This window comes from Atractosteus spatula, chromosome 2, assembly GCF_055471065.1.
Source record: "Atractosteus spatula isolate fAtrSpa1 chromosome 2, fAtrSpa1.hap1, whole genome shotgun sequence".
In the NCBI taxonomy this organism is placed as follows: domain Eukaryota; kingdom Metazoa; phylum Chordata; class Actinopteri; order Semionotiformes; family Lepisosteidae; genus Atractosteus; species Atractosteus spatula.
The window spans coordinates 36,274,464-36,346,552 of record NC_142707.1 but is presented as its reverse complement, the minus strand read 5'-3'; the positions used below and the strand labels follow the sequence as shown (position 1 = coordinate 36,346,552).

The following is a 72,089-nucleotide window of genomic DNA, read 5'->3' as shown; positions in this document are numbered from 1 at the left end:
AGGAATAAGAAAACTAATGGTTCTTGATTAATTTTTGCATTCTTGAGACTAGTTCTTTTTGGCTTTAGATTTGATGGTATTTTATTGTTGGAAAGCACAATATTTGCCATTGCTGAATCACAAATGCAATGGTTACAAAGCATTCATCCCCTTCCAGTAATATTCCATTTTTGTTGAATTACAAATGATTTGTATGCATTTTTTCTAATGTGAACATTATTAATTGAGGATTGATGATGGACAGCAATTTGCAATCCAGTGTAGCATTTGCTTTGTGCTGTGGGTCAGTGTCCTACTGAAATGTAAATGTACTTTGCTCCATCTTGATGAGCTTCTCATGAAAAGTCCCAAAACATAATGCTGACATCACCATGCTTGACAGTAAGGAAGAGTGTTGAGTGGGTAATGTGCTGTGTTGGTGCTGTGTCTGGCCTTTTGGCCAGAAAATTCTGATTTTGTCTTTTCTCACCTCAAAACCTTCTGCCAGGTCTTTGCTATATCACTTAAATAGTTTGTTGTGAAATCCATGTCAGGATCTGAGATGGACACACAAGAATTTAGACTCTGATAACTTAGGGGACCAGGGAGGTCTTTTATTTTTTCTTTTATTTTGCAACACAACATTCATATACATGCGTGACTCATAACAGGCCTGCACACAGCTCACATCTAATGCTTTCCTGTCGGAAAGTGACCAGCTGAAGCCATGATGCACTTCTACATAAACGTTAACTCTTTGTAAACCAAGCTGTGCCTTTATTACAGAGGTGAATACAGGTCAGGTGAAGTAGATCCATAAGATGAAGATGTGCAAGTGGGAGCCTGCATTTTGTCTCCTGTTGTGCAGCCTGCAAATAGGTGATTTTGTGAATATTGAGGTTTTACCATATACAGTACCATCCCTTTAATCAACTGTGGTCTTGGAAGCCTAAATAGTAGGTAGTTAGAAAGGAATTGGCAACATGGAAGTCTTAAAGTCATAGAGCAGGAAAAAAGCTGTGTCTTATTATTATCAGTGTGTCTTATTATACACTAATCTCCACTAATACCGGTGTTTCACTACTCTTCTTCTTCTTTCACTATTGGACAGTTTTAAAGTACGCATGATGTTTATTTATGATCTGTGTAGATATTTGATGGCTTTTGGATTGCTGCTCTACAGTTTTCCATATAAAAAAAAATGTTTAACAGCATTCCACCTCAAAAGAAATATGGCATCAGATTGCAATTTCATTACACGCATTTGAGCCATGTAAAATTCCTGTGGTGTGTCTACAGTTTTAAGCATTTTTGTTGTCTTTACAAAGTGACTTTTTGTGTGACAATTATACATACAAGTGGCACACTTTCTTCAAACATTACATATCTCATTAAAATGAACATTTGAACGCATTATTGCTTTAATTAAAGTTCTACGTTTAGGATTTTATGTGGATTAATGCTTTTAGAAGATACAACCCAGAGTATTAGCCCAACTGAAACAGGGTTAAGAAAATATTATATAAAATGTTAACAGTAATGACCTGGAATGGATTGTCCGTGGGCCATTACTGTTTTGTTGCGGTTGTTGTTTTTCTTGTGTAAAAAAAAGTGGATGTTTTTTATTGTAATTTAATGTGTGATTGTAGATGATCCTCAGCAAAGTACCACCCTAACTGCTGTTGTGCAGCTTGATATTCTTAGTACACTTGAATTTAAATTGTATGTTAAAAAGCCTGTTGTTGTATATTTATGAACTCCTTATACTGGTTACAATATACCTGCTATGTTACTGAGTGGTCAGGATTGTGTGTTTTCTGTTTGAACATGTAGTTATGCTTCAACATCACCCTTTTTGTAATCCAGTTCTCTGAAGGAATCACTCTCTTGCCATATATTTCCTTCCTTTATAGACTGTTATTATTGTTGTTAACTAGCATCCTTCCTACCCTATTGTTATTGAGCAGATTATATGATTGTTCTTTTTTATTTTTTTAGTGACCAATCCCTGTTTTTTCTTGTAAGGAACAAAGCTATTTTTCTGGGCATGTATACATATACTTAACAATTAGATTAAACAATTGTTGCCCTGTCAATGTTTATTAGATTGAAATATTAACTTAGTCTTTAAGATTACATCATGCATGTGGTATTCTAATGGGAACGTTTATGCCAGTGATACTTTGACAGTTTGATGCAAATTAAATATTTTAGCAAGCTTGTGATGGCCCTTTTTCATATTTTGTAATTTGTAACTCTGCAAGTAAGTATGTAAGTCAATATTGAATTCCTTGCCTAGCTTTCTTTCCCTCACCATGATGAAATTAATTCTAACGTCTCTCTTTCTAATCTAACAAGGGTGTGAGCATTAATTAGCTCTTGCTGAATCCCAACTCCTGTGAGAGAACCGCCTTATGGTTTCTGCTTTTGCCTTTTGCATGTTTGAAGTTTTGGTGAATTAGAAGTGGTAAAAAAAAGTCTGCCTTCCAAGTGATTTGACAAAACCTAAACAATATTTGTAGCCATAATTCATAGCAACAGCATTCTCATAAACTACAACTTTCATCCTCTAGGGCACTTTCTGTGATATAAATATCTGTTCATCTATTCAGTTTATTTTAAACTAAAATCACTTAGCAACCACACATGGAAAATATTGATCCTTAATATTTTCTTAAATAGCTTAATCCCAGACTTCATGGTTGTACAAGAGGCTGGGCAGAATCACATCGTCCACCTGCTTTTTCAGAATCTTTATTGAAGATAATTCAGGTGATAAGTCCTGTTATTCTTAGCCTTGCATGCCTTTCAGCTGGTGGTTTCGCAGTTAGGCTGAATCTCCCAGGTCCCAGGAATCTCATCAATAGGCCCAGATAGCAATAGCTTACTGTGTGTTTCCATGTGCAGTGGTTTATTCTAAACTAGAGCTTCTTCTCTTTTTGTTTTTCTTCTCTTGTAATCCGGCTATTTGTTTTTAAAAGTCATGTTAGTTTTGTCCAGATTGAGATATAGAGCCCAGGTTTCACAATACTATTCCAGTGGCCAGGTCCTACTGAAGAGCCTTGCTCTACTGGTGACAGTTAAGGTGTGTTTTGTCCAGAGCAGAGTTCTGTAGCACTGTTGCCAACTAAAGAGTGTGGTATTCAGAATGCAGCCTTTGGCAAAGAGCTAATGTTATGAACATGGACATTATACTGTACTTTTTGCCTACGTACACTGATTTGATTAAATCAGTCACCCTCACTGTAGATCACTCAAGAGATTTTAAGAGTCCTAGATGTCATATCAAATCAAAAACTTGGGCATTTACTATTTTTGAGAAGTATTCTCTTTGCAACAAGTATAAGTGTTTAATTTGGTAACAGCTCTGCAAAAACATTAATATTTCTTTCCCTTAATATATACTGGTAGATCCTTGATCTTTTAAATTCTTTATTCCAGTTAAAAGCAAAGTGAAGCATGGAGGCAGTCAGCCCCCACTTTTTATTAATAGCAGTAGAGCATGGATAACTCTAGTTACTGGATAAGAGACATATTGTATGATTTTCCCACTTTTGCTCTCTCTAAATTTGTGAGAGTTACTGGAAATTGAAAATATAATGTAGCGCCACCCAGGGCACTTTTGCCATGCGCATGCAAGGCGGGCTGGGAACAGCGCCTGGGGGCGGGACTAAGGGACTATATATAGTGGGGCGGAGGCTGGAAGACAGCCTCTTCCCTTCGTGTCTATGTGTTAGTGAAGGTGCAGTGCTGTAACCCCTGTCCCTGTGTGTGTACCTTTCCCTGGTTCAAGTCAATAAATGTGTTGTTCATCCCCATTCCCTGAGTCCCATGCCTGCTCCATTCCGTACCGAAACCTGCGGTCGTTACATTGGTGTCAGCAGTGGGATGGAGTTGAGCGGTGAGAGGCCTGGAGTGGCACGGTGAGAAGCCCAACGCGCTGGGAGAGAGCCCTAGCCGAGATGGAGGGTCCTGGCATGGATGGAGAGCCTGCCCAGACGGAGAAGCTAGCAGGAGGAGCCTGCGGAGCAGCCTGCCTTGTGTGTGCAGCCTGGAGGGACGGTCTGGGGTCGGCGGGACTCTCGACTCTTCAGCCGGGGGCAATGTAGTGCCACGCAGGACGCTTTAGCCATGTGCACGCAAGGCGGGCTGGTAACATCGCCTGGGGGCGGGACTACAGGACTGTATATAGTGGGGTGGAGGCTGGGAGACAGCCTCTTCCCTTCGTGTCTGTGTGTCAGTGAAGGTGCAGCGCTGTAACCCCTGTCCCTGTGTGTGTGTACCTTTCCCCAGTTCGAGTTAATAAATATGTTGTTCAACCCCATTCCCTGAGTCCCATGCCTGCTCCATTCTGTACCGAAACCCGCGGTTGTTACAATAACTAAAAATATGTCCCAAAGTGGGAAGAGGAGAGAGTCCTAAGTTTATTAAACAAGTCTATTTGGAACCCATAAAATGCAGTATTATCTTTAGGTCTAGTAATCTTCTACAGATGAGGGGGTAATAATAAAATCAGAGAGACTTTTTCAAATAAGTTTAAAAGAAGAGTAGGAGAAAGGGCCTTTTCAATTTCTTATGACACATTCCTATTGCCCTAATTGATCACCACTGACAATTACAACTAAACTGAACTCAGTATAAAATATAAATCGCCTATTTTGGCTTGGGCCTCGGAGGAGCAACAGCACCTTCTCTTTCTCTGGTACAGAGCTCTAGTAGCTCTTCTTGCCCTTTTGGTGGGAAAGGCAGGAGTAGCATTTTTTCACCTTTGGTGATTTTTGTCAATAAGAAAATACAAAAGTTTCCCTCACTTGTTCCGTCTCTGTTAGCCAAGGTACATTGTTCCCAAAACGGTACAGCTTTCTGCCTCGTTTTCCACCAAATGTAAGATAAGATAAGTATATTGGCCATAGACAATTTCTTGTATTAGGAATTTGTCTTTTCGCATACCCCAACTTTCTCTCCAGACAGGGAGAGAAGCTTGGGGTCAGAGCGCAGGGTCAAGCCTTCCAGCCACAACTGCAGATCCTTAGCCACAGAGACACTGCACCACCCAAATGTGACCTCATAATGGTTAGTTTGGGAAATGGATGCACAAGGTGCAAAACTGACTAATTTGCAGCGGCTTACAAAAGTATTTAGACCTTTCCTGTGGTGTTCCGTTTTGTGAAATCATCAAGTGCTGCATGCAACATCATTTCTTTATCTAAAATCTAAATACTCAAACTCAAGACCTTGATGAGTCAGATAACTTCCTGTAAATGTCAGCAAAAACTAAAGAGACAAAAAAAAAACGAAGTATGATTATGATGAAGCTGATTGCACAAGTGTTCCGACCAAGGAACTCAATATTTCGTTAAAGCATCTTTGGCAGCAATTACAGCCACAAGTCTTTTTGGTTAAGTCTCTACAACTTTGCACACTAGCCTGGTGCAGCTTTCGCCCATTTGACTTGGCAGATTAGTTTCAGCTCTCTCAATTTGCTTGGGGTTGCTTGTAGACAGCAGTTTTTAAGTCTTTCCATAGATGCTCAATAGTATTGAAGTCAGGACTTTGACTGGGTCAATCAAGTACATTTCCCTTTTTATTTTGAAATCTCTCTGATGTAGCTTTGACCTTGTGTTGCGAATCATTTGCCTGCTGAATGGTGATTTTTTCACCCCCAGTTTTACATACAAGATGTTTCCTCAGACTAAAAATGTTCTCACCCACTGATACATTTCTATAATAACAATAATAATAATAATAATATCATCACTTTATTAACCCTTTACAATTTCTTGCATTAGGAGTTATCTTTTCACATACCCCAGCTTGCTCTCCATGAGACACACAGATAGAGAGAGAGCCTGGGGTCAGAGCACAGGGTTTGCCATTGTACAGCACCCCTGGAGTAGTTGAGGTTGAGGGCCTTGCTCAGGGGCCCAACAGAAGAGGATTCCTCTGCCTGCTGTAGGATTTGAACCAGCAACCTTCCAGCCACAGGCACAGAGCCACCTCTCCACCCCACACAATGTACCTCCCCGTCAGGGAATCGAACCCTGGTCTCCCATGTGACAGGCGGGGATACTCACCACTATACTAACAGTATATTTGATTTAATTACCCTATTAAGATAGCTGTGTCACAGAATAAAAAAAACTCAACTGCCTCAAATTTTACCTACTGCTCAGGTACTTTTATTTAACTGTTCCCCTATTTTTCTTCTTAACATTAGTGTAATATCCACTAACATCTATAAATAGATTTATATATCTATTTTGTAATGTACTATATTGAATAGAGACAAAAACAGGGACATACTCAAAAAACAGGTTTACATTTTCAAATACTTGTATGATTTAGACTGATAAATAGGAGCCAAAGAAAAAGCTTGTCATTTTTGCAACAAAGTCTTCATAAATTATCCATATTATTCCTGTCATGCAATGTAGTCCTATACTGTAATTCATGGTGAAACCACAGTAACCCACGGATAAGCCATCCACAGTTAAACCAAGATATAAGTCCAAAAAGTTTAAATATTCAACTATCATGACAGTCTTAGAATGATACCACAACATCAATTAGATTTTACCTTTTCGCATTGGAGAACTTGGAAAGAAGAAACAGTTATTAAAATAAACTAATTTAAGAATATTTAATGTCAGCATACAGTAAGTTATGAACAGGATATTCTACATTATAGAATCTCATATCACTACATTGTGGTTCAAAGGCCCTGCCCATTTTTACTAAAAGTACTCAATTAAAATGTCACTATCACAGATATTCTAGATGTAAAATTGTTTACATCTTATTCAATATGTGTTATTTTAAAACATATTGCAGTTAGATCTTTGTTGATGTGTTACACTAGCAGATAAGTTAGTGTTCAAGAATAATGCAGTATTTGGCAAAACAAATTATGAGGGACAGTTCATAATCATTTACAGAAAAGTAACTGACGACAGATATGTAAATGACAGATATTGCAATGTACAATGAGAGAATGACAAGACAGGGCACACAGAGGGATTGAATTTAGGGCACAATATGAAAATGACCTGCTCTTCAAGATGTGGCATTATCTGGGAGTGCATGTGCTTCTTAACTGCAATAGCAGTAGCACTGCCATATCCTGCCTGTCACTCCTGCACTTCCCAAGTACTTTAATCCCGGACTGGATTCAGAAATGGAGTTGAGTAAGTGAGCTACAAGTAAAACTGTGAATGGAACAGAACTAAACACCACCTAGATGTTGTAGGCATGTACAGTACATCTTTACCTACCAATAGTTGGGGTTTACTTTAATAATTTCCAATAAACAGTATTTTTGTTATCAGAATATTGTAATTCAGTGGTGGGTATTCCCACCACAAAAGGTTATCGGTAATTGTATAGTGCTTCCTTTTCGGTACAAGAGTGATTAACGTTTGCCATGGGCAATTATGAAAATGTCTTACTGGGTTCATAATAAAGTTAATTAAAATTAATTAAATTCAAAAGAAACTCATTAGTAAATTAGATACAATAGAATGCAGAGCTGAATATGCTTGTAGGCAGCTGATTCTGAGTAAGGAATAAATCATTTATCCATTAGGTAAAACACCTCTCCTACTTTTCATGTTTCATCTCTGCAACAGCAGCAAATGTATACAAATCATTCTGCTAATTCCTAATCTGCTTACATTATAAATCATATTTCTAGTGTATTATGATTGCTTGTTCAGCAATAGATTTGTTGTTGTTTTTTTTCTGTTTTGTCTCGAGTTCATAGCTTTAACGTATGCGGGTTGAACCATTTAGTGTTAAAGTGTTCTTTTCTCTCTTAAACATTGGTTAACTATGGTTAAGTGGTTCTGGCTAACTTTTTACACTTCTTTTAATTATTCCTTATTAGTCTTTCTTAATCAAATTTTGAAAATCAAAGCGAAATGTATTTTGCACTTATGTAGATGTATTCTTTCTAACTCAGTTCTCAAAAGCAGTTGTTCTACTTTATCACTTTATGTAGTTTTTACCCTACTGTTACATTCAGGTTTGTCTCCTTAGGAATCTGAATGTACTCTCAACCTGCTTTGTGCTACATGATTTAGATAATCCTGGGCCTGATGGGTTATTAGAGCAGCTTATAAACTTTACCTAAAATGTTTTTTCAGATATTTCTAAACAGAGGGGTATTTTATAAAAACAGCACAGTGACTCCAGTGAGATGCCATGACCCACTGTCTGTTTGGAAGCCACAGCTGTAGAGAATAGCTTGCTAAACTACATTTATGGGCTGTCCTATTTATACAGCCTAAGTGATCTCTCTCTCTCTAGAGAGACTGCATGGGTTCTCACGGGATGCAGAGAGACTGCGGAGCTCTCTCAGTCCATTTAAAGAGATGGAAAACCACTTATCCTTAAAAAGCAATGCATGTCAGCGGAGAACTCTCACAAACATGCCGTGCAGGATTGATTGTGATTGATGCAGGCAGGCTGGGCATGCGAGGGAGGCGCTGGCAGCTGTAGGGATGTTCCCTGAGTGCGTTTGCCTGGAAAGTGGCAACACTGGGCTGCATGTGCTACAGAGTCAGATATCACTGAAGTGTACAGAAAGCAGCCAGATAGGGCCGGAGCACTTTGAGCTGGAAAAGCTGTGGAGGGGTGTGAAATCTGATGAGAATGGAGTCCACATCATGAGCCAGTGCTTCGAGAGAGGGAGTGGTGAAAGCAAGCTTATGGGCAGCAGATGTTTGCTGGCCACAGAAGCTGAGGCACTGTGACCTGTGTCTTTGTGAGAATGGTTTATGAGATCTGTGGGATCGTAGAGGTCCTAATGATGGGTTGTCAGACTTTCAGACTTTTGGGCTCTCCTGCATAGTTATACTCGAGTTAAAAATGTGAATGAGTCTAAAATACAGAAACATGTGTGGGGAAAATGCTAATGTTTGTGACTGACTGGACAGTGGTTGCTGAGCTGCAGGGGCTGCCCACAATACTACTGGGAGGTAGTGTATGCATACATGTGCATGTGCATAGATGTGCGTCTGGACAGCATGAGACTCAGCTGTATTCCCCAGCCCTGATGCAGGCAGGGTGAAGGGCTGATCTTGTGCTTTCAGAATACCTAGGTGAAGACCAGAGAGCAGGAAGAGAAGCCACAAGGGCCCTGAATCAGAGGAAGAAGTGGCAGAGGTTGCCTTTCTGGCTGTTGGCCCTCTGGCAATGGCAAAGACCTGAGCAGGGGTCAATACATACCAGTCCATGAATTGTGTGTATTTGTGTGAAACAAAAAAAAAGTGTGTTAGCTTTCTTTGAGGGATGTGTAGTGTGAAAAAATTGAAAGTGAGTGTGATTGGGGAAAAACAAACACAGATGGGTCCCCAATGAGCTCCTCTATTGGGGTGGATTTGTCTGCTACACTGCTTGTCATTTTTTGTATGGTTGCCCTACGACTACATAGTTTCTTTTGTCACACCTTTAATTAACGCAATGTTCATTTGAAAAGCTGTGTGGTCATGTTTTTTCACAACAAAAATTTAGTTTTTATCTATTTTTTCAACTATGCTTCATCATCTTATATTCTATATAATATGCTTTTAATGTTCTTTTGACTTTTTATGTTTTAAAAGTGAGCATTTCTCTGTTAAGAATAAAACAAATTGAAAACCTCATGCTGAAGACCTTTCTTTACCTTTTACAACACTGACGTAAATGAGAAATGTGAGGATTTTACAGATCTAAAGCATGCAGTAGATGAGCGATAGTTTTGGTAAACTTCAGTTTGGCAGAAATGATTTATGACTTAAGAAAAACATGCAAAAGGATTTCATACCATGATTCATTAATATTGTTCTATAGATTATCAGGAAATAACAAATAGGATAAATCAATTATTAAAATAAATAATAATAACCCCCAGCTTCTAAACATTTTTACACAGAATATACCTATGTGGTTGGTATAGTTAGAGGCACATGAGTTCTTCATTCTCTGGCACAGCTTGTGTAACAAGAGTAATAATTCAGGAACACTGGGTTAAATATTTATTAATTATGATTACATACAATAAACTACACACAACATAAACATACAGAACACAAGCTGCACTATTTACTCACTTTCAAATTAGGCTTCCCAGATGCCTAAGATCCTAATCACCCAGAAAAAAAAGGTATTTGACTTAAATAACCCCTACAAAGGTCGAAAGGAGAAATAAGCAAATAAAATACAAATACAAAGCAAATTCAAACTGCAGAAAAATCTCTCTATATAAACCCAGTTGCTGTAAAACGAATTGGATCCTATCTCCCTATCCTAAAAATCTACCCAGTAAACAGGAGAGGCTATTTTTAACTGAGGGATTCTTTACTCAGGAAATCAGAGTTTCCTTAAAACCACAGAACAGCAAGCTGTCTTAACAAGGTTCGATTATTTAGCTTGAATCTGGTCTTCCTGGGTGATCTGGTGATCTTCCTTGATCTGGTGATCAAGGAGCTCTCTTCCAAGGAGCCTTTTGTCTTCCACTTTACCTTGCTGTCTTATTGTGTACCCTTTTCCTGTCTTTCCAAAGCTGGAAATGCTGACACATGCCAGGTTTTACCCATTGCATCTAGATTCACTCTATTATAATATTAATAGTGTAAATTTACCTGTATGCCATAATAATTAAGTTTAACACCCAAGAATGAAGTGTATTGAAAAAGTGTTGAGTAAAAGTAACGGTTGGCTCAACCCACTTGGCTGAGGACCAGTCCTCTGGCCACAGGACAAGAAGGCTGGGACCCCCCCTGCAGAGTGATAAGTGAATAAAGGTGGATATGGAGTGGAGAAGGATGTAAAAAATTCATTTGAAGGACAAAATGCTTACATAGGGTATTGATGTTGTTTTTAAGTTTTTTATTTAGGAAATGACATCAGGGGTGATTAATAGAACAGCTGGGATGAGTGTCACCCCCCCTATACTTTCGTTGTAAACTCCATAAAAAGACACACTGTTGGTTGTATTTTGCCTAGCAGTTAAATTAGTCTAACGTTGGGCTATGGAAAATATTTTATGTTAAAATATTTAAGAATAAAGAATTTGAAAGAAATCAAACACATTAAATATAATAAAGGGTGGTACTGTGATACAGTTGTTTATATTGCTAATGCTGGAGTGGCTTAAATATTTAAGTGGATGTCCTTGAGTGGCCCAATCAAAATCCTGACTCAAATCTTGAGAAACTGTGGGGAAAACTGCAAACCGCCAGCCACAAGTGATCTAGAGCAACTTGAGAACAAATCTGCCATGAAGAATGAGCAAAATTTGCACCAGGCTGGTATGCAAAGTTGACAGAGACTTACCCAAAAATAGCTTGTTCCTGTAAATACTGCCAAAGGTGCTTCCACCAAATATTGAATAGTCAGGTCTGAATATTAATATATTTTATTTTTTTAGCTTTTGTTCACCTTAACTGTAACTTACCTTACCCTTAGAATTCTTTAGTTTATTAAAAGAAATTAGTGTTTTAAATGTATATACATCATTTTGTAATTTCACAAAATAGCATATCATTGGTAGGATCTGAATATTTTTGCAAGGCACTGTATAAATACTGGGTATTTAAAAAAACTGCTAGGCATGCTTTGAACCACATTGCCTCTTGCAGATCCTCAACAAGAAAGTGCCTGTTCACCAGTTTCCAGGTCCTAGATACGGTACACACTCATCTCTGCTCATTCTGTAAATGTTCAGTGGAGCTCAAATCTGGCAAGAAGTCAACTACAGCATAACTCTCACATTCCCATGTCATGATAGAGTCTTTGTTACGTGAACAGCTTGAGAATGTGCATTGGCCTGCTGGAGTGTTGTCACATTAGAATGAGCACACAAGAAAGGGCAGCAGGCAAGCTATCCTCGCCTTGATTACTGTAGGTCATGCAGTCAGATTAAAATCAATCACTGCCAAGTAGATTTCTTGATTTCATTCCCGCCCATACCATCATACTTGAATGATGTTATATTGATCCTGGTGAGCTGTCATGACTCCCGGTGTCCCAGATCATGACCTGTTATTGATTGTGTTTGTCTGTAACATCTTACCAGGTTATAAATATCTGGCTGTGAACAGCCAAGACGATGAGTGACAGCTGAATTAAAGCAGCCCCCGACACTGATAATGCCAAGGTGCTGACAAGTCATCGTCCTGATCAAGTTTATTTCTCGATTTTTTCAAGAGCCCAAATAACCTCATCACCTGTGTCCAGTAACACGCATAATCAGAGTGTTTCTTTTGATGCTCATTATAATGGCATAACAAGTCCATAGTTAATGCTTTCTCTGCTTTTGTATCTGACACAACTGAACATTTTCAATGAAGTGTCCTATTTTTGCTTAAAACCTAGACTTAAAAGACTTTATATTTGTTAAACAAAAACTGTACATAACATATTATACACCACCTGATAGAGTAGAACACACTGAATAAGTATGATGTGTATGTGTGTGCCCTTCTTCCATTTTCTTTTTACTGTTACAAGAACATGAATTTAATCATGTTTGTGTTTTCCATATTTACCTAATTCTGTGTAAAAAAAGAAGTTTTCATGTAAACAAAGCCCCACCTCAAACTCTTGCCATTCCTTTCAGAGTAAAAGGCTTCCTTCCTGTATGCCACATTACAGCTGGCACTGTAGACAAAATCTTCTAGCTTGCTGTTTTAAATCAGCAGCTTGGCTGTAACTTCAAAGAGCAGAAAACAAAATATTTTCATGAGTGCAGACTGGCTGCCTTTGCCAAAAATATTTGCTTTAGATGACTGAGTGTACAGCAATGTCAGTTTACTGAAAAAAATAAATCTCACCAACCCATATACTGTAATGCACAAAGCAATTCCTTGAAAAATGCAGGTGATATACAAGGTTTACATTAAAGTACTTGTTATTATGAAGATAAATTGTTAGCTGGCTCGGCATTATTCAATTAGTGCTTGTGATGGACGTGCACGGGAGTGAGATCAAGGAGCAGGTGGCCGAAGAATCACCATGGAAGTTTGGAGAACGTAAAAATAATTGGAGAAGACTCAAGCAGAATCACTGCAGGTGCATAACTCTTCAAGGAGTATGTAAAGAAGCCACTTGGGAACACGATCGACAGTCTACCCCATTCCTTGGCAGGAGGAAGAATATGTACTGTATGTGCCTCAGAACAAGAATAAGATCAGAAAGTTTGGTGATTCCCTAAACTGGTGCTAAAGGAGGAAGGTTCTGAAGAAGAGAGAGGAACAGTAATACCCTGGACCACTGCTGATGGAGGGATGAGATAATTTAGAAGTAAACATGCCCTGAAGCTGATGCATTCCTGTTTCTGAATTGGTGTTAATCAGAGACTCTTTATATCTCTAGAAGAGAAGAGAATTTAAGGAACAGTAGAATGCCCACATACTCCTAAGTACTCTTTTTAAATGTTGATACTCCACAGCCTCAGACAAGAGTGAAAGGCAGATTATTTTCACCTTACCCAGACTCCCAGAAAGGAGAATCCTGTGTTCTCTGAATCAACTCAGTCACCTATCCTAGCATCTTCTTTCATCACACTGAAGAAAGAGATGAAATTCTGCACAGTCCCTCAATTGCCTATAGTCTTCTCTCCAGACCAGATAGCCCCAAACAACATGGTTCATTGTGCTCCTTCTTCCTTATCTCTCAGCAACAAAGACAGAGTAGGGGAGGAAGACAATACTTGAACCTTTCTCTGCAGCTCTCTGTTGAATCCCTCCTCATCTCTGGATCCTCTGCTGTGTCCTGTGGTGCAAATCCTCTGTTCCAAATCCTTCTGGTCATGAAGCCCCTTGGCTGAGGCTTATATATAAAGTACTCTTCCCGGCAAAGGCTCAGGGTTGACATACAGTAAGCGTTCTCGTGATTGGGTGGAGGAAGGGCTAATTAACAAACTGACTGTATGCAGTTGACCAGGTGTAATGGTGCATTGTCCCCTCCTCTTTTGTTCCTTGTGCTTCGTCTCTGTCCCTGTGTTCCTTAACCCCTCTCGTCACTCGTCACTGACTATAAGGTAATTAATGGGCAACTAGGCAAATAACGCGTCATTTAATTTTTTTGGTTGTTTGACCCTGTCCTGCTGTTTGTGCCAGGAAAGCTTAAAGACCTTGATTAAAAGAATGAAACGAAACAGACAGACAAAAAGTCCAACTACAAAAACACTGACCATTATATGCATACTCAAAGTCTATATGGCTCCCAAACCACTGCCCTGCACTCACTTTTGTCACTCTGTGACACAAAGTGGACAAGCAACAAGGTAATTCATACAGTAGACCTACAGTACATATTCATCTAATATTAAGCTCTGAATTCAAAACTTTAGAACACAGTTTTCTTGATTAATGATAAATGTGACATGAGAGGTGGCTGATTTTATCTTCAGGAAGCTTTACAACTCTCATTTACTTCCCAATTATTGCATCATATGTTGTCAATTTTTTCATCTTATGTCATTTCCAATTTCTTCAGTGTTGTTCGCAAACGTTTCTGCTACATTTCTGATCCTCTTTATTATGCCATCCAGAGGCCAGAGGCCTTAGGCAGCAAACTTAATATTTTATCTGACAGGAATCACAATATCTTCCAACAGTGGCAGAAAATGACAAGTTATTTATATCAATGTGTCATCAAGTGCAATAATAAATACTGCTGTTGTCTTTCGCAAATGTTTTCTGCCATTTTACTGACTGGCACCTTTTCATTTTCACCGTCTTCTCTTACAGGTGGTTGTAAGAGAGGCTTGCTAGGTCTATACTGATGGTAGAAGCAAGCAGTCTTCACCTGTAAGGATCAAGAATGCTCAATATTTCACGGCTTTGCACAGGGAAGAAGCACCACCTTAGGGCAATCTACACTCCAGAACTTTTGGTGAAGTTGCTGTTTCTCCCCAACTTGTCAATGTTGTGCAAGATTGAGGAAGCTGGAATCAATTTGGTGCTGCTGTTCTGTGGGGTCAATTGCCAAAGGAATTGGTATCTCTGGATCACTGATAACAGTTGTTAACTTTAGGGTGCTCACTGTTGGCTGTGTCTGTCCCGATCCAATCTCCTGTTTTTGACAACTCCCCAAGCATCAGCTTCCTTCCTCTAAACTGCTGAAAGTTACACCCTCTTCTGTATTTTAGTGGTTTCTCTCCTAATGATACAGGGGGCTGCACTCTTCTATCTGCCTGGGTGTGTTATTCCTGGATGATTATTTGTTGACACATACTGTATCTGCCATTTCTGTTGTTGAGAAATAGCTATTTTCAGACAGGACTCATCGGATATAGGCTACAAGAAAATGGGAGCCTATGAGGGACAGGGAACTGTACTAGAATACATTCTGGTTCTGTTTCACTAGATGGAGAATCACCTTTCATAACTCTATACTCTGACAAAGATCCTTTACAGGGCTGCTCTGTACAATCCACCAATGAGGAGGTTAGTGAGGATGATGTCTTGGTGGGAGCTGGATGTTAAGCCTCTCTACACAATGAATATTTTCACTGAACGTACCCCTGGCACCTTCTGGTCCTCACTGTCATGCCCCCACCCCCCATGATGAGCAGTTGGGCACGCTAGTATTGACACAGAAGTGGATTATTTCACCTCTCAACCTGTCTCTCAGCACCAAGTGCTGCAGATACCAATTGACAGGATACTTAGGCCACCTGGAGACGATTTACGACGACACCCCTATCAAGTGGTTCAGAACATAAAAACTTGGATCTGACAGAACTCAGAGCTGTGTCTTAAGGTTTAGTTTCTGAGACTTTCTAATCTCAGTTTATGTTTCCCTAACCTTATTATAATCCTGACTTCTGCTTGTTTTTGTACCTTGTCTTTCAAATCACCCCCGGTGCTCTTTATTTCTCTGTGTTTTCTCGGCTTCAGACTCTGCCTGATATTACTACTATACTGTATCTTCTGGATTTGCCCTTTGCTTTGAACTGTTTTACACTATGTTCCCTGCATCTGACCCTTGCTTTGCTCTGACCATGCCTCTTTAATTTCCCTTTTGAGCTTTCATTTCCCTTTTAATGGCTTTAGCAGGATAGGGTGCAGTAGCAAGTCATCTTTTAAGTAGGTGGATCTCTGGAATTGGACACAAACACAGCTGTAAGGCAAAGAACCAGGGCTGACTATTTACAGTGTTGGAAAAGTGTCCAATAACACAAACAAAATCCTAGCTCTTCTTTGAGCTCCTAACTAGACTTCAGTAAAGTTCCTCATTATACACATTGGGCAGCTAAGGTGCTTACTGGCTTCCTAAACAAGGTCTCTAGCTCTGAGACTTCTCCCAAAACAGTCTTAGTAAAATGAAAACTCAGGCTCTCTCAAAACACTCCCAAGTACATTCTACTATTCCTCAGTCAATCATTTCCTTCTCCCTCTGTTGAAATCACACAACAGAATTTGCTCTTCATCTCCAGAAAGCAGATCAGACAGAACTTGGAATCCTCTGCTTCCTGGTTTTTAAACTATCACTTGACCTTTAGATCCTCTTCTCCCAAGTGGTTATGTGACTGAGGGCAACAGGACATTCCCCACACCTCCCTAAGGAATGCAGTTAAAACAAGAATTTCCAATTTCCTTCTTTACAGCCCAGAGTGGTCGGGTCCTAATGGCAGAATTCTAAATTTTGTCCTAAAGACAAAAATCTGGCACTGGCAGTAAGACTGTCATGAAATGTCTCTTATGACCTTTACATATCATGTTAACTAAACAGCTATCTTATCCTGATTTACAGTATGATAGTTATATCAAAGGCATAATCCTTATTTTGTGATAGCCCATTGTTATTATTGTTTATATTTTAATATATTTTTTATATTAAAAAATATTTTTTAAAATATATTTTTTTATATTTTAAAGACAATGTCTTCATGTGTGGTTTTTTGAACACATAAAAAATGATAAAATATTGAGAGACAATCAATACTCAGTATTGTGCTGGACTATAACTCAGTCCTAACACCAGTTTGAGAACATGCTAGTGATTCAAGCCAAATAATGAAAACACAGGTCAGGGAACATCAAGCAAGGTCATGTAGCTTCTTTAATTTTCCATGAGCAAATGTCGTGATTGTGAAGTATATAGGCAAACATTTAATTTAATAACAAACATGAAGACTGGAGTAGTGGTTAGCATTGCTGCCTCGCAGCACTGGGACCCTGGGTTTAAACCCTGGTGTGCTATGTGTGTGAAGTTTGTATGTTCTCCCCGTGTTTGTGTGGGTTTCCTCCCAGTGCTCCAGTCACCTCCCACAGTCCAAAAGCACACTGGTAGGTTAACTGGCTTCTAGGAAAATTGACCCTGATGTGAGTGTGTGCTTGTCTGCGTCTGTGCTGTGCAATCAACTGGTGTCCCATCCATGGTGAAGGCACAAGTTGCCGGGTGACCCCGTATTGGAAAAAGCAGTTCGAAAATGGAAGTACAATTAGAATGAGTCCTGTATTGCATCCAATCTTCCCCGTTGAATTACAGTAGACAAACCATAGAACACTCAGTAGACACAGGTCTTTATATAAAATTAATAATTCCCCAGCAGCACATCCACACTCTAAACTGATACTAAAAGCAAGAAACTTCTTGTCCATACATAGTAAAGCACCAAATAAAAACAAGAATGAGCAAAACGTTGCCTGTCACAAAGGAAAAAATAAAGATGTACACAAATATGAAAAATACAGTCCTCTTCCCTAATGTTAACTCCCTTAGTGCCTTTTAGTGGTTTTGGACTGCCAATGAGGAATTCAAGTGGAATTCATGTTGTGCAGAACTGGAACTCGACCACTCCTATCTTCTTTTCTTCTCTTCTGTCTCTCTCTGGAGCTATAGTTTTCACTGTCTATCATTGAAAAACAGTGCTAGTCACATGCGCTTGGCAGTTTTCATTCAGAAAGGCAAACATTTGGCTTCTCCACTCAGTTGAAGGCTGCTTACCTACTTAGATAACTCCTCTGGCAGCTGGCCCTACCAAGAAAAATAAGAGATGTTACCACTAGAACCAACACATACTGTACTGTAGCTGGCCTCAGAACTTTGGATATGTAAAAACCCACCTGTGTGTCAACAGTTTATCCTTTGGCAGATAATTATGCTATTGTTTGCTTCACCGGAAGGCTGAATGTGAGTTTGTGTAGAAGGGTGTGTCAGCATACTCAAAGCAGGAGTAGGATGTTGAGAGATGATGGAAGTAGCACCCTTCTCTATAGACTATGATTGTTAGTATTTTAAGAAGTCTTTTGTTCAGTTTGATTCTGATGAACAAAGCCAGGACTCACCTAAACTTTGATTCCCCCCTGTCTGAAGAGGAGAATTTTCTATGCTACGGACCCTAGGCAGGGAGATCTTCCACACACTGAGCTGTGAAGTCACTGTCAATATCTTATCGCACCCATCTAGCAATTGTACCATGAGGGCAAAGACAAATAAACCGCCTGCCTAATACAAAACAAAGTAGGGTGGTATAAACAAAAATAATTAGACATATAGTATAATAGTAAGTAAAACATAATACAACATAACATAATACAGCAGAGAGAAATCCTAACTAATACTGCTGAAGCGTGAACATCTGGGTCTGGAAAAGTGAGTATACAGTAGCTGGCAAAGTTGCAATTCTTCTAGGAATCAGGTTCCACCACAGGGAAGCAGGGACCATGAGACATAGGAGAGAAAACAACATGGGTCAACTCAATAACTAACTGAATATGAATATAGAGAAGAGGCATAAGGATAGTAGAGAGCTTGTAGACAGATGATATAGAGTGAGCAGCATTTAAGCATAAGCATCTTAAGTCAGATGCAAGCACAGACAGGTAGCCTGTGAAGAGCATACAGAAGAGGTGAAAGACATGAGGCAGAACAAAGAGTGAGTAAAGTGTAAGTACAAGATTATTCCATGCTGAAAGGAAAATAAATGAAACATCATGTTTCAGCTGTGAAGCCTTCTTCAGGTGTGAGGGAAAGAGGGGAAATAGCAGATACATGCAGCGAGCAACTGGGCATGGAACAGGTGAGGATGAGTGTCCAAAATTGGGGAGAATAGGAGGGTAAGTGAAAAAAAAATTCAAATGAATAGAGAGGATTTAGAAGGAGATGAGTCTGTTGTTGCATCTGTTGCAGAAAATGCCGAGCTATTTATACTGGTGAGACAGGAAGGAGACTGGCAGACCGTTTCAGGGAACACGTCAGAGCTGTGAGGATATAAGACCTCTCCAAACCCATAGCTTCCTATTTCACCTCTAACAGCCACAATCTTTCTGATCTCTCTGTTTGCACCCTCACAGAGCTCACAGAGTGATAGCGTTTATCTGGTGTTATACAAATTTTATCTATAAAGGCACAATACTGGAAAAAGAAGAGGATTTATTGGAAAATGGGCAATTGTACTTAAATCTCTAAAGTAAATTTCAGAGCCACAGAAAATACAAAAAGGTTGACTTAGTGTGACACCAAGTGGTATTAAATAGCATTTCAGACCACTTACATTTCCATCCATCTATTTTCTAACTGCTTCTTCTAATTCAGGGTCAGAGGGCCTATCCTGCAACAGGCACAAGGCTGGGTACACCCTAGATGGGACAACACACAAATATAGACACACACACACACACACACCATGGCCAATTTTCCCAGAAGCCAATTAACCTAGCAGTTTTGTTTTTGGACTGTGGGAGGAAACTGGAGCACCTGGAGGAAACCCATGAGAATAAGGGGAGAACATACAAACTCCACACTGATAGCACCCCAGGTTGGGATATGGAACCCAGGGCCCCAACGCAGCGAGGCAGCAATGCTATACCACCATGCTGCCCCCACTTACTTTTTTTTTACATTTAAAATAATATTAACGTGTTACCAGATAAAAATTCTGGAGATGATCATTTACATTTACTACAGTATGCATTACAATTGGACTAATTTATACAGTCCATTCTTCAGTGGCAGGATACCACTGATCTGCCTTTTCAACATTACTGACATCAATTATACTTAACTGCATACTGACAGCTTTCCCACAATAAAAGGATGATGTACTAAATGACGATGCCTTCTACCTCAAAAACAGGTAAAAAAAAATACTCCACTGACTCAGCAGCTCCACAATCCTCACAACATCTCCGACTGTGTGGTCTTTCGTGGGCGTCTACTCAAATACCGTCTAGTCAAAAAAAACACTGTGCCCAAGAAAAACACTGGTCATTGTATTCCTAAGTTAAGTAAACATAACCCTCATGCCTACTTCCTCTTCACCCGATGACATATGCATTTTCCATTTTCCCCATTTTCTAACCTCTTCATTTAACACAGGGTTGGTAGGGGAGATGGAGCCTAGCCTTGGAAGCAAACACAGGGTGCACCCTAGCTGGGACAATTTTCCTTTTTTAATTAGTGTAACAGTAGTCATAATTTAACGTTATCACAATTTTTATAACCCTTATTTTCACTGTGTTGTTTTTTTAGTGATGTTTTTAATGTATTTATTATTATTTATGCTTCAGTTTGAAAGTGTTGGGATTGTTTTGCAGTTATACTTTAATATTTGAGCTCTGTTGGGTGCCATACTGTTTCTGGGACATGTACAGTAGTTCCTATGGTTAGTGATTTACTGCTGTTCTCTTTTCTATTGAATCCGCAATGATGAATATCTAATGCAGTGGCCTCTCACCACTACAGAACCTTATCAAATTAAATTAAGATCTATCAAACAATGTCTGGGTCATAAATGTCTCAGGATACATACAGTACATTAGAATCTAACATTTTACATGTTAACAATTAACTGAACCAGGTGGGCTGAATATTTCAGTAACAAATAAACAAGAACTGAGTTTGGGCAGCCCTGTCATAATGGTCAGGAACTTGGTGAGTTTGGTATTCATTCATATAGTTTGGAGGAAGTGTGTTATGTCATGATCAAAAAAAGATTTCAGAGGACCTCAGTGGAAGAACAGTTAATGCTCTCAGTCATCAGTCTAGAAAGGGCTATAAAACAATTTCTAAAATTATTTTGGGCTCTGTCCATCCACTGTCAGAAAATCTTCAACACTAAAATGATTCTAACCAGGATTTTTCATCCTGCTGAGACTTCCCCAGGAACTATTCAGAATTTCAGCAAAAAAACAACATTTTCTTTAGAAAGGACATGTCATTCTCAAATATTGAGTAGAAAACCTACAAAACTATTGAAACAATGTTCTCTGGGCAGACAATTCAAAAGTTGAACTTTCTGGACATAACGAGAAATGTTCTGTGTGGTGAAAAACCAAACTCTGCTCTCCAAAAGATGAACATTATCCAGACTATCAAGCATGATGGTGGGTGCATTATGGTCAGAGTCTGCTTTGCTGTCTCAGGACCTGGATGGCTTATCATCATCAATGGAACCATGAGTTTAACATTGTATTGGAAAATTCTGAAGGAGTGTGTCAGGCCATCCATTAATCAACTGAAGCTGAGCCGAAGATAGGTCATGCAGTCAGACAATGGTCCTAAACAAACAAGCAGATCTACAGCAAGATTACTGAAGAATACATTTTGCAATTTGGATCGACCAAGTCTGGACATCAACCCTATTGAAATGTTATGACAGGACTTGAAGCGCACCATTCATGCAAAGAAACACTCAAATGTCACTGACTTGCTGATTAAAAAGGTGCCAGCATTTACTGCATTAAATCTATGGGATCACAAACTTATTAACATGAAGATATTTTCTGTTGTTATTTTGCTTATTAATAATCAGAATACATCTTAAGCCTTAGTGTTACATTTAAGTAGTTTATCCTCATTTTAATTGAGACTTTTATGACAATTTAATTAGGGAGTTGTGGTGGTGCAGTCATTAGCATTGCTGCCTTGCAGCATTGGAGCCCTGTGTTCAATTCCTGAGATGCTATTTGCATAGAGTTTGTACGGTCTTCCTGTGTTTGCATGATGTCCCTTCCAGTGTGTATTCTGACTTGCTTCTGTTGCTTGTCAGGCTAGAAAACTTACACTTTATTCAATACAGGGTCACAGGGAAGCCGGAGCCTATCTCCGTTTCATACTGTATATGATGCTGGGTGATGAAGTGTCTTGTTAAGGGACATAGATGAGCTATTTGGACAAATTACAGTAACCAGGACAGTGAGAGATCTTTTTCATTTGCTTTAGCAATTTAACTCCTTAAACTCCTTAGAAAAAAGCATAGATGTATACTTATTGTGATCATGTTTTAGAATATTCTAGATATTGTGAATAAAATATCTCTAAAGGACATACTTGTTTTTTTTTTCTTTACCCAATGAAGCTGTATTAAAATCAATCAACTTGTTTAACTTTGTTGGAATAATAGAAAACACCAGGTGGAAACTTTCAATAAACCAGTGATGCTCATAACATACCTACAGTATATTGCGATTCCTCATTATGTCTAAGATGTTAAGATATTTGCACAGTGGTTTATATAAAACAATTTCCACTTTAAGGAGTAATATTGCTAAAGCAAATGAAAATAATCTTGGTCTCACTGTCATATTTACTTTAATTTGTCCAAATAGGTCACCTATTTAACAAGACACTATAGCATCACACATGAGAATAGAGAATAACTAGTAATTATGAAATGAAATTAAATAATATAGTGTAGACAATTACATAAATGGAACTCTTCTGTCTCTTTCCTCTGATGCTCTACTTTGCAATCTTGTCTTATCCATTTACCTGGTAGTATTTTTTTAAATAGAAAGAGTTGATTAAAGATGTGTCACGCCCTCTGCAGCCAGAGGGCGCACCTTCTCTGTCCTGTCCCTAGTTTCCGGTCTGCTGTCCTTCCTGTCCCTCTCCTTCCCTTGGGCTATATATTTCCGGGTCTTGCTCTCTGTCCTCGCTCAGCATTGACGTTCGGATGTCCTGAGACCCGCCTAGCACCAGGGCGCCCTACGTCCGCTCCCTGAGGGCATAGGTTTCTATACGGCATTCCTGAACTCTTTGCACTATTGAGCCCGGGCCTTTTTCCCGTCTCGCCGCTACGCATATGGGTCTTTTTCCGCTCTCCTGCTCCCCACGGTTAGTCCCTTTGGACGTCCGTGACAAGATGTTCAGGTGGGTAGCTGTGTCAGCATGCGTAGGCTGCAAAGGAACAAGTAATAAGTTTTTTTCCAGGCTGAAAAGAGAAGAAAGAAAACACAATGTTTTGGCCATGGAGCCTTCTTCAGGTGTGCGATTAAAGATGCCTACCTAACACTTTCTTGAATTAGGATGTGCTACAGTATTTCTGGTAGACTACAGCATCAACATGTTTTTGCATTCCCTTTAAACTTGTGTAATAGCGTTACATAAGAAACCTGTTTCAGCCCATTTGTACAATGTATTCCTAAAACGTTTCTTAAACTCTGGTGCTTATGACTGATCAAAAATCTTGTTTACTTTCTTCTCTCACTGTTTCTGGGCAACTTATAGTAAGGTTCTTTGTACACTTTATTGGCTAAGCCACTTTTATATGTGGATCGCTTACAGTAATTACTTTGTCACGGAATTACTGATTACATACACAATACGTACTTTATCGCTGAACTTAATAACGTTTCTTGCAGCTTCTCTATTCCTGTACTATACAATACAGAATGTTGGTTGTAACCATCGTTCATCGCCCCCTGGTGGCTTCACTAAGTGTCTATTGTCTTCTTTTCATTAAGAGGCGTCTGTTTAGTAAATGTCATACAGTTCCATAAAAACATTTGGGCACCCCTGGCCAAAATACATGTTTTGTTGATTTTCTAAGTGAAAAGAAGTTAACACAACCGCTGCTGCAAACAAACTTAAACTTGACATATTTCTGAACATTTTAATGCACAGTTACTATTTATTTGCTGAAATTAAGAGATTGAAAAAACAAAATAGTAAATGTAGCATGTGCAGTCAGTCAGGACTTAATAATACCCGCTTTGGCAGAAATCACAGCCTCCAAACGTTTCTTGTAGCCAGCTAACAGTCTTTCTATTCTTGCTTTAGGAATTTTTCCCACTCTTTCTTGCAGAACGCTTCTAGTTCAGAAATATTCTTAGGTCTTCTTGCAATGGTTGATTTTGAGGTATGTTTTGGATCATTTTCTTCTTGTAATATCTAACCTCTTTTCAGCTTCAGTTTTTTCACTGACTATGGGACATTAGCTTCCAGGGTTTGTTGATAGTAGAATCCATTCTTCCCTCTACCCACACAATATTTGCTGTGCCACTGGCTGCCACACAACCCCAAAGCATAATAGATCTACCCACATGCTTAACAGTTGGCAAGGTGTTCTTTTCTTCAAATGTTTGTCCTTTTTTCTCTAGACATACCTTTAGGGAATTGTAGCCAAAGAGTTCAATTTTTACTTCATCAGACCACAACACTTGGTTCCAAAATGCCTCTGGCTTATCTAAGTGTTGTGTTGCATACTTCAGACGTTGACTTTTGTGATGAGAGCACAGGTAAGGTTTCCTTCTGATGAATCTTCCATGCAGCATGTTTGAGCAAGCAATGCTGCACAGTGGACTGGTGCACCACTACTCCAGTGCCAGCTAAACCTTCCTGCAGGTCCTTTGCAGTGATATGGGGGTTTTGCTTTGCATTCCTGACCAGTCTACAAGCAGTTCTATCAGAGATTTTTCTTGGCTTTCCAAATCTTGTCTTGAGTTCAACAGTTCCCCTTAACTTCTATTTCCTAATGACATTTTGGACAGTGGAAATTGCAAGCACGAAGCATTTAGATATCTTTTTATAGCCTTCCCCCGCTTTGTAAGAGTCAATTATCTTTATTTTCTGATCTTCAGTCAGCTGCTTAGAGGAGCCCATAATAATAATATTAATTGCTTACACTTATATAGAGCTTTTCTGGACACTCCACTCAAAGCGCTTTACAGGCAATGGGGACTCCCCTCCACCACCACCATCAATGTGCAGCATCCACAGTGCACCAGAACGCTCACCACACATCAACTATCAGTGGGGAGGAGAGCAGAGTAATAAAGCCAATTCATAGATGGTGATTATTAGGAGGCCATGATTGGTAAAGGCCAATGGAAAATTTGGCCAGGACGCCGGGGTTACATCCCTGCTCTTTTCGAGAATCACCCTTGGATTTTTAATGACCACAGAGAGTCAGGACCTCGGTTTTATGTCTCATCCGAAGGATTACACTCAAAAACCAAGCCCATGGTTGTTAAGTGTAAGCAAACCACCCTGAGAGGTTCGAAGAGTCAGAATTTATGAAGCTCCGGAATTGTCATCACCTGACTTAGATTAAGGCCTAATGAGTCAATTACGTTCTGAGACCTTACAAAAAAATAACACCAGTGGATCAACTGGAAGGGTGTCCTGTTAAATCTAGCACATAAACAGTACCTGTTCATTAATATTTGCAGAAACATGTCAAGCTTAAGTTTGTTCACTGCAGAGGTTGTGTTAACTTTTTTTTACTTAGAAAATCAACAAAACGTAATTTGCCCAGGGGTGCCCACACTTTTTCATAAAACTATATGTTTAAAGCATGGATTATAAAAAAAGCTTTTCCTCTCTCAGTTTTTACAATATCAGACACAGTAATTCACCAGCTAAGTAATTAATTACAAGAAATCTTTTCACTTCTGAAAAATATGAAACAACAGTCCACTTCCCTTTGACAATCTTGTTGACAAGGAGAATTGGACAGTTTATATGAAGATAGGAACCACCACGTCCTGATTTCAGTCATTTACCAGGGTTGAAGGAAATTATATGCACTTTAAGTAAATGCATAACGTGTTACAGACAGTTCCTTCAAATCCGAACGTAGATCTGCGCTAACAGCAGAGAAAAAAAAGTAAAACACAGAACGACCGAACGGCGGAACGCTGAACGGATTTTAATCTATTCTTAAACCACTCTGTTTTTATGTTAGAATGCTATAGAGTTTCCAAAACAAAGTATATCAGTACTCTTCCAAAAGAAATATTATGAACCTTTCCCCAATCCTATAAAAGTATTCCCCCGTTTCCGTTATGACTTGGCAGGAAATAGAGTACGTTCATTAAGAAAATGAATAGCTTTTGTCCCGCTGCATAATTCCACGGAAAGAAAATTACATTGTTCCAAACAGGAATTAAAGTCCAGTGGCCTTTGCCCCAGTACTTAAAACAAGTTTCCCCAGATGATTTCACTTTTTCCTGATATTTACAGGTACGTGTAATTCTAATACAATAGTTTTGTTTTTTTTTTTCCCGTGGGCACAATGCCGGGACAAAGGAATAGTCACATATCCAAAAAAGATATCAAAAAAGCACCATTTGTGCTTTGCTGTATTCTCTATTAGAGTTCTGAGGGCTTTACTTTACCGGTATTCAAAATCAGTGCCACAAAACAAATGAATGACAAGGGGAGGAAAACTTGAGGGGCAATTTATTTTTCGTGGAATTGTGCCCCAGGACAAAACTATTGTATTTCAATTAAGGACACCTAACAAGATGAAATGATTTCGGGGCACCGATTTTAAATCCTGGGGCAAAGTCCTTGAAACTTTAATGTACTGTATCGCTTACGGGTTCACGCAGGAAAAAGGACTGCGAGATTGGAGACGGAAACCGATTTAAGAACTTTTTTTCATTCACAATTAAATATAGGGAATCACAAAATAGAAAGCTTTACATTAATATGCACTAATATATTTAAAACAGTATATATGATCACATTTCATTACGTTTTGACACGGTAACAGTTACATAGCAACAATTTATCTTGCTCCGGTGCAAATCCCATTCTTTACTTTAACATGATATAGTTTTTCGCAGCTTTTTATGATACTGTCCTATGCCCTCTTATTTCCCAAGCGACTGCTTTTATTCTCCTTTCAAAACCCCACCAACCACCGGATTTTACGCACACATAAGGGGACCGACGGAACACGTACGCAGGTTTAGGGTGGTAACAGAAGACTACACATTTACTAAGCTACACAGGACACTTAAACTAACATAAATCTATTTACATGAGCAGGGTCAGCTGCTGGTCACCCCCAGACTCCCTCCGGCTACAACTCCCAGCCTGCTTCGCAGTACCCTGAGTGCCTAGGTGCGCTTCCACCATCGGGCAAGGGCGCTACAGTATATTAAACTGAGTTATTTCTTTCCTCTGTAATTGTACTAAAGGAGAACAGCTGTTTTCGTGACCAACTGGTTACCTATCAGGTTACAGCGATACTGATTTGGGGAATTAACTTTTTATGGTTGGAAACGGTTCATAATATTTGTTATTATATTGAGATTAAACCTGTCTTAATAAGGATACCTATATAGTTTTTTAGCATTGTGATCTGCAAACGTTGTTTTTTAAGTAAACACTGTAGAAAAATATAAAAATAGACAAGAAGAGTTATTCTTTTAAAATAATAAAATCTGTCCAGTTTTTGCTTGCGTTCCGCACTTAGCCAAATCCCCTAAGATTGTTTAAATATAGGAGGTCAGTGAGTGAATGAATAACGTATTACCATCCATGGGATTTTACAGCACCTTTCATAAAGTCAATGAGGAGTATTGATCAGGAAAGAAAGATAAATCAATTGGTAATGAATTGGGCGCAAGACAAACACAGTTAAACCACCAAATGTGAGAAGTACAAGTCCAGGACTTAACCAAGAAAAAAAATGTATTAAAAATTGCTTCCTTGAATAATGCTTACCTATGAGGTGATAACTGTTTTTGTATGAATGCATTTTTATGATGTTAGCTAGGGACACTCATGGAAACGGCATCATGACCGCTCGTAAGCATTATGACATTCTGGATAAGAGTATACTGCTGTCAATTGCTGTCCATAACATTTTTTTGTTTGTCATTCAGTGAACTATATTACAGAGAGCTTTACTAAACAAACTAAAGTAACAGTTTTGAGGATAACAATGAAAAACTACAGTCAATTAAAGTGAAAAACATAGGGAATCTTACATTTACTAATATTTGTGATATTTCCGTTTTTAAAACACTTTTGTATGAGAACCTAATAATGCTTGTCTTTAATAATAAAGAAAAATGTACGTCTTTTCAGGAAATCTTACAAAGTTTTAAAATTATTTTAAAAATGATTGTATTACAGCTCCATGTATCTGTTTTGAGATTAGACTGTCCGTTTACAAGGTAATTTTTTGTAGGCGTGCGACTTGAGAAAAATAGGAAACGACACGATTCACTTCCCTTAAGCAATCTGAATGGTTTACAAGGATTGGATAGTTTATATAAAGCTAGGAACTACCACTTCGTCCTGAAACACTTCTCTTAGTATTGTTCATGCTGATTAAACGGAGAATGGCAATGAGCTTTGCAGCAGCTTTTGTTTTTCTCCTGATACCACATAGACCATCGCAGTCCACGACAGGCTGCCTGTGCAAAGACAATGTCTGTTACACCGTAACTCAAAGATCGCCGCATTTTGATGTTGCACAGAATACAATCACAATTCGCCACGGACAATTGCCGTCGCATCAATCTAAGGAACATAACTATTCGATCTCGGTCTTGTTGTCAAATTTAAAAGGACATTTCTGGGTTGGGCTGCGAAGTTCCGATGAACGGTGCCCTCAAAACGCAGTTTTGCCCGGTTGGGCAACAGGAAATGAAAGTACCGACTTTACCACCTCGAAAGAACCGGACTCGGTTTGCTCTCAGCAGTGTGTCTCCGTTTCAGGCGACCTGACGTGGAAAGAAAGGCCTTGTCAAGATCAGGCGGATGGCTTTCTGTGCGAGTACAGGTTTAGTAAAATGTGCAATATTACTAAAGGGATAGTCGATTCCCAAACTCTTTTGTACAGAACTCCTTTAGGATTTTGGGGAAGTGATCTCATCTTGGTCCCTCCAGGAAGCATCCTGACACTGGAACCCTCTGGAATGAAGATCTATTGTGTGCCCAACGACACTGTGGACTGGATCCAGGGCCCGTGGAATTGCGAGATTGAAAACGGTGGCTGTGAACATCAGTGCGAGATGTGCAACGGGAAACCAGAGTGCATCTGCCCACCATACATGAAACTTGAGGAGAATAAAGTAAGATGCAAAAACTTCACCTGCAAAGATTCAGTTTGTGAGTATTTTAGATGTGAGAACAACCTAGAGACTCATTTAAGTATTACTGGAAGTATTCCTGAAAGTACTACTAAACATGTTAAACGCTCCTGCTCTAGTGCGCCATGTGAGCACAACTGTTCCGAAACAAATGACGGCTACAAATGTTCCTGTTCCTCGGGGTTCCTTCCAGACCCCGAAAAGCCACAAAACTGCCTCAGGGCTTGTACAAGTTCATGCCCACCAATACATGACATTAACGACCCAAGCGCGTTCACATGTCCCAAGGGATTTGTTTTAGAAGAAGAAAATTGTGTTATTCATGATACGTGTGAAAAAAAGTTCGACTGTAATAAGTGTACACATATTGATGGGTTAAATGTGTGCTACTGTGAGAGGGGATTCTTTTCCCCTACTAGAGAATGTGATCTCAAACCCTTCACCCCCAATATTACTCTGGGAACCGCTATGGGTGCGGCGACTGCAGCAATCGTTTTAATTCTAATAGGTCTACTCTTATATTACTGTGTGCACAGAAAGCGTGCTGTGTCTTCTTTCGAAACTACCACTAATGAGCAAAAAATGTTCCGTCTTCTGCAGGTCAAAACAAACAGGTAGACCCTTAAAACACAATTTTAACATAAACGATGATTTTGTTATTTTACTAAATGAGATTGGTTTGGACTGCAGCCTACTGGTTTCTCAAATGTCCTTTCCCCCCGTTCACGCGTGCTTAGTGATGTTTTAACTGTATTGCTAATTCATGTTGAAGTCCAACGGCTTAAAAATGGCTGCAGTACGATTTTGGAAAAAAAAAAGGCGTAGCATTTTTCCACACTGCGAACCAAGAAGGGATTCAGGAAGCGTGAGTGTTAAGTGACCCACCTGGTTGTCAAAACCGGAAACAACAAAACTATTTTCCTAATTTTCAAAGAGTAAAAAAAAATGTTTTTAGAACTTCACTTGTCAGCTGTGGTGTGTTCTTGCTTTAACAAAAGCGTCATCGAGACAAAGCACAGCAAATTAAACTACATACAGTAAGTGCAAATAAATAAGAGCAATTAACATGGAAATCAGAGTTAAGAACATGTAGCCCAGGACACGGCCCTCTCTGTGATATAATGAAAAATAAGTGTTGCAAATCAATTAGACTCGAAACACAACTAAAGGTATTGTGTAATAAAACGTTTAAACACCTGCTCATTATTTTTATTGCTGTTGCCCACACCACTGTGCACCGTTTGATGTACAGTACTAGATTATACAACAGTACAATGTATCTTCAGGAAAGAAATTTATATTTTACTAGAATTCATGTTTAAAGGACAAAACCCATATGAGATATTTACTGTTCATATAAATTGGCATCAAATTAGATAAACGACAACAATAATTACAGATCATATCTTAACTTGTTTAATTACTCAAAGTTGAACTGAGTAATTATTTTTAAAATACAGAAAGAACAGATCACGTTTAGCGGTGTCCTGGGATGCTAAAAGCACAGTGATGTTATTTACTAAATGCCTAAATTCTTTGATTATAATGGGAGTCTGTATGCGTTCTGATAGAATCATACAAAAGAGCATTACTAAAAGGTATTTTTCATACCTCTACAAGGTGGCATGGTGGCATAGCTGCTCACAGCTCCTGGATCCCTGGACTGATTTCGGAATTGTATCCAATTCAGTATCCCTGGAAATCTGTATCCCCCACCGTAATGCGTACGCAGACCACAGAAAAAAAAACAACTTTCCAAGATACTTAATGATACAGAATGCTCCTGCGTGTATGTTTGAGTTTCTGTTCATTACAATATAGATCAAAAGGACCCCGTCGTTTTTGTGCGTTTATATTGGTTTCTCAGAGTATTTAAGGCGTTTTGTAGGAATTCATGTTAAAGTAACCCTAACCCTAACCCTGCAACTCACAACCCACAACTGGCAACCTGCAACCCACTGAAGCTAAGCAGGTGTGAGCCTGGTCAGTACCTGGATGGGAGACCTCCTGGGAAAAACTAAGGTTGCTGCTGGAAGAGGTGTTAGTGGGGCCAGCAGGGGGTGTTCACCCTGCGGTCCACGTGGGTCCTAATGCCCCAGTATAGTGACGGGGACACTATACTGTAAACAGGCGCTGTCCTTCGGATGAGACGTAAAACCGAGGTCCTGACTCTCTGTGGTCATTAAAAATCCCAGGGTGCTTCTCGAAAAGAGTAGGGGTATAACCCCAGTGTCCTGGCCAAATTTCCCATTGGCCCTTACTAATCATGGCCTTCTAATAATCCCCATCTATGAATTGCCTTCATTACTCTGCTCTCCTCCCCACTAATAGCTGATGTGTGATGAGTGTTCTGGCACACTATGGCTGCCGTCGCATCATCCAGGTGGATGCTGCACATTGGTGGTGGTGGAGGGGAGTCCCCATTACCTGTAAAGCGCTTTGAGTGGAGTGTCCAGAAAAGCACTATATAAGTGTAAGCAATTATTATTATTATTAAAGTAACAGCCACCATATGAATGGAAGCTTAAGTCATTTAACTCAAGACAGCACACAAATGCTGTGTACATCTTTTGTCCTTATGTGTTACATATAAATTATTTTATATGCGTTATCTTACTTCCCTGAGATAACGGATTGTGCGCATTCCGAGGCGGGGTAGGAGGGGGAATACAAATTTCGAGGGGACGGTGAATTGGATACGAAACCGAGACATCTCTATTATAATCAAACGTCGCTTATCTCTCGTTTCATTTGTGCTGAAAATCAAAGACGGTTAGTATTCCACAGCGCGTCTACGTACAATAGCCACTAGATGGCGATCGTGTGCGGCATCTATCCATCATTACTTTTAGCAACTCTTTGGAAAACGAAATTACCTTAAGTCCAAATAGCTTAACCTTAGAGTGTATCGATCAGTATGTTATCACTTTACATCAAAATCTAAAACATGAGTGAGACAGTGGGACAGCAAACGGAAACAACAACAACAACAAAAAAGATTTTACAGTAGTGACTTGTGGATATTAATATTGTGTGACACAATTCACCCCACTACAATGGAAATATTTTTTTAATCACAAGAAAGTACCTTTCCAAGTTTCAGAATCAATATAGCAGTATAGCAGTTGTAACAACAGGACTTGCACCCTATGCTACTGGGATTGGCACTGGCATATCATGACACAAGGATAATATGTGGAAGAATGGGTATTACCCCAATCAAACAGGTCGTGTTTGACAATTTTTTTGGTATAGTATAGTAAATATAAAAACATATTGCTGCTCTATAATTGGTCCACTGAAGAGCAACAAGATTAATTCCCAGGCATAAAGGAACGTCCAAAACTGACAGCCTAGAAAAACTGAACCTTCTTCTTCTTGAACAGAGAAGAGGGGGGGAACCTGACTGAAGTATTCAAAATCCTCAAAGGCATTCTTTTAAGAAATAGCTGAATGAAATACTGGATAACATAGTATTTCTGCCAAACTGCCAAACTGGCTTGTTGTGCCAAAGGCCCACTGCTTTTATAGTGTTATGTAGAAATATAGGTGTAACTAAGTTTGGTACTTTTCTGATTTTCTTTTCCTGCATACAAAAGAAAGCCTAACAGAAGTCTCCAACTCTGGTCCTGGGCAATGGATTGCCCAATCAATAAAACAATTAATGTATTCAATTACAGTGATTGGAGACTCTGGTCTGTGCATGCTGTATACTATAGTATTCTGATTTTTGTTCCACCTAATCTCTAAATTAGAAATAGACTGTAATTGGTCATAATATTTTTTTTCCAAGTCTTTCATTGATGATTCAGTGGTTATTCATAAAACCTACTGCCTTGGGACTCCCTGGGACCAGGATTGTGTACCACCAAGGTAAGTCCCTTTAAACTGTGAAGGGACAGAGATCCATTTATTGAAAAAAAAAAATAATACAATGAATAATTTTGTTCAAAGCCAACTTTGACACTTGATAATTGTTTTCTCTAGTTTATTGAGGTTGCTTAGCTTCCCTGTTGACCGCAGGTGTGTTGTGCATTGAATATAAAGTTCAACCTGCTTCAAATAACTTAATTCCAGAAGTTGTCTGTTTAACCTCTGTATTTTGTAATCAGCACAAATGACAGAGGTTGCTTGGTATCAAACCTAGATACTGTATATCCGTTATTTTAGAAGAACATATTGTAACTCTGTAAACATTTCACTTTAGTTTAATATACATTCAGGCAGCGAATTGTCTCAGTTCATTTAGATACTTAATGGTGTATTTGTATTTGAATTCAACACCCCAACTATTATTTTTATGATTTTTTATGATTTACATATGAAGGTGAATGCTTTTGTTTTTCTGGGTATCACACTTTCTTTTCCAGTGTACTGTACAGTATATTGATCCATTCCATTTTATATTGATTTTATCAATGAATTCTGCTACGTACTAGAATGTGTAATCAATATGCTATAAATCTGGAACTAATATAGTAAGAACAAACATAAACAAATATATATCTTTTCAATAAAGTAAGAAATAATTTTAATTGTGTCTTTCTGTTCATTATTGATTATAAATATGAGCATCACTGGAGTAACTTTTTAAATTGTTAATTGTTAATAAACTATACAGCACATAACGAAACCACACAGTACGTAATCAGATAATGATTACATAATGATTCTGCCCCAGAACTGGCATTACTGAGCCACTTCATTGCCCTAGATGCCAGTGATTTTAGGGCCTATCCCTGTTACTGGAACTGGTCCAGTAAAAAACTGTACTATAACCCAGAACTCACCCAGTTCTGGCTTTGATCTAGTCCATTTCCATCTGCTATGTGAAAACACATGTGATTTTCCCATTACTCTGGCTCCTTGCCTTAGGGACTCCTGTCACCTAGACCCCAGAGACATAACGATGTAGAGACTGGAACTATATAAACAAAACCCAGGGGTTTTATTGTCATGAAGTATTGAAGTGGGTGCTCTTGCAGCACTGCAAACATTAAGTATTGTGATGCTGAGGATTTGACCTTACTTGAAATGCATCACACTTGATGCCAAGTGTGAACTTGACAGCATGTTAAAGTTGAAAACCGAACATGTCAATGCTCAAAAGACCCAGACGGAGAACAGAGGCAAGACTTGACTGGACTATTTAGATCCAGGAGGAGGCAGGAGGCACACCCTGTGATCTAGTGGGAGAAAGATGGGAGAGATGATATTCATATTCAGATAAAGAGAGACTGAAGACAGGGTCTCTTTGAAAACAGAAGAAAAAAGGCAGCAATCCATATTCTTCATCAAGAAAAGGTGGAGGATAAAACAGACAAACAAAAGGAGGGAATGACCCTACAACCCATGAGAGGAGAAAGATTTCCATCTCCTAGCAGAAAAGTCTGCAGTGGGCCCAGCGAGATTTGAAAATTCTGTGCAAAACTCAATAAATCACAGGCACAGTGTCAAGACAGAAGTGAGGTTACCACTCTTAATGAGCCTCATGGGAGAAGAACGGTAAGACTGTGATGTAGCAGGATCAGATTGGATTTGTCTCCTCATGGCTGCCAGAAGAATGAGGTATTGGAGACATAATTGAAGAGTTCAGCGCATAAGTATCATCTGTCCCTTATTCTGAGATCTGCTAATTTAGGTCTTCCTGCTCTAGTGAAGATCAACATCAACTTAATGGTCAAGTCTTCTCTTGAGCAGCACCAAGTCTGTACATCTTATTATCTAAGTCTATTTTCAAAACTCTTTCTATGATTTTGTTCTACTGCTTAATTTAGTTTTACCCTTAATTTCATTGAGTCAGTTTACCGTAATGTAATGTTTTGAAATGTTCTAAACATTGAAATATTGTAGTATGGATTCAATGACCTGTTTAGTAAAAGGCTAAATTACAATAAAATCTATTTTTCATTTTTTTACCTTTCACCTTATCAAAAGTATAGTTTTCACAGATAACTAATCTAGGATAAATCATCAGGGACACAAAGGACACGCTCAAAACAGGAAGGAGGTAGATTTAGTAAGAATTATTTCCCATGTTTAAATATTGAAGTTAATAAACCGTCACGCCCCACACTCTACCTCGGAAATGCCGTTCTGTCCTTGTCACATTCCACACTCTCCCTCGCAAACGACATTACATTCCCGGAACCTCTGCTTCACAATCTCATCCCTGATTGAACCCATCACATTCTCACATGCATCAGATTCCTCAAATTCTCACTCCCTAACCAATCATCCAATCACACCCCTTTCCTTTCAGTATTTAAACCCCCCCCCCCACACCTTCCCATGCTCACTATTGAGAAGCTTCTTGTAGTATTCTCCAGTGTGTGTTTCCAGGCCTTTTAACTGATCTCCTGTTACGAAGCTTCCGCTTCCGCCTCTTGACCTTGCCTTCTGGGTTTCGACTTTTGGATTGTTTTGGATTTCTTTCATTGCCGGACCCTTAGCCTCCCTTATCGACCTTGCCTCCTGGATTTTGACTTTTGGATCATCCCTTTGCTACTCTGCGTTCTGTGGGATTCTGGTCACGCATAAGGATCCTCCTGTTCTACCTATAGGTTCCCTGACAAACACCTTATGAACTATTTAAATCAAGCAGTTTGGTGAATAAAATCTTCTTAAACACTAAGAATAAGAACTAAAGTTAAATGTCTTTTTAAAAACACTGACTTTCATGGTAACTTGCATACAAGATATAAAGAATAAAAGGTTAAATAAATTTTGCTTTGTAATGCCATGGGCAGTAATGCAATAACAATAAAACTCTACATCAGCTTACCTCTGTAAAGTAGTTCTCCTCTCAATGGAAAATCAGCTGTGAAAGAAAAACTCAGTTAAAACATACTTCTCAAAACAAGTGGAAGAATCTTTTTAAACTAGGTTTCATATTTTTATTCCATCTTCACACACTTAAAGGAAAGTGCATCACACCACTCATCTTAGATACAATTACATAAATATCTGCCATGCTTTAACTAAGGTCCATTCTCCAAGCAGTAACAAAATAAATTAATAATTTGTTGAGAATGACTTAAGTCATTAGTAAGAGTCACAGTCAGAGGTCAGTGTATTTGTCATATGCACAAGTACAATTAAATGCTTATTTGCATGAGTGCCCCAGTACAATGACATTAAAGAAACACGAAACGTGAACACAGAAGAACAGCAGCAACAATGACAAAGTTAAATAACACTCAACTTAAATAAAACTCAGTTCAAGCAGTGTGCAAAAAAATATTAGTTTGAGTCAGTGGTAGAGGTAGAATTCAATAATATGACAGCTTGTGGGAAGAAGCTGTCTCTGAATCTGAAGGTATGTGCCTTAATGCTCTTATAACACTTACCAGATAGCAGGGGAAAGTGAAAAGTGAGAATCCAGGATGATTGTTATCCTTAGCAATACTCCCTGCCTTCTTGAGACAGCGAGTTGTAAAAATGTCCACTACAGAGGGGAGCTGTACTCCAGTAATGGACTGGGCAAACCTGACCACCCCCTGTAATTCCTTCCGGTCAGACACCGAGCTGCTGCCAAACCACACTGTACTACCACACCTGAGCACACTCTCAATAGCGCACCTGTAAACTGTAGTAAGTATATTTGAAGATGGTCAGTTTTATTTTCAAAATGTCTGGGGAAGTAAAGGTGCTGTTTCTTTATAACTCCAGTTCCATCCTGGGACGACATTAAATCATTAGTACCTGGGAAGGTACCCAGGAACTTGAAGCTGCGGCTTGAGTCTTTGATAGTTGTATAGGAATGATCAAGAGTATTCGCACCCCTAGTTAGGTAGGAATCATGCTGAAAATATTTTGGAAGAACTTTTCTCAGGTTTGCCGGATTAAAATCCCCAGTAGCAATTGATACAGCATCAGGTTAAGCAGTTTCATAGTTGTTAATTGTGTTGTACAGTTTTCAGAATGCTGCTTTCACGTCCACTCAGGGTGTAATATACACCCCATAATACATACAAATTACTCCAACATTAGTTGCTCCATCTGCGACTACTGGATACATACAGTCTAGTGCCACTCCTGCACCCGAGTGCCACGTCAATGGAGGAACAGCTCCTTATAGTGATAGAAAAAATATTTAGAAGATCTTTAAACATGAAAGATTTGGCAAATGAGATTAAAAGACTTGAAAAACAACAGGATTTTAAAACTTTCAATTCACTCCCTGCCTGGATCGCACTGTCTGATGGGAAGAGGCTGCTCCAACCCAAATCCTCTGGAGCTGTTAGAAAACCATGCAGAAACTGCTGTAAGAGATCCCAGAAGCACTCACCTTGCTCTTGGGTCAATCCCTTTGCACTGCTCTTCCATATGGTCTGGATCCCTGTTGTCCTTAGTCTTGGACTAAGCAGATATTTAAAATGAATACATTTAATGATGTATACTGGATATACAGTATACAGGGGATGGCAGATGGAGCAGTGGAGTGCTGTCCGTATGGAGTTCTTCCCATGTTCCTCTGCATGCTCTGGGTTCCTACCACTGTCCAAAGACATTCTGGTAGATTAATTGGTTTCTAGGAAAATTGACACTGGTGTGAGTGTGTGCATGTCTTTGTCAGTGTCCTGTGTCCTATTCAGAGTATATCCTGCCTTCTCGGGATAGGGTCTGGATCACCTGCAGTTAGAAAATGGGAGGATAGATATACAGTATATACTGTAGAGTACATAAATATATGTTTGTGTAGATTTAAAGTTAGGAATCTAGTATGTCAAGAAAAGAAAAACATTACACTTGAGTAAGGATTTTTAAAAACATAAACATATTGTACCTCAGTAAACTGATTGTTTATGGTGGTATTCTGTGTAATGCAAATACAAAAATTAAGACAAAAGTAACCAGACAGGCACCAGAACGGATCTTCTGAAACACCTTTTTAGGACCCGAGAATAAATAAAAGAAGGAAGACTTTTAAATTCTATTTATTCTCTATCACAATATAAATGACAAGATTTACCCTGCATTGAAGATTGAAGAAATCATGCTTTTAAACATGTGTAGCGGCGAGGCTTAATAATAAGAAAGAATTAAGTGTTTCTGAGCTTCCCAAATGAGGCCCCATTTCTCTGTTCATCTCTGTGGTGCAGCCACAGAGAGACCATTAGTGCAGGGTGATTTAAGGTCCTAGGACAGCTCCCAAAGGGGGATGCACTTAGCTAAGTCTGGCTATCATGATCAATGGTCATCCATTGGCGCCTATCTGTCTAGGGAGTGCCAGTTGGACATCTGGACTGCATTCCTAAGTGTCAGGAGTAAGTGACTCATATCTCACCGTGGTCAACCAATCAGGGACTGGTAGGGCCGAGTAACCCACGTGGGACTCTGATGCCCATGGAACTTTCAGCCAATGAATGAGCTGAAGTTCCTCCAGGTAAAAACAGGCAACACAGAGAGCCTGAGAGATTCAGATTCGGGAGATTCAGTAAGATTCTGGAGAGGATTCTGTGGACTGTTCTAAAGGGAATTCAAAGGAGAATTCCAGGGCAGGACGGCCCAGGAGCAGAAGGCTCCCAAGGGCAGGACATTCTCGCAGCGCGCCTCCTGACCATCCTGAGACTCAGCCCGGACAACCACGGAACGGCCAGTGTGTCTGAGTGCCAGAACTTTCCTTTGTTCTAAGAGTCTAGAGCGGAGGTTGCCAGAGAATAACCAGAGGATCCACCCGAGGTTAGCACCAGCAGCAGGCCTCGTGAACAGGTCAGAACTGTGGACAGCTGAATCACTATTCAGAACTAGCTCTTCATCAGGAACGAACCGGTCCTCTTCCTGACTTGCTGGGACCCACAGTCATCTTTTCTCCTGTGCACAAACTTTGCTAGTTAAAACCAACACTAACTAGCCGGCCAGTGAGCATCTGCAGCGCACCGTCGCAAGCCGCACAGCACAGCCTGGCACGGAGCCAGAGAGCGCGGATTGGACAGCAACAGCCTGCAACTGTTTCTTTGTGCCCGCAGGAGATCTGAATCCCCAGAGATTGGATGAGTATTCAACTTCAATGCATTACAGCTCGAGAATTCAATTGTTATCCCAACCAGTTGATATCAATTTAATTCCTAAGAGTTATGTACTTGTTTTGAGTATCTAATGTAGAAGTTGTAACCAAGTTCACTTTACGAAACGGTCTTAATGAATGATATACTGAACGTATGTCCTCTTGATATGTGTAACACTTCGTAACTGATTGAATATATATCTTTTGTATTCTGATAACCCTCTCGATAAGATCTGTTAGGTTTAAGGCATATTCTATGTATTAATAAATGTATCCTTGTGTATTAGTACCTGTGTGTGTGCGTTGTTTGAGTTATATTGCATGGTTGGATTCTAAAGCCATCAAAAGAATCAACTTTGTGATTTACTGCTACAATTAATAATTGTCTCAGTAAATGCCCAAACCCTACAGAACTGGTGCCTTCAGAGAACCACAACGTTACATATTTGGCGTCCCTGAACGGCTATGAAACATTACACATGCATGCCTATTATACACTGGAATTAAATTTGTTTTACATTTCCTAGTTATCAGACTAATCCTGTCAGGTGAAACTGGCATTTTTAAAAATATAGCATTAACTATTGTACTTATTATATCGAACCACTTATAAAACGCTTGTAATTCGAAGGAAGTCTTTTGATCAAGACCCTTTTGTCTTGCATGTAAAGGTGTATTGTTTGGAGTAATCATTTTACTCAAAGTTTTTATGCTAGAAGCTGCATCTCATGTTGTAATGAGCAAATTTATATTAGTAAAACTGATTTAATAATAACATCCATTTCCTGGTGAATCAAATCGGTGCCTTACTCTGCACAAAATGGGAATGCACCCTAATCCGTCACACAAGGAAACTTTGACACATCATCTGAACAGGATAGCTCTAACCTGCGGGAGTCAACAGTATTATCCAAAGAAAAATCTCACGGACAAGACGACAGCGTGCAAACTCCACACAGAAAGTACTCTAGGCAGTAATGGAACATTGCAGCGTTATAACCACAGTGTCACTAGTCCCTAAAATTTACTTTACTGTATATTGACATAACTAAAGAGGGCTTGATTAACAGTGAGTAAACGGACAGAGGTTTTAAGAGCTTTCAGATGATTTTACTCTACAGTGAGGTTTTAAATTAGTATTCTGATTATCTTAATTGTAACACCATTCATTTCTTTTTGCAAATTTCATGCCAGCGACATTCCAGATAAAATTAACTAATAAAGTCATTATAAATACAACGTTTAACTGGATATCACTCACAGACTTATTTACAAGTCAAACGTATTTTATTCATTTATCATTTCATTTGGCTTTCACAAAATGCATTGCATAATAAGATATTTTCCAAGTTTTAAAAAACGTATTTAAATCATAAAATGGCCCAAGTGGAACTTTGTCAAACAACCTCTGTGTTGTGTTTAATGTCTGCATCTGCATCATCTTTGTGTTGCTGCAGATTTTCCATTGGTGTATCTTTTCCCAAAGACATCCAGTGATACGTGTCTGTAGCCGAGCTATCATTTTTGTCTGCTTTTCTATCACACTTGCGTCGACAGAGCACAATAGACGATGCAACAGCAATCAAAAACAATACTGCAGCAACTGACCCCATCACAGAAGCCAGTACCCATGTATTTGCCTTATCACCCTCCTGATGAGGCACAGTGTCTTGTTCATCTGGTTTCCTGGGGGCTTTAGAATGAGAGTACTCTTTGATCATTGCGGTGGATGTAATCGGCACTTCAGTTGTAATACTTATCTTTGCTTTTTCAGTACTTTCTGTGGTAAAAATGTGTTCAGATGATAAACGTGGGTCCGGAATGCAGGTGCTGCCATCGGGTGCTATTTTGTAATGTTCCTTACAAAAACACTCATAGCTTCCCTGCGTATTAACGCATCTTTCCTCACAGGGGCTGTTAACGCATTCGTCAATATCGTTGCAGCTCCGTTTGTCTTCAGACAGGTGAAAGCCCGTAATACAATAACAACTGAAAGATCCTTGCGTGTTAATGCACCCCTGTGAACATTGAGAGGTATCGCACTCGTTTATGTCCTGGCATCTCCCGTCCACCATTTCGAACCTCTCTGCAAATGCAAGTGAAGCTACCCTGTGTATTTACGCACAGGTGGTCGCAGGGATTGGATGAGCATTCGTCAATATCGCTGCAGTTTTGTTGGTTCTCAGTGAGTTGGAATCCTTCTGGACATATACAACGGAAACTTTCAAACGTCTGCTCACACCGAAACTCACAAGGAGATCGCTGGCAATGATCTATTTGGATGCAAGTCGCTTTGTCCTCGGCGAGACTGTATCCCTCCTTACACTCACAGCGAACACCTCCGTTAACGTTGTCTGTGCATTTATGGTCACAACCCCCGTTTTCGAACTTACAGCCCTGTTTATCCGAGTCGCAAAACGGACCATGAGAAGTCCATCCAAAAAATCCATTCATTTCTTTACAAACGGCTTGAGCATGGCTGCCGTCTTTACATGACACAGTTGCAAGAGTCCCATGAGGTATCTGAGATAAAAATGCATTATCTTCATTTATTTGATTGTTGAAGAATGGTGTTGTGTATAACACTTCTCCGGGTCCTGCCAGGCGCAGGACTTTACACATGCCCTTAAAATTAAACTTGCACACATACCCTGCTCCATCTATACAGGATCGATCTATCCACTCCAATCTATTAGGCTGCGAGGGATGCAGAGTGTAATGAATAGCTACACAGCGTTCTTCTGTGCAAGTGCCTTGTGGTTCTTGCTGCCAGTTAGAATATTGCGAGTCCACCGCTCCGGATACCCAAGTGAAGCCTTTTAACACTTCATCGTTAAGAACACAATGTCCCTTTTCCAATTTTAGTCCAATCCATATTTTAAAGTTACAATTCAGATGTCCTTCTGTAATCCGAGAAAGTACAGACTGAATCTCCGATGCCTCTTCATTGGTCTTCAATGTCACTAAATTGCCCCCGTTGTCCTTGCAGTACTTTTGCGCGCCGTGAAACGTTGCATTTTGTAGGTGTGGTGTGTAGCAGGCGCTTCCCGTGCACACAATTTCCACTGTCTGAAGGTCCACTCTGTTAAACCTCCAAAGAAAAGTCTGCAAAAGTAGTAAGAGAAGCACCATCATACAGCTTTAAGTAAAGGTTGCAAAAATAATTTACATTATCAAATATCTTACAGCATATGGGCCATTTGAGAAGGCCGTGTAATTAAACACGAAACACTTGTGTCTTGGTGAGACGAGGAAAATAAAAAATATATATTTCTCATACGAAGGACTTTTTATCTCCTACATAATATTTTGTAAAAAAAACAGGAGTGTTTATCTTTTATGTACTTTTATCTAATATTAACAGAAGGCCTTTTGACTCCTCTTGTGCATGTCAGATATGTAGCTCAACAGCTCAAGAAGGGCATATTTGCCCAACCCAGTAAGTAGCATAAACATTTGGTGTTGAGGCGAGAGATTGCTTTCCAAAAGTATTTAGTATATTAAAGCAATTCCCATTGTCTCTAACAATAGTAGTATCGACATTTTCAATGAAATATATTAAGAGAAACATATTTCCATTTTTTAGCTGGTCGCCATGGTTTTCAGTGGTGATACATGAAGTACATGAGCAAGGGTGCACATGCGAATACTACAGGTACACACCAAGCAGGTGGTTGCAAAGATTTGTACTGAAGTTGCTTTGTGAAATAGCGATACTTTTAGCTTTCATTAAATTTCTTTTTTTTGGCAGCATGTTCATAATTCAATCACTATTAAATCATGAACGGTAGGCGCTTGTAATGTCATGTCATGTATTATTTGTTATTCAATGGAATGATCATACTGTCTTGCAGTTCGTTTGACAGCAGCCTATGCCTTTTCCTAGATTAGCAGTAGCTAGCAACAAGCGATAAATGCTTCTAGTAATGTATATTAAGTGTGCATTGCATTTTTGCATAGCATGATCAAAATTCTAAATGCAATGGATATTCTATGTGTTTACACATGCATTCTAAAGGGGAATATTCATTTTGAGTAATTGTGTAATAGTGTAAATAGGGGGCATGAAGTCTGCCGTCATTTCTTTTGCCAGTATGCAATCTAGCCAGACACTGCCTTGGCTCATTTAAAATCTAAAGCTTGTAACACTGAATTACAATTCATGAGATACAGAATACTGTTAAGTTGGTTTTGTGTTTTATCTCTCTCATTTACAATACATGCTGGAAAGGAGCACCTGTAGATCATGTGGGTAACACCTGTAACATGAGCCAATGAAGGTAGAGATGAAGAGAGGGGATGAACGAAACATGAAGAACTGGTGATGCAGGGCCAGTGTTAGTGGGTGCAGAATGTCTGCAATTGCACCTGGGCCCAGCACTGAAAGGAACCCCAATGAAAGGCACTGAATTTACTGTATGTGCAAAAACCCTGCTGATCTTAGCTCCGTGAAGTTGGCCCCCATACAAACAACACAAACGTTGAAGCCAGCAGCCATATACTCTACAACTCACAACTGTCAACCCACTGAAGCTGAGCAGGTGTGAGCCTGGTTAGTATCTGGATGAGAGACCTCCTGGGAAAAACTAAGGTTGCTGCAGGAAGACGTGTTAGTGGGGCCAGCAGGGGGCGCTCACCCTGTGGTCCATGTGGGTCCTAATGCCCAATATAGTGAAGGGGACACTATACTGTAAAAAGGTGCAGTCCCTCAGATGAGACGTAAAACCGAGGTCCTGACTCTCTGTGGTCATTACAAATCCCAGGGTGTTTCTTGAAAAAAAAAATAGGGGTGTAACCCCAGCGTCCTGGCCAAAACGTCCCATTGGCCCTTACCAATTATGGCCTCCTAATAATCCCCATCTATGAATTGGCTTCATTACTCTGCTCTCCTCCACACTAATAGCTGGTGTGTGGTGAGCATTCTGGCGCACTATGGCTGCCGTCGCAACAACCAGATGGATGCTGCACATTGGTGGTGTTGGAGGGGAGTCCTCATTACCTGTAAAGCGCTTTGAGTGGAGTGTCCAGAAAAACACTATACAAGTGTAAGCAATTAAATAATTATTATGGAACCCACCTCATTCGTTAGTACTGCATTTGTGGCGGTTTGTGCCGTTGAAAGTAGTGTTTGTGCTGCTTTCGTTTCCGAGATATAAAGTCTTGTTTTTTCGGGGTCGTGATGTCACTCAGCCTCTCTAACAACATCGTAGGGAAACAGGTCTCATTCGTTAGTGCTACATTTGTGCCATTTAAGGGAGCTTCCCAGCTGCTTTAGTTCCTGAAATATAGCACCTTCTTTTTCGGGTGATCACGTGACAATGCAGGGTGACTTTGACATGCAGTAACCCCATCTGTTAAGTTCATGCGCTCTATTACTGGTGCGAGGATAACAAATGTCTGCAATTTTGTTTCTCTGTTTGCCCGGGTTTGGGGACGTTGGTTGATTTTGCACTTTATACCAGTATCTTCTGTGCATTTGTGTGAACAGGAAAATTAAATTTGTCACCTACATCATAACCTAATGAGCAGAGTTGCGGGTCTAGCCTTAAAAAGCGAACATTAGCAAGCAACTGCATGCTCTTATGAAGAGGCTGTGTTCGCATGTATAATGATTGTACGCTCCAATAGATAGATACTTTAATGATCCCGTAAGGGAAATTTTTAGTGCAACAGCAGCTTAGCATAGTCAACACAGCACAGTGTAACGAAATTATACAATAATACAACAATACAATACATACATTACAGTCAGTACAGTCAGTGAGAAGTGCACTAAGAAGAGTAGTTCACAGTCCAGAATATACAGAGAACAAACCAGAACAGTACACAAAAAGTTGTATTGCACATTATAAATATAAATGTATTGCACAAAAAACAGTTGTATACAGGAAAAGCAAGATGTAAGCAGAGAGCTTACTGCTTAGTCCAAAAACAGGTCAATGTCAATGTTGCCCCTGTCAAGACACAAAGTGGATGAGTTGTACAGTCTTACAATACAATGACATTAAAGAAACACGAAAAGTGAACCCAGAGCAACAGCAGCAACAACAACAAAGTTAAGTTAAACTCAACTTAAATAAAACTAATCTCAAGTAGTGTGCAAAAAAACATCAGTATGAGTCAGTGATAGAGGTATAGTAGTCAGTAATTTCACAGCTTGTAGGAAGAGGCTGTCTCTGAATCTGGAGGTATACAGTATGCCTTACTGCTCCTATAATGGTTATCAGAGGGCAGGAGAGAGAAAAGTGAGAAAACCAGGATGATTGTTATACTTGGCAAATCTCCCAACTTTCCCAAGACAGTGGGTTGTAAAAATGTCCACAACGATGGGGAGCTGTATTCCAGAATGAACTGGGCTGATCTGCTCACCCCCTGTTACGCCTTTTGGTCAGACATTGAGCTGTTGCCAAATCAGACAAATAATGGGGGGGTGAGCCACCTGAGTGCAGGACCTGTGAAGGGTGAGGGGCAGTTTGATAGTGTTACAGCTTTAGGTGACTGAGAGGTGTGTTAGATTTTAAATATAGTTTGTGATACTGGTAAGAGTAAACACTTCAAACTTCAAAGGAGAGAGGATGTTTGCTGAGGACTGGGGGTCCTGTGAGCAGAAACAATAGTAAAGTTTATCTTGGTATGCCTAGGCAAGTTGTAGATGAATGATTGCAAAGGAGCAGGGCAGAAAGACACAGTATAAGTTCACCTTAAGAGCAGAGGGAGAGAGGAGCAGGAGAAGCAGGAGGAAGAAGCAAGGAGAAGCAGAGAGAAGAGAGGGCAGTCCAGAGGAGTTTGGACTTGAAGCTTGTGCCAGGCGAGAGCTCCTGCTTCTTGATCCTCCAAGTCAAACCTGACTAGAACTAAGTATTCGAACCTTGTTAGAGAGAGCTTGCTTTTCTATGTTTTTAGGGATCTTAGGTTTCCTGGTACCTCAGTTAGAAACACCTTTCCTGATTAGGGTGCATTTTATGGATGGAGATATAGGCTCCCATTTATTCTGTGGCATCCAGGATGCAGAGAGAGAGATTTAACTGTAGGTTACTTTTTATTTAGTTAGAAGGCAGCTCATCTCTTGTGTGGCCTCTGTCTGCAAATTAGGAGTTTAGTGCTTGGTAGCAGTCTGGGGTTTTCTGGGTGACCAGAATGTTGGGCCTCTGAAACGCCTCGTCTGTAAATACTGTAAGTTTGACCGTGCACTTCCTCCCACAGTACAATCTGTTGAGACCACTTCCAAGCTTTTTCCAAAAATGAAGCAGTCCACCATCAGAAAGTCCAAAAAGGCCTCAGTTTATTTAAATAACAGTAACAGCAACAATAAACAGAGAGCAGACAACTGACTCTCAACAGAGCCACCTTCCTCTTTCAGCCCCCAACTGAAGACTGACTCACAGAGCTTATCCTATGCCTTTTATTACAGAGGCTCATCCTCTTTTAAACACCCACAGCACTACCAGTCACATTCACCCCAATAAAAACACCAACCAGCTCCCCTCCAGTCCACAAGAGGGCACAATGGGACACAAGCCACTGGCCTTCCGGTAATTGGTTCCCAGGCTTTAAATCCGTCCCTGCATCTGATCATGGTTTTGACTGTTAAACCAAAGTGAGGTGAAATGGCTGCAGCTAACAGACAACCAACACACCACCCACAAAAAGGTAAGAATTATATTTACTTCAAACTTATAGTGTATGGGACCAGGCCCATCACAATAAGTAACATGTTTTGTTGTGTGTTGTGTCATTGTTTTAAAATATCTGTCCAGACCCATTTGTAACAATATAATGTAACTTGGTGTGTTGTATGTTTTGTGTCTTGTGTAGTTTATTGTAATAAATATTTGTTTTAGCCAAGTGTGCCTGGATTGTTACTCCTCTCAACAAAGCTGTGCCAGAGAATAAAGAATTCGTGTGCCTCTAATTATACCAGTCGCTGGGCTATAGAAATCACTTACAAGTCGGGGGTTATGAATAATTATTTCAGTTATTGACTAAACCGCTTGGTCAATTCCTGATTTTCACCAGTTTCGCAACCACCTATTTGTAACAATAGCCTAAGGTTTTTTCCTGAAAACTTTGTGGACCAAGGCTGCATTACATTGCTTGCACGATTTCTACTAACCTCTTAAAATGCAGAAATCAAACTGAAAGTACGGCTTCACTGACTGTAAAGAAAAGAAATGGAAACAGGAAAATACAGCAAAAGAGGCCACAAATGCAAGATGGCTGTATGCACCATGGCTCATAGTGGTGCCTGCAAATCATTTTAGTGACGACGATGATGAACTTGAACTTGAACTTTATTGCCATATGTAACCGGTACTGGTACAATGGAATTCTTACTTACAGAAAGTCTCTCAATTGTAAAACAAGTGTAAAAAACAAAACAAAGTGCAAACAGTGCATCAAGACAATATACAAACAAACAGTAGACAATGTACAAGTAAACATGTAGACAGTTTGAATGTAAACAATACAGACGTGTAAACAATGACTGGAGATGTGCAATAAATAAGAAATCATAATGAGGTAGATGGTGATGGTGTAGGTGTGGTCCGAGGGGGATGGCTAAATGTGTTCGCCAGTCTCACTGCTTGTGGATAGAAGCTATTGAAGAATCTAGTGGTAAGTGTCCGTATGCTCTTATATCTCTTGCCTGAGGGCAGTGGGGTGAAGAGCTCATGCCCGGGGTGGTGACTGTCCTCTGTGATGGCCAGAATTCTACCACGGCAGCGGTCCTCATAGAGATGTTTAATCTCGGTGAGACCGCAGCCGATGATCTTCTGGGCCATATTGACCATTCTCTGCAGTGCCTTTCTTTCTCGCGAAGAGGCGAAGATTATGCGCGTGAAGCTACACCACAGCCAGAGCAGTCAAAGGCTGCTGCACCCCAAGATAAAGCTATTGCTCAAGTTACTTCCCAACCAGAGGAGGTAACAGAGAAGACTCCTGAGCCATCACCATCTACCAGTACACCAGATACTGGTGAAGAAGATCCATGGAACGACAACTCATCAGATCCCCCTTGCTTACCAGAAAGCATTGCAAATTATTTTGATCCTTTATTATAGACAGATCCAATGACAAAGAGCATAGGAGCTGTCAGTGTGCAACAGACACCTAAGCAGCTCAGTTTTGAACTTCCATTAACTGACAGTCGTAGTTTTACATCTGCAAGATAAACACAAGATGAGCTCCCAGCATATATCTAGACCATGGCTTGTCTACTCCACATGAAGCAACGCAGGGTTTTGTTTCTGTTGCAAGCCTTTTGGAACTGAAAGAGATACCTTTACATGAGATTTTATAAACTGGCAAATGTTATCCACAAGATTGAGTGCAGGTCTGCCCACGTGCAAAATTTAGGCAAGGGGAAAACACTCAAAATAGGCTTCTCAACAACAGTGCAAGATCGTCATATTCTAAATGCGAAATCAATGGAATGTGGTGGTTTGCAGAATGTTGGATTGTATTTGCTATGTGGCCTGTTGACAGGTTTGTGAAAGTGTGTATACATTGTATGAAGGCAATTTTCTAAACCTGATTAAACATTTAGTCAAATATGACCCAGTTATTGCAACACATTTAAGTCTTGCGCACAATGGCAAGGTCCACTATCCCAGCAAAGACAGCCAGAATGAATTTATTACTCTATTAGGCTGTGTTATAAAGAGAATTACAAAAAATGTGCAAAACTGCCTGGTATTAGTGTGTTGATAAACTGCAATCCACATATATCTCACAAACTGCAGCTGTCAAGTATTATCAGATATATTTCCACCAAAGTAAAGAAAATAGAGGTCTGCAAAAGCTTTCTTGAGTTTATTCAGATTAAAACCACTACAGGGGAAGGACTTAAGTGCTACTGGATTGACTTTCAGGACATAACATAGATAACAAACAAGTGTTGAAATGTTCAATTATTTGCAAAAACTGTTAACTGTGAAAGCAAGGTAACACAAAAAAAGTTTTCCTTAGTTTTTTAAGGTACAAATAATATTTAAAATAACATTTCAAATAGCTTATATGACTTGCATGTTAAGGCTTGTAATGTATCAGAATTAGAATGGTTATCACTTTTATTTGATGTGTATGTTCCAAAGAGCTATGTTTTTTTGTGTGGCTATTTTGCATTGTTCTTATGTAAATTAAAAGTGTAGCCTGGAATTTGTTTTTTACTCTATTCATAATAATAGTAAGTCCTATTAATAAACAATCACCTTGTATTATATGATTTATTAATACATTTTACATTCTCATTGTCTCTAATGTGCCTCTGTCTGAAAATAAATGATCCCAAGCAATGATCTCAAACGGCTGTAGCCAAACAGGAAATGCATACCTCTTGTGTAATGTAAATGACTTGCATGTTAAGGCTTGTAATGTATCAGAATTAGAATGGTTATCACTTTTATTTGATGTTTATTTTTCAAAGAGCTATGGTTTTGTTTTGTGATTTTGCATTGTTCTTATGTAAATTAAAAGTGTAGCCTGGAAATTGTTTTTTACTTTATAAATAATAATAGTAAGTTCTATTTATAAACAATCACCTTGTATTATATGATTTATTAATACATTTTATATTTCAGCTTGTCTCTGATGTGCCTTTGTATGAAAATAAATTATCCCAAACAATGATCTTAAACAGTTGTAGCCAAACAGGAAATGCATACCTCTTGTATAAAAACAAAAATGCTATATATGTACTGTATTACATAACAACCTTGTGTGCTGCAGACATGCATTGTAGAGTGACAGACATCTCAAAAGTTAAAAGAAGTATTTATTTCATTCCCATTGGAGCGAAACACATAGAGATGCTCGGTGTATTTTTCTCAATGTGATTAAATTAGTGCAGTTCTTAAATATTTTTCTGTTATATATCATGCTTCCCTGTGCTTATCAGATTCACTGCGTTCCAGAATCACGCACATCTTCCTAATTCCCTATTTGCCAAAGATAACTTCTTTTAATGCAATTGGTTACTTACTGTAGTTGTGTAGCATGCATTCCTTTATAACACAGTATAGAATTACAAATTACATAGTAGCCCTTGTGTCCAGCATTCTTCCATTCCAGTTCAAACCTGTTCTGTATGTCCACCTCATAAAATCTACTGTACAACTTCAGCAGAAAAAGAGACCCTCTCAACAGTATTGAGAATAAGGTTAGGGTAAGGGTAAGTCATTTTAAGTCTACTTATCTAATGTCAAAGGGCTTTCAATGATTTCAGTAGTACACTCATGGGTTTTTTCTTGAAAGTTTTTTCATTGGTAAGTGAAACATCTGCAGTCTATTTAACAGTATATAAATTTATGTTGGAGTGATGGCTTTTTACATATGAGGATTCTCTCTTTTTAGACAACTTGCTGCATCAAAGTAAGTAAATAGTTTCACAATATTTGTCTGTTGTAAAAGTTTTTTAAGATATCTTTTTAGAAGAAATTTACAGATGTGTTTAAATACAAGGCTGCCCATGTGTATTTTCTTAGGTTAATATTAAGTTGCTGGTGCTGCTGCAACAGAAGAAAACAGACCTTATTTAAGAAGGTCTTTGGGGTTTACTCATTTTCCATATATCCACACATGAAAATATGGTAAATTATTTACAATATCTTTGATTATCTGAGGACAGACATTTGTATTATTTTTATTAATAACAGAAACCGTGAATGGATTAAACACTATTGTAAATTGAAGATGACAATCCTATGATACAAGATATAGTTATATTGGCACAAGTGCTTTTTAGCTATGGGTTCATTTTTTCACCTTTGTAGATAACAATCCATTTTATCAATGGGAGTGTAATAGAATTATAAACCACCAAAAACTAACATTTGTCATACCCACCACAACCTGTACAGTTTTACACAAATTACAAAGCCTATAATATATTTTCATACAGTGTTTCAGAATGAAGTGGCGCCATCTCTTGTCAGAGAACTGAAGCTGTCACCATTTTTGTAACATGGATGATTCACATTGAGCCTGTAGCAGAAGGTAACATCACCCTTTACAAACCTGGATTACACTGAATTCTATTGCAGCAGGAGAACTGGTATTTTGGTGTGGCAGAATTCTGCATTGTCTGGGGGGAGACAAGTGGTAAGATGGCGCGGACATGGAAGGCTGCCGTCCTGCGAGCTCCCATTTGTCCTTGTCTATTTCTTTATTTTTTGTTGTTTTTCGTACTGCTAACTGCACATACTGTTTGCTTAGTGATTAGATATGACCGACAAACACTTATGGACATAAGATCGAATATTGGCACAGTTACATTTTAATTACAATAATTACTACCGACTGTGTGGACTGTGGTGTCTCACCTGTACCTGTACTGGGAAGAAGACGGGGTCGTAGGAAGAAGGGTAAACGGGCGGGTGTTTTCGTAAGATTGAGGCAGCCCAGCAATCGTCCTCATGGTCCCGAGTATACTTCTTGCTAATGTTCAGTCACTGGACAATAAGCTGGATGAACTGAGAGGTTTCCAATGGGACATCAAGAACTGCAACATGCTGGCGTTTACCGAAACCTGGCTTGACCTGTCTGTTCCGGACTCTGCTATCCTCCCAGGAGGATTTTCTATTCACCGTCAGGACAGAACAATAGATTCGGGTAAGAGCAAAGGCAGCAGGGTATGCTTCATAGTAAAAAATTCCTGGTACACAGACGTGGAGATTATTTTGACATCATGTTCTACATATCTTGAACATCTGACAAGATGGAGTTCACATTGGTAGTTCTCACAGTGGTGTATATTCCACCGCAGGCAAATTTCACAAGGGCACTGGATGAATTACACGGTCACCTTAACAGACACGAGAATACACATCCTGAGGGGGCATTCATCATAGCGGGTGATTTCAACGGTGCAAGTTTGAAGAAAACAATGCCTAATCTACATCAACACATCAACTGCCCGACGCACGGAACAAACAAGTTGGACAATGTTTACACTCCCTTCCAGGATGGTTACAAAGCCCTCCCCTGACCTTATTTCGGCAAATGCGATCATGCCTCCATTCTGCTACTTCCTGTTTACAAGCAGAAGCTTGAATAGGAGAGGCCAGTGTTAAGAACCATTCAATGTCGGTCGGATAAATCGTAATTTATATTAAGTCACTGTTTTGCTACCACTGACTGGCAGATCTTCCACGAAGCTGCCAGAAATAATATCAATCTGTATGCGGACTATGTTACTGGCTATATTAACAAATGCATTGAAGATGTGGTTTCCAGGATTACTGTTCGCACATACCCAAATCAAAAACCGTGGGTAAATGACAAGATATGCGCCAAACTTAAAGCTAGGACAGCTGCTTTCAATTCTGGCGATATGGATAGATACAAAAAATCCAGATACGACCTCAGGAAAGCCATCAAAATAGTTCAATACATCTATAGTTAAATTAGAGTCATATTATCACAGCTGCAACACATGGAACATGTGCAGTGGTATATGCACCATTACAGACTACAAAACGCAACCCAGCTATATCACACAACAGTCTGCCTCTCTTCCTGATGAGTTAAATTCTTTCTATGTTCGGCTTGAGGTTAGTAACGTAGATCTAGCCAGGAGGATTCCAGAAATCCAAGACAGAAACCCACTGATCATATCCAGAGCGGATGTGTGTAAAGTTTTTAAAAAGACCAATCCACTCCTGGCCCTGATGCTATCCCTGGCAGTGTTCTGAAGGCATGTGCAGACCAGCTCACAGATGTCTTATTGGACATATTCAATCTTTCTCTAGCTCAGTCTATAGTTCCATCCTGCTTTAAGAAAACCGCCATTGTCCCTGTTCCTAAGAAACCCAGAGTCAGTTGGCTGAATGACTACCGCCCCATTGCATTCACATCAGTTATCATGAAGTGCTTCAAGCAGCTGGTCAAAGCATACAGTACATCACCTCCTCACTGCCTGACACCCTAGATCCACTACAATTTGCGTATTGCCAGAATAGGTCAACAGAGGATGCTATTGCCACTGCCCTCTCACACCTGGATAAGTAAGGAACATATGTGAGAATGCTATTTGTTGATTACAGCTCAGCATTCAATACCATAGTGCCCTCAAAGCTTGTCATCAAGCTCCAGGACCTGGGACTGAACACCTACCATTGTAATTGGATCCTGGACTTCTTGACAGAACATTCGCAGGTGGTGAAGGTGGGCACCAACATATCCTCTACCCTGACTCTAAACACTGGAGCCCCCCAAGGCTGTGTGCTTAGCACTGTCCTCTACTCCTTATTTACCCATGATTGTGTCGCCAGGCATAAGTCAAACTCCATCATTAGGTTTGCTAATGATACAACAGTCATTGGCCTGATCACAGAAGGTGAAGAGTCTGCATACAGGGAGGAGGTTGAAACCCTGGCAGCATGGTGCCAGGAGAACAACCTCTTTCTGAACATCAGTAAGACTAAGGAGATGATTGTGGATTATAGGAAACACTAGGGAGGAGATCACATACCTATTTATATCAATTTATGGATTATGCAGCGGAGAGGGCCAGCAGTTTTAAGTTCCTGGGAGTTAACATCACAGATGACTTAACCTGGACCCACCACACCACTCTTTTATGGTTAAAAGAGCACGGCAGCGCCTATTCTTTCTCTGCAAGCTAAAGAAGTTTGGCATGTCGTCACATATCCAAGCCAGCTTCTACAGGTGCACTATTGAGAGTATCCTGACTGGTTGGATCATTTTTTTATCTGCCTGGTATGGGAACTTTCATTCATTCATTCATTCAACTGTTGTACTGTGTTGCTAATGCATGGCTGTGGCTGAATCCCAAGAGGGCCAAAGCTGCATTTCTAACAAAGTAATTATTTATGGATGTTAACTGTTACTTGCGAGATAATTGCTTTAGCTTTTGTATGAGGTCCATTTGGTCACATTTCTTTCCCCAGTGTGTACAGTACAAAAATATATCACTCTCTGAATATCCCTGTGAGTGCAGTTTACTCACTTATCAAGAAACAGAAAGTGCATCATACCAAACAGATACTACCCAGATCAAGCCACCCTTTCCAGCTGAGCAGTCAGGTAAGGAGGAAACTGGAGAGGTATACCACTCTGAGACCAATGCTAACTTTGAAAGAGCGAGAGAGATCAGTGGCTGAGATGAGAGAAAATGTGCATCAGTCAACAATACCTTGGTCATCCCACAAATTGGGCCTGTGTGGCAGAGTGGTGAAATCTCAAATCTCAAATCAGTTTACCACAAAGCAAGTGATGCTACAAATGTAGAACCCAATTAAAACTGCTGTTTATTATGCGATTTATTTTATATACATTGTGCATTGTGAGTGTCATGTGGCTTCTGTTACCTTGTGGTGGGAAAGCTTAAGAAGTAGACAATATTAAAACAAAACATGGAATTTTGTTTTTTTGGGGGGGTAACTTTCTTGAATTTTGAGAGAACCCCATTGGAGGCTCCTGTGCTCCTCTGGTACCTTTTTAATAAAGACCCATACTATAAATTAATAAAGGGTGTCAGAGTTTGTGGGGGGTAACACAAACATGTGACAAAAGGTTTTATAGTCAGAAGAGACATAATTGACAAGACTAAAGTATTTAAAATCCTCAAAGGCATTCTTTTAAGAAATACTGCAACTGAATGAGCTACTGGATAACATAGCTACTGACTGCCAAACTAGCTAGATAGGACAAAGGCCCCCTTCTGCTTGTAACCTTTGTTGTGTGATTTAGAAATATAAGTGTAACTAGGTTAGGACTTTTCTAATTTTCTTTACCTGCACACAAAAAAATCATCTTCAGAAGATATGGAACAATGTTATTATGATCAAGAGTAGGATTTAATAAATTATGTAATTTTAGGAACATCTGCAGCCAAAATATCTCTCTATTTCCCACTGTGGTCTTGTGGATCACTCTAAATGACCTGTTTGTTTACAGATTAGAAGTGCTAGAGTTTTGAACAATCAATGACGCAATTAATTTGTTTAATGACAGTGTTTGAAGACTCTGGTCTTTGAGTGCTATATAGTATTCTGATTTTTGTTCCAGATAATCTCTAGATTAGAAATGGACTGTAATTGATCACAGTCAAATTGTTCAAAGTCTTTTATTGTACAAATTGATGATTTAATGTTTATCTTTAAAACCTACTGACTTGGAACTCTCTAGGACTAGGATTGGAGACCAATGATCCAAGTGCCTTTAAGCCCTGACGCTCCATTTCTTGAAAATAATAATAAATCGAACCATTTTGTTCAATACAACTTTGACACTTGATAATTGCTTTCTCCATTTATTTGAGTCTCTGGGGTCTTGGTGACAAGTGTCCCTAGGGCAAGAAACTGGAGTTATGGGAACATCACAGTGGGCACCTCCCCATCCAGTCATCTCCTCCAGCTATGACTATGGTAAAACAACACACGGGCTTCAGTGTACCTAAGACACCATTTCAGGTCACACGATGTTACACATATGCTTCAGATGCTAGATTACGCTGGAATTACGCTATAGATGTTAGTTGCAATACTGATTTGTGCTTGCCGTTAAGTATTGCATCAACTGTACCATGTTGTTAATGTGCAGTTGCCCCAGCATGCCACCCCCTAGTGGCAGCTCTGCGTGCTGGGGTTCAAGCTCCCACTGTCCTTTATATCCTGTGATGGAGGTTCATTTTAAGCAGGTGAGTCTGACGTCACTGTGAACTACAGTAAATGGACCATTTCACAGGCATTAATGAGATCTGATGCAATGATTCTATCCATCATTATGTGATCTGGGGAGACATGATGTGATATTGATATGAGTGGTTTTCTCCAAGCTTGTAACAGATTTAAAATAATTTAAAATCAGTCTGAAAAGGGTATGACAAGTGTTTCAAGCTCATATTACATTCTCATATACTGTATAGCAACATACAGTATTGTTACATAAATGTTTCTTCTTTCTATAATCTATATTTTTTAGTTACAAATTCTAGTATTTACTGTAACAGAGACAATTCATTGATAAAATCCATCTAAAATATAACACACAGTTTAAGTAGAAAAAAGAGGGACAAATATAAAATACAATGGAAAAGAAACTGTGATACAAAGAAAAACTAAAGTAGTCACCATTGTATGTTAATTGCAAAAAATAAGGGTTTAGGTGTTGAATTCAAAGACATACAGTATACACCATTAATATCTAAAAGAAATAAGAAAATGAGCTCCCTGAACATGTATCAAACTAAAGGGAAATGTTTACAGAATTGCATTATATTCTTCTAAAATAATGGATAAATCTAGGTCTGGTTCCAAATGATGTCATTCATTTTTGCTGATCACAAAATACAGACTAAAAATACAGCTTCTGCTGTAATGGAATTACATTATTTGAAACAGGATGAATTTTACATTCAACACACAACACACATACAGCGAAATGACTTACAGTATGTAGAGAAACTAAGCAATCTGCATTAAATGCGACGTAGAGACCGTAACCATATAAACAAAACACAGGGGTTTTATTGTCATAAAGTATTGAAGTCGGTGCTCTTGCAGCACTGCAAACATTATTAAGTATTGTGATGCTAAGGATTTGACCTTCCTTGAAATGCATCACACTTGATGCCAAGTGTGAACTTGACACCATGTTGAAGTTTAAGACCCAGCATGTCAATGCTCAAAAGACCTAGATGGAGAACAGAGGCAAGACTTGACTAGACCATTTAGATCCAGGAGGAGGCAGGAGGCAAGAGCCCACCCTCTGCGATCTAGCTGGAGAAAGAGGGGAGAGAGGATCTCTGATACAGAGAGACTGAAGACAGGGTCTCTTTGAAAACAGAAGAAAAAAGGCAGTAATCCAGATTCTTCATCAAGAAAAGTTGGTGGAAAAAACAAACAAAAGGAAGGAATGACCTTACAGACCTTTCTGTCTCCTACCAGAACATTCTGCAGTGGGCCCAGTGAGACTTGAAACTTCTGCACAAAACAAACAGGCACAGTGTCAAGACAGAAGTGAGGTTACCACTCTTAATGAGCCTCATGGGAGAAGAAGGATGAGACTGTGATGTAGCAGGATCAGATTGGATTTGTCTCCTCATAGCTGGCAGAAGAATGAGTGATTGGAGACATACTGTAGTTGAAGAGTTCAGTGTACTTATTCCGAGATCTGCTAATGGAGACCTTCCTGATCTAGTAAGACCAAGTTTCACATAATGGGTGAGTCTTCTTTTGTGCAGCAAAAGTCTATTTTTTAAAACTCGCTGTCTTTGTATTGTATAATTTTTCATAATTTATTGTGTAATTCTGCATAATTTTGTTTTACCCTTAACTTCATTGAGTCAGTTTGATATTTAATGTTATGTTTTTTCATTATTTATTGTTATTGCTATTGCACAAGTTTTTTTTTTGCTTCAAAATGTCATATAAATAAAATCAATCGCAATGATTCCTGAGTACTGAGATCAAACCTATGTACAGTACAGTATATGGACAGAGATCTACAGTAAATAGTGACTTGCGACAATGCAGATTGTGGAGTGTCAAATTGCTGTGTAGGTTTTAGGTGACAGCGTAGCGTGTTGATAGAATGCCTGAAGGGTTGGGTTTCGGGGTCAAATGTTGATGTCAGCTGTCGAATGACAATCAAAAGCATCTCGCAGCAGCGTCCAGTGTCAATTGCTGACATAGACTGTTGCTGAAATATGTCAAGAGTTGAAGTCTAAACTGGACAACCGTGGGGTCGACTGAGAAGTGATTCAGGAGATGAAAGGAGAGGCAAGTACTGCAAACACTGTTACACACAAAGGTGATGTTTTAATATTTTTTTTTTCAATACAGTATCTAAATGTTTCTGAACATCGAAGTAGTGTAGTGTGCATTTACTTACTTGTTCAATAAAAGGCTACATTAAAAAAAAAATATATATATAGCTTTTCACTACTCCTCCCACACCAAAAGTGAACCTTCGAAATCAGGCTTCATATTTTTCATTCAAACACTAAAGGAAAAGTGCATCACACCGTTCATCTTCAATATAATCACATCATAATCTACTCTTAAAAGTCCATTCGCCAAACAGCAACAAAAGAAATAATTTGTTAAGAATGATTTAAAGTACTATCTTGAACAGCACTTGCTTTCGAACCGCAGGAAATTGCAGATATTGAATTGATAATTGACAAACTGTTACTTGAATCGGGGTTAGAAAATCTGGGTTTTCAGATCTTCACTGTTGTCGAACTTTTTTTTTTTATTAGTTTTTATACCAAATCTTCACACAGGTTGGTGTTACTAAGCAGTGCCCTCCATAAGTATTGGGAGTACTGGGACATCAATATTATAACTTATTTTTGCTATGAAGTCAAACAGTTTGTACTGGTGACTGTGAGATCAATATGAATAATAAGTACAATATAATTCACATTGTATTTTGGGGAAATTCCAGGCATAAGTTTTAGAAATTAAACATTTTATTTTCAACAATGCAGTGTTTTACATAAACTGACAAAATGTTTCTATGAACATCAGAATTCATTCTGTTACGGCCATCAATAGTTCATCAATCATCAACAAAGACCAGTGCGACAGTTTCAGAACTGGCCATGACATTAACTCCACTGTGCTCCACAGATGACATGATGTTCTTTGAAGTAGCTGCTTTTTTATTTATGTGATTTATTTTTTTCTTTGCAAATGTATCTTACTGTAGCTCATCTTTGTAATTCTATTCAGAGTGAATTCTAATCTGTATTTTCTGGATTTTCTGAAGATTCAGAGACAGTTTCTTCCCACAAACTGTCAGATTACTGAACTCTGCCCCTACCACTGCCTCACACTGATGTTTTTTTTTCTTACTCTTCTCACACTGCTTGTCTGACTTTATTGTGTGTTAGTTGTAACTAAGTTGTGTGAGTTGTATGTAAGTTGTGTGTTATTTAATTTGTTGTTGCTGCAGTTGCTGTTCTGTGTTGATGTTTTGGTGTTTTCTTAATGTTTTTGTATCGGAGCTTACATGCATATAAGCATTTAATTGCACTTGTGCATATGGCAAATAAACTGAATTGAAGTGCTCTTGGTGCTGATGAGAGGTTCACTTCTTGTGGTGATCTTTGTAATATTCTGAGGTCTCAGTCTGCTGCAGATTGTGAATTTTGCTACCTTTTTGTTTTGTTTTCAACTCCGGGTGTTTATCTTGACTGACCCAGCTATGGTAGGTAATTATATCTGTTTTGGTATGCTCAGTTACAGCACTAATGTTCTAAATTAGTTTTTTTCTTTTCTTTTAGCATCAAAAGTTTCTGCTGTGCTTTAACAGAAAGTTCTCCGGTTTTCATTTTGACTTTTGGCTACAGACTGCAAACTACTGACATCAAAGCAAGACAGCTTACTAAGATTTTCACAGCTTATTTATGAGTTTAGAATTAAGTATAAAGCAAAACAATTATGTTTTGTGCAAAAACTTATTTGTGTTATGCTGTCTTTAAGAATAAGAACTAGCAGACAAAAAAGTATTAGCATGGTGATGTATTTTGAACTGTAATTTAATTAAACTTTAATTGTATATCACTCATTGCAAAATATTGGCAATCTCACAATTCCGTTGTATCACTTGTATATTCACTATATAATACATTGAATCGCTATTTAAAAAGTAAAATAAACAAAAAGAAAAATAAGTCAAGTACAGTCAACCTAAAAAATGGCAAAACAGCTAGGCAGACTCACGTTAGAGGTGTAATGCTTTTGTAGCGCAGAGCAGTGTGAGAACAATGTCCATAGTGGGTAAGCAAGTAATCATTTATTGCTAAAAGGAGGAATCCAACTGAACAGAGCTCAGTATTTGTGGTTGATTTCACAACAGTGTAAAATAGATTAAAGGTCTAAAAAAGAGGAGTCTTGAGGAGACACTGAAAGGCTGTACAGGAGGGAGGGGTTCTCATTTCAATGGGTAGCTCATTCCAGCACTGTGGAGCCAGAGATGGAATTGACACAGAAGTGGGAGAATGAAGAGGAGGAACATAGGGAAAGATGAAGGACTGGCTGAGGAAGAGAAGCAAGAAAAAGAAATGAGTTAAAGAAACACAACAGAGCTGGCAGCCGAGTGTGTGATCTCCCTCCACGGCCTGAGGGCAGACAGTGATTCTGTCTCACAAATATGTTATGTGTGATGTATGTAAATGTACAATAATATGTTTGTATTGCAAATGCTGTGTGAATTGTATCTGCTTTCATAAGATGCTAATTTATGGGCCATGCCAATATAGCCCTTTCAATCTGAATTTAAAGAAAAGACCAAACAGGAGAATTGTTAATGAGACAGAGGAGGAGAAGATCCACATCAACGGGACTGAAGTGGAAAGGGTCAGTAACTTTAAATTCCTTGACGTCCATATCACCGAGGACCTCACATGGTCTCTCAATGCCACCTGTCTGATCAAGAAAGTGCAACAGCGCCTATACTTCCTAAGACGGTTGAAGAAGGCTAAGATATGTCCCCAGATCCTTACTAACTTTTACAGATGCACTACAGAAAGCACACTGACAGGTTGCATCACAGTGTGGTATGGCAACTGCAGTATTGCTGACCGCAAAGCCCTACAGCGGGTGGTGAAAACTGCCCAGTCCATCACTGGGGTTGCCCTTCCATCTATACAGGACATTTATGACAGACGGTGTTTGAAGAAAGCTCTAAGCATCATCAAAGACCCCACACATCCCAGCTACAGACTGTATGACCCTCTACCATCTGGAAAACGGTACCGGAGCATTCAGGCCCGGACTACCAGACTCAGAGTTTTTACCCCCGCACTATCAAACTATTAAACTCCCAGCCTCTCTCACTCTCACCTCACCTCTCACCTATGATCTGAACCTCACAGTGCCTTCTTTCTTTCTTACCAAAAACTCACACATTGAAATCTACCTCTACCTTACATGTCAAAAAGCTCACTCCTCATAATTTCTATCCTTTTAATTCTGTTGATGCATGTTTTTGCACATCTGATGTTGTTTTTGCACATTACCTGTTACCTTTTTGTTGTTTTGCACATTGCCTGTTGTTGTTTTTTGCACACTGCCTGTTGTCTCTGTCTTTCTTTTATTATACAATTGTATTGTTGTTTTTTTTGGTACTACGTATCATCTGAGAGCTAGCTAAATAGCATTTCGTTATACCATATTCCTGTATATGAGTATAATGACAATAAACTTGAACTTGAACTTGAAGAGCACTGGCTGGGACACCAGGCAAGAGGGAGTTACAACAGTCCGACCAGGTGGGTGAAATTAGAAGCTGTGTAAGCAAGTTGGTGAAGAAGAGGAGGATTGTAGGGACTTTGCTTGGGAAGAAGTGGGCCAGAGTAGAGAAGTGATGGGAAGAGGAGAGAGAGATGTCTTGGCAGAGGAAGAGGGGGGAGAGGGTGATGGAATCAAGTGGAAGAGAGAAGGAGAGGTCCACAGAAGGGGAAAAGGAAGGGAATGAAAGCAGGTCAGATTTAGAAATATTCAGTTCCATACGATGGGGTTACATCTAGGAGGAGACAGCTGAGAGACAGACAATAATAGTGGAGAAGACAACCAGCTTCCTGAGTAGGGAGAGATGAAGAAAGGCAGTAGCTGGAGGAGTGTAGGAGTGTAGCAGAGGAACACGTTGCTGTTTTGCTTATAATGGGAAAGACAGATGTCGAGGTCACCAAGCAAGATTACTGGGGTAGAGAGATAGAAGAGAAAATTGAGTACCTGTGAGAAGAGCAGGAGGCCAACATGAAACAATGATAAGTGGTTGAATATGGTTAAATCAATGACATGAAACTCAGACTTTACTTAGGCCAATTGTCAGTTTCTATGGCAATTGTGAGTGGGCAGCAGGGGGTAATACAGCCACACCAACTCCTGGTTACAAGAAGTCAAACTACTAAAAATATCACTGAAAGGAATTTAAAGCAGGTACTTACGCAAGATCCAGCTGACAGTGTCAAGAGGTGACTGACTCCTCTGAAAGAGCTCAGTGGAGCTAGTAATATAGGACACATACAGATATTAATTTCAGTAGCTGTAGAGTAGTAGTACGATGAAGAGAACATGAGTTTAAAATATTGATCATATCAGCATGAATATGCTATTCATTCATAATGCAATATAGCAACCAAATAGACATTAGGCTTGTTCATTTAAACAGGAAATATTCATGAATGAATATGGCTATTTTAAATATATTTACACAGTAGAACAGGATTGTTACATTTGTTCCTCTATTTAAGTCATGATATTAATGTTATACTGTATAATGATTACCACATCCACAGTGTGTTGGCACAGAACCGGTCACACTTGGGAGTGGAGGATGCAGTCACCTATCTGCTACACAGAGCTAACTCTCACCTGGAGAAGACGGGGAGCATTGTGAGAGTTATGTTCTTTGACTTCTCCAGTGCCTTTAACACCATCCATCCACCTTTACTGAGAGATAAGCTAAGGGCGGCGCAGGTGGACACTCCCCTGGTGTCCTGGATTATAGACTATCTGACCTGCAGGCCACAGTATGTACGGCTACAGAGCTGTGTGTCCGAACAGGTTGTTAGCAGTACTGGGGCTCCACAGGGGACTGTCCTTGCTCCATTCCTGTTCACCTTTTACACCTCTGACTTCAGGTACAACTCTGAGACATGTCATCTGCAGAAGTTTTCGGATGACTCTGCAATTGTGGGGTGTATTAGAGAGGGGAGGGAGGAGGAATATAGGAGCTTGATTACCAACTTTGTGGAGTGGTGTCATCTTAACCATCTCCAGCTTAACACCAGCAAGACCAAAGAAATGATCTTGGACTTTCGAAGGAATAAGTCTCCGCTGAACCCTGTTTCCATCCAGGGTGAGGACATAGAGGGCGTACATTCCTACAAGTACTTAAGGGTACACCTGGATGATAAGCTGGAGTGGTCTGGTAACACTGACGCCCTGTACAAGAAAGCCCTTTGGTGTGTGTGGAACACTGCTACACATTTTTTATGAATCAGTGGTGGCGGCCGCCATCTTCTATGCTGTTGTGTGCTGGGGCAGCAGCATCATGACAAAAGATGCGAATAGGCTCAATAAACTTATCAAGAAGGCTGGCTCTGTGTTGGGGATGAGCCTTGACCCCATGGAGGTGGTGGCTGAGAGGAGAATGCTGACCAAGCTCACAGCCATCATGAACAACACCTCTCATCCGCTTCATGGGACTGTTACGGGGCAGCGGAGCACTTTTAGCAACAGACTGCTCCAGCTACGGTGTTCAAGGGAACGTTTCCGCAGGTCTTTCCTCCCGGTGGCTGTCAGGGTGTATAACGCTGCCCTAGGCTAGGACTGTTAGCCCTTCATTTGCTCTTCTATGGACAGCATGTTTGCTCCATTGTACTTTTTGGACAATCAGTCTGTATAAACCTATGCACATTTTGGACATATTTTATTGTTTTTACAGTGACTATGATCATCATCATCACATTTTGCACACACCTACAGTATGTATTTATTTTTTATTTTTTTGTTTTTATTTATTTTTGTTTTATAACTATTCTGATGTCTGTTTTTGCTTGTCTTGGGCTGGACTGCTGTAACACATCAATTTCCCTAGGGGATTAATAAAGTATTATCTATCTATCTAATACACTGACCCTGTGTCACGATCATAAACCCTCCTCTTAAGGGCGCTCCGGCTCTTTCACTTTGATGTTTTGATGTTTTGATGTTGATTTTGTGCACCTGCCTCCTATCCAGCCCCCCTTATATAAGCCAGACGCTCACACTATTCCAGGCTCAGCATTGGAAGATGGACGCCCAGAAGCCTGCCTACCAGCAGGTCCAGGAGTGGCCCGACCATCTGGGTCCTGGGCTCGGAGTGCCTGGCCTCGTTAGCCCACTTTTATCCCTCGTCCCTGCACTGGATCCCATTCTGGGTTTTAAATCTTGTCTTGACTTTGTCTCATTTGGATTACCCGGCTCTGGACTTTTGGACTACACCCAGGATTTCCCTTTGGACTCCCTTGGACTTGTTTGCCTGGACCACACCCCCCCGAGCACCAGTGCACAGTTATCACGACCCCTTGTTTATCAACCTGCCCAGTTCCTCGTCGTCTCCTCCCCGTATCCGTTCACTGTCTTCCGGATTATACCGTCTGCATAGGGTCCCGACCAACGCATCGTTACACACTGGATGTTATTTATTAAGTTAAAAATTATATTATTCATTTAAAAAGCATATCAAGTGCTAATATCTGTCATTGTGAAATTAGCACCCAGCAAGTCACACAGGAAATTCAGAGTGTGAGCACTCTTTGCTACATATGGTAAAGGGCAGTTTAATGCAGCAAGGTTTGTGAGAAATGATTAATTATGAATTTCAGTTATTCTGTTTCAAATAAGTACACTTCAAATAAATACACTTAATATTTGTGCCTTAATTAAGTGTTTATTAACTGTTTTCACAAGGAATTGATGGAAATGAAAGACAAGTCATACAATTCAAAATCTAGAGGAATTCATGGCCTACAATATGGATATTATTCTGTTTGAATTTGCCATCATTTTTGCCTTTATTTATAAACAGTGCAGAACATCATGTGAATTCATCCATCTGGAAAGGAATAGGGAACCACAAAATTACAAAATAAAGAAGAATACATATTCCCAGACTTAGCCAACAGTGGTTTTAGTTAATAGTGGTTAATCTGTGATTACGAATGTTTAAATTTGCATGCTTTATATACTGTATGAGATCAACATCAGCTGGTATGAATTCAGAATGCATAAGGATTATTAAATAGACACAGGGTACCATGGCTGAATTCATAAACTGCAGAACGCATATACAATATATCTTTTACGATATAAAAGATATATATATTGTATATAAAAGTGTAGAAACAAAAACAAGGAATGTTATTTTAAAATTGCATTACACATCACTAAGGCTTCATTTAGATTATCTAGTATAATATTGGCTAACACATGATAAATTATTGCTGCTCTGGTCAGTCCAAAGAAGAGCATCTAGATACATTCTGGTGCTTCTGGGGATGTCTTACACTGACAGTCTGAAGGAACTGGACCTTTACAGTCTTGAAAAGACAAGATTACAAGTGTTCAAAGTCAACCTAGTAGAATTCTCGAACCAAAGGGCACAAGAGGAAGTGGTTTCCAGAGTCTTATCTTATAACTTGTTATATGGTCAAGGTTAGAGTGAGGATTAGTCTTGGGGAATCAGGATGTTACCACTTTCTCCAAGGTTGAGGTTAAGGTGGGGGTTTACTGTACTGTTGTTTTGTGCAGTATTAAAAAAAAGTGGATTTTTCAGGATTCTTTCTCCAGAAGCCTGGATTCACCTTTAATATTTCCAAATTTTCAAACTCTAGTACAGCTGCCTATATATTATAATTAATAATAATAATTAATAATTAATAATAGGTTTATTCCATGCTGAAAAAAAGAAGAAAGAGAACACAACGTTTCGGCCGTGGAGCCTTCTTCAGGTGTGTTGGACTCCCCCCTCTGGCCGTTTTCCACCAGTTGATTATTTCATCAACCAATGCACTAATCAAGCTCCCAAGGCACTCTCTATACCCAGTAAACATAGGTCTAACCTCACCCAAGGAGAAAATCAGGCGCTCCAGTCTCTCCGCAACAGGGATGATATCGTCATCAAACCAGCGGACAAAGGAGGCGCTGTTGTGGTGTGGCGTAAGGATCTATATATCTTTGAAGCCTCTAGACAACTAACTGACACTTCTGCCTACCTCCCTCTCCAACAGAACCCTACCACTGACTACCAAAAGGAAGTGGTATCCACCATTTCTCTTCTTATCAGCAGTAATGAGCTCCCCCAGGAGGCGAACCGGCTCATCATGGAACATCTGCAGGTATCTCAATTTTACCTCCTCCCCAAAATCCACAAACCGGACACCCCTGGACGCCCCATCGTATCAGCATGTAACTGTCCAACTACTTACATCTCAGCCTTTCTCGACAGCCTCATGAGACCGCTGGTTGAAGATCTTCCCTCATACATCAAAGACACCAACCACGCGCTCCAACTTTTTAATGATTTCCAATTTCAGGGTACCGAATGCTACATTTTTATCATGGACATCACATCTCTGTACACCGTCATTCCCCATAATGACGGCCTTATAGCCCTCAAGCACACGCTGGACAAATGCACAGTGCTCGATCCACCCACCCACACCCGACACCTGAAGAAGGCTCCACGGCCGAAACGTTGTGTTCTCTTTCTTCTTTTTTTCAGCATGGAATAAACCTATTACTTGTTCCTTTGCAGCCTACGCATGCTGACGCAGCTACCCACCTGAATTAATAATTAATAATTGCTTACACTTATATAGCGCTTTTCTGGACACTCCACTCAAAGTGCTTTACAGGTAATGGGGACTCCCCTCCACCACCACCAATGTGCAGCATCCACCTGGATGATGCGACGGTAGCCATAGTGCTCCAGAACGCTCACCACACACCAGCTATCAGTGGGGAGGAGAGCAGAGTAATGAAGCCAATTCATAGATGGGGATTATTAGGAGTCCATAATTGGTAAGGGCCAATGGGAAATTTGGCCAGGACGCCGGGGTTACACCCCTGCTCTTTTCGAGAAACGCCCTGGGATTTTTAATGACCACAGAGAGTCAGGACCTCGGTTTTACGTCTCATCCGAAGGACGGCGCCTGTTTTTACGGTATAGTGTCCCCGTCACTATACTGGGGTATTAGGACCCACGTGGACTGCAAGGTGAGCACCCCCTGCTGGCCCCACTAACACCTCTTCCAGAATTATGCATTCTGCGGTGCATTTTTTGATTGACTTGCCTGATTGACAAGCCTGAGAATATGAGGAATGCCACTAATCTGTCAACTTACCCCCTTTTAAAAAAAAAAAGTTGATCTGGCATATTCTTTGTTTCTATCTGGGGACCCATTAATAACAAATGTGAAGGAAAGGTTTGATCTACGTGGCTATAACGAGATTTCTATTGCACATCTTTGCTTCTTTAAATATAATCTATATTTTTCAGATGACTGAGATGCGTTCTGACCATTCCTAACCTTATATTCTCTCTCTCTATATATAAATATGTTTTATTTTTAAAATGTCCAGTTTACTTTACACAGCTCTCGGCAGAGGTTTAACAAATAATAAAAAAAACACAAATATAGATAAAAATGTATTTGTTTATTTAAATTGAAAACAATGTTTTAATAAATATATATATACAGACTTCTACACATATAATACTCTATAAATATAAAAGTATATGAGTGCAGTAAGCACACCTTTTAATAAAGATAATAGAAGAAATTAAAATGACACAATGGTATTTTTTCTTTTCACATATGTATTTTGGTGAAAAAATACTTCTTCATTTTTTCAGTAGCTTAAAGCTTTTTTTCTGTAATATATGGACTCAACATTGAGTCCTCTTAGCACACATACAGTACATAAATGTACATTCATTACCTACTGAATACATTCAATATCGCATAAACTGTGGAATGTTTATGTTATTAATAGTACTTCACAAAGCAAATGTCATGTTTCAGGCTTGTCCTGTCAGTCTTTTTAACAGAATAAAAGGAACAGGATGTGTTTTTATTCACTCCACTGGTCAGTATTATTTCAGTCAGTTAACAAAAGATGGTTCAGCTATTAATTTAAAATGATATGCTGCTAGCAAAAGACTACATGAGAAACTGCGATGTTCATGAAGGGTGCTTAAACGTAAACTCTGACCTATTGTTTGAGAACAGAACAACAGTAATAAAATTACACTCTCTGATAATGTACTCCTCCCTGAATTTAAATTGATATGCTAATTAACGTGATTATTTCCCTACCATATACAATCCTGGTGCAAACTGTCAACCTAAGAGGTGGAAGCTTTAAAAAGTTTGGGATCGTGCAACCAGATGTATTCCTTTCCAAAACAATCCACTCCTTTTCAAGATTTCCTGAATTGTATAAAGACAATACTTGGTCTTTGAAAGGTGTTTTTTGGTTTCTTGTCAGGGATAAAATGAGTATTTTTCCACTTTGACATAAAACATATTGAAATGATTCGGTTGACAATGAAACCACAATTTCTGACTAGACGTTCACGAACATATAAAAATAAACTCGGGCAACGTCTAAAACCGATACCATCCTAATTGGTAACAACAATTAAGTGAATTTAAAGTTGCAAAAAAAAGGCACTTTATGCAAAGTGTTGTAGGGGTATGTAACAAGTTAGCCAACCATGTAGAAATACTTGGATGAGATCCAAGATCAATTAGAATGGGTTAGATCGGATGAAAGGCCTCCAATCCTTGGTAATGTTCTTACAGTATATTCTTCTTGTCTAGATTACTTAGCTGATCTCCAAGGTGACTAAGAAGCAACATAATGACTTAACTATTAAACCAGCCAGATTTATGAATTTTCAACAGCAGCCTTGTAATTCAGACCATATAATAAACAGGAAGCATCATTTTGTGTTTGATTAATATGATTTAACATTATGCAACCATCGACACTATACAAATAAATTAATGATAACAACAAGCTGCATCTGGAAATGAAAAAAGTAAGAGAATCTGATAGAAATGACTGGCTGCAAGGAACCTCTACTCTTTGTCAAATGTTATACTTCTTTCATGATTTCTTGATTCACTTTTTAAGTACTTTGAAGGTACACTCTATAGACCTCACGCTTAAATAAAAGGAATCTTTTGTAACGTTTCAACGGCATTTCAAAATTGTAGCATTAAGTCCAATATATCACACATTCTGCATTTCTAATCATTTATAAAACATAGCCATAGAATTAATATATGGCTATAATATAGTGGGATGCACATTGGCTAGGTGTGCCTATATAAACAAGTGCTTAAGTAAAACCAAGGGCTTAAACATAAAACTGAATCCTGTACAACAAGCAAATATTTATAAGTCCTTGAAGATGTCCTTGAGGTGTTGCAAACTTTTGTAACCGATTGAATGTTTGTAGCAGTAGGCTACATTTAAATGTCTTGATTAGGAGATGCCAGTCTAACTTTTATCTCCAATGGCCATTTGTCTTTTTTTCTCCACTGGGAGACCTTAAGAACAATGGAGATTTTGCAGAGATTTAATGTCAATGTTTTAACGTACATGCTGTGTTTTAAGACGAAAGGCAGACGGAAAACAAGGAAACATTGGAGCAGCATCACAGAACAAATGAAAACAATACATACTGTATCTCGCAGCCATTTACATAACAGGGATGTTTCAGGTCTTGTGTGTCAGAGGTTTGTTAACAGAAGATTTCCTGATATACTTATCAGTGGTAACTTGCTGGAGATGTACATGCAGTTCTCTGCTGCTTCTTTTCTGATCAAATGAAGCCTCACCTTTTCCACCGTGTTTAAGGATGTGGTGACCCAAAAAGAACAAGACTATGATCATCACCACGATGCACACTATGATTCCAAGAAGCCCACCGGCTGTTACCACCGGGGGAATATCTGTGGAATAGGGAGATGTGGGAAAAACTAGATCAGTTGTAGGAATGGGTACTGTGCCTGAGCCTTCTTCGGGACTTTCAGGGACACAAAAATATTTGTCTTTTAGATAGTATCCTTCATGGCAGTAACACACATAACCCCCAAAAGTGTTATTGCACAGTTGCGAACAGAAGGTTTCAGATTCACATTCATTAATATCAACACAGATCGTAGCATTTTCATCATCCATAATATATCCTTCTGGGCAGGTGCATTGCCAGGGTTTGTTTGGATCACACCGAGCACGACATTCATGTGAGGTACAAAGCAATTCACACTTAAGAGGATTTTCAGGATTTTGGATGAACTCATCAGAGCAGAAACACTTGTAGCTCCCAGGTATATTCTCACATAGGTTATGTTCACAAGGAGCTTTCTGACACTCATCCACATCTTGACATTTGCCCTGAATATCTTCATACCCATCTGGGCATCTGCACTCAAAACTGCCAGGCATGTTCACACACACCTTCTCATGGCCACAAATTCCTGGAAGTTCGCAGTCATCTATGTCTCTACATCGCTTCCCATCCTCTTCCAGCTTGAATCCATGGTCGCACAGGCATGTATAGCTGTCATTGTGATTCACACAGAGGTGTTCACAGTTTGAATTGACACAGATATTCATTTTTCTACAGCTTAGCTTATTATCTTTCAGTTCCTCACCAGGTGGGCAAATACACTCTGGTTTACCATTCTTCATTCTGCACTGGTGTTCACAGCCACCGTTTTCAAACTCACAACTCCAAGGTCCCTGAATCCAGCTATTAGGCTCATCAGCCACACATAAGACTTTGAAATCAGAAGGTTTCAGTGTTGCAATGCTTCCAGGAGGAATGGAGGCGAGATCCTCTCCCTTAATTCCTAAAGGAGTTTTGTATAAAATAAACTCATCAATGTCTCGTGGCAGAGGGTCACAGGTTTTATTGAAATTGTACTCACACAGAAATCCATCCACTTCATCCTGACAAGACCTTTCCTTCCACTTCAGATCGCTGGAAACTGAGACACACTGCCGAGAGCAGGCTGAGACACTGTCTTCCCAGTTGGTAAAGTCTGTGTTTTCGTCTTCTGTTACCCACACGTATCCTCTCAGTTTAGCGGTGTTGTCGGTGCATCGCTCTGCAGGACGCTGAAGCCCGATCCAGAAATCTGCTTTTGAATTCGCTATTAACAAAGCGAGTGCGTCGTTTGATACCGATGATCGGACTGTCATTAAATGCCCGGCTTGTCTTTCACATATTTCATTTGCAATAACAAAATCCTTTGAATTTTGCATTAAGATATAGCAGCAGTTCCCGATGCACAATCCGGATATCGGGGACTGACCTACTACTTGCAATAAGAATTGTGTAGCGGTCAGAACTTTGAGTAAATCCTTCATCTTTTGCGGTAAAATATTTTCTTTCCTTAGCAGCTTGAGAAGAAAGTAATTTCTTTACAACAGAGTTCTGGTTCGATGACAGCCTTGAACAAAATCATACCATAGCTCTCTGCGCCTCCTTTATAAGCGTCCCACTTCTGTGACTCGTAAGAGGAAGGAAGTTCCTTTTTAAATGTGCAATTGCTACATCTCATTCCCAGTTTTTTTTTGTTTTATTGTGCTTTGCAAACACCGCAATGAAGAATTCTGGGAGTATTACAGAATTCTTCGGGGCAGTTTAAAGATGCAGTTTATATAAATATGCATTGAAGATTATGTTGTCTTCCTTCGTCTTCTTGTCTTTTAATTAAACGAAAATAAAAAGTGTGTTCTTGCTAGGGGTAAGACGCTGTGGTAAAGTTAAGCATAATATATAGTATTATGAAAAACACTAAGCCTGTATATTAATTAAAAAAACATTAATCCATCAGTCTAAAAATTCATCATTAGAAAAAAGCTTATTTCCCCAGTCATGAACGTGCCCTTATTTAAAGTTTATTACGTTTTTAATATTATTAGGTTACACATATTGTTTGTAAGCATAACGAAATTTATGAATATATAATTAAGCTGTACACACTTCATATGCAACGTACTTAACATATTTCGGACTATCCTGCACAAGGATGGAAATCCCTTGTTTCTGCACTGAATTGTAAGGGGCGCTGTTAATCGCTATTTCTAAACCATGAAAAAAACCGAAAAAAATCAACGGTTTCTGTGGACCCAGGTGGGACGATCTCGAGAAATAATGAAAAGGAAAGACGAGTGGCTTCCTTATACACATTCAAAAGGTTGTGAATTTGAAAAAATGAGAAACCCACAAAAGTAACTAAGGTGAATAGATGCAGGACTAAAGATTTCAGTCCTCATTAATGCAAACATTTTTCTTTTAAATATTTTAAATAAATAAAAAACAGAGGAACAAACACAAAGTCAAAGTTTAAAAGGGGAGGGCACATTCTAAAAACAACATTTGGACGTAGAAAAACCAGACTATGTTGTCATAGCTTTTGAGCTTTCAAAACGTGATCTACGCCATACATGTACAGTACAAATGAATACAATCACTGACGCGCAGCCTGCTCGGAGTTTCCCTGACGG

At 39.4% G+C, this 72,089-nt stretch overlaps 2 protein-coding genes and 1 pseudogene across 3 annotated transcripts; 1 reads left to right on the top strand and 2 right to left on the bottom strand.

The window, feature by feature from the left end:
- Window positions 1-28,256: 28,256 nt before the first annotated feature.
- LOC148839634 (thrombomodulin-like) lies at window positions 28,257-33,553 on the top strand. The gene has a single exon (XM_088927321.1). It carries the CDS (start codon window positions 28,257-28,259, stop codon window positions 29,643-29,645), a length of 1,389 nt encoding a protein of 462 aa, XP_088783447.1. The 3' UTR covers window positions 29,646-33,553.
- Window positions 33,554-40,433: 6,880 nt separating this feature from the next.
- LOC148839633 (uncharacterized) lies at window positions 40,434-42,252 on the bottom strand (annotated as a pseudogene). The gene has a single exon (XR_016086312.1). The product of XR_016086312.1 is annotated as an uncharacterized LOC148839633 (transcript).
- A 24,943-nt stretch (window positions 42,253-67,195) lies between these two features.
- thbd (thrombomodulin) lies at window positions 67,196-71,101 on the bottom strand. The gene has a single exon (XM_088938640.1). The coding sequence runs from the start codon at window positions 70,944-70,946 to the stop codon at window positions 69,288-69,290; it is 1,659 nt and encodes a 552-aa protein (XP_088794766.1). The 5' UTR covers window positions 70,947-71,101; the 3' UTR covers window positions 67,196-69,287.
- Window positions 71,102-72,089: the final 988 nt, after the last annotated feature.

Coding starts and splice junctions, on each gene's coding strand:
- thbd (XM_088938640.1), bottom strand. CDS start 70,946: ATGAAGGATTTACTCAAAGTTCTGACCGCTACACAATTCTTATTGCAA.
- LOC148839634 (XM_088927321.1), top strand. CDS start 28,257: ATGCTGATTAAACGGAGAATGGCAATGAGCTTTGCAGCAGCTTTTGTT.